We start from the raw sequence: 72,089 nt of genomic DNA on the forward strand, positions 1-72,089 counted from the left end.
AACGGTCACTCCTGCAAGTTTTCAGGAGGGGAAGTTTGCTCTTTTTTTTTCTTTAGGAAAACCATTTTTGGTGTTGTGGGGGGCTAGGGGTCTGTAGGGGCTGGGGCTCGCTCAAGCTTTAGGTGACCTATGCAGACCCAGGGTCACAGTTTTTTCACCCCTGTTCTATAGCCGTGGAGATTGCCACGAATCATCTGAATCCCCAGGTGTACCAGGCTTGGGGGGGGGAATGAACTATTCCCTACTTCTGTAGAAACAGGAGTTTATGAACAGAAGTGTGCCGTGAAGTAAGCTGAGATGAGACACAACTATTTCTTATTCTATTTTTCTTAGAGATTCTAAAGCCATTCATCCCAGGAACTTAAATTTGGGATAGTCTGTTTATTTTTCCATAATCTCAGTCTCTCACTTCAGTTACTCCCAGCATATTCTCAAGTATTAAGGTCTAGCCCGCACTCTCTTTGCATCATAGGTTTGGAAGTTTGAAAATAGCATAAAAATTAAGGCCCAGGAGCTCCGTGAGACAGTCGAAGACTTGGACCACATGAATGAGATGGAAGATTAACTGCAGCAGAATTTTACTTATTTATTTATTTATTTATTTATTTATTTATTTATTTATTTATTTATTTATTTATTTATTTATTTATTTATTGTCATTGTAAGTATATACACAGTACTGTATACCCATACAATGAAATTCACAGACATCCAGAGACCAGACACATGCACACACATAAAATTCCCCAAACACTCCCCACCCACTAAAAAAAATCCCCCAACACTCCCCACCCACTAAAAGTCCCCCCACTAAAAATACAAACATCTACACCGCAGGCCAAGTAACACAGTCCAGCTAACTATTCACTACTGGTGGTCTTTAAGCTCATTATTAAGTGCAATTATAGCTCTGGGATAAAAACTATTCAGAAAACGTGTGGTCCGAGTCTTAATTGTTCTATATCTTCTGCCAGACGGCAACAGTTCAGAATGCCAGGCAGACTAAACTGGAGCTGCAGGAGCAGCTGGATGTGGTCACAGCTTAAGTCTATGAGGATGGAAGTGGCCCAGGAGACAGTGGCCAACTGCCAGCAGACCACCAAGAAGTATCAAGACTGTCAATGTGCAGGATGATAGCCGGGAGATAATGAACCAACAGCAGGCCTCCGTGGAGAAGCAATAGCAGCCTCTCCCTGAAATGTTTGACTTCAAGATCAAAAATTTAATTGTCACTGTTCATCCATGTTTTGTTGGCAAGAATACAGAAAGCTGAAAAGGTATCACAAGGATGTGGTTTGATATGAAAAGGTTAAGTGTATCATAATGATTTGTTTTTAAAAAGAGTCTGTTATCTTGAGAATGAATAGCTTGCGTGAATATAAATATTAATTTTAGGATGGCCATCTGAACCTTTGTATGAAGATGCAAGAACAACAGAAACACAAAATTCAATTCAAAATCACATGAAGTATGATTCAGTAAGTCTAGTCTTACATACTTGGTTAAAGGAATGTTGAAATACATTCCCTATGGCCAATGTGAGTTTCCCATAAGAAGCTGAAAGCACTGGCATCAAATGTTGCTGTTATCCTGTTTCACCTATAGGAATTTGAGGAAAGGTGCATATATATATATTTTAATTTTCCCTCTCGAATTACCCAGCAGGCTAGAACACAGAAGTATCTTTTCCAATTACTCAGCAGCCAAGAACACTGAACGATCATGTTGAAATAAACACCAATGCACACAGTTGACAGCCTCAGGATAAGTTCATGACTGAAACAGCACAGAAGTATAATTATATCTTTGCTCTGCAGAGTGTGGTCCATCTGGGTCAGGGCTGAGGTCATTGGCAGCCGGGGAGAACGTATTCACACTTAAGCTAGTCAGCTTCTGCTAGCTGGAGGTCATCTGGAAGTTCAGCTTTTTAAACACCAGGAGCAAAAATAATTTCACCCAAAGAAATACATCTAGAGAGTGGAGGCGCATCAGGAAGCACCTGGGAAGTTGAAAAGACGACAGCTCATTTAGAAACTCACGACATGTCACAAAACCAAAACCAATTATAAAAGGGAAATTGTACAGGGAGGAAGAGGTATTCCAGAACTAAACGACTGAGGTTTATCCTGTAGGAGAATTCAACAAGAGGATTTTTCATGTATTTGTAGAGTATGTGACTTACTATCCTTTTTAGTTCCACGGTCTTATTGTGAGTGAAATGCCACTCCCACCCAACCTCCAACACCTCACAATTGCCTTGCTTGAGCTGGTTCACATGTCCATTTCCCTCACCTGGTGTAATACCAATAAATTACTTGCATGCGTGAATATATGAGTTATCATCATAATCCATGAGCCATTGGAGGTAGAATATGTTTCATCTTCACATAAGAGATAAACCAGTTTATATTTTCAGATTGACTCATCCAATGTTGTACCATCAGAAATTAAGACATGAAGCAGCCTGAATTTTTGCTTACAATTTTTTTCATGCTATCTTCTTGTTGACCACAAATCCAAAACTGAACCCACAGGTTTGTTCTACATTGTATAAAATGTATCTCGTCCCCTGTTCTCCTGAGGGAGATCTCAACACAGTCTCCTTCTCATCAAGACAGGCTGTTTTGGGCACATCTAGAGAGCCTGTTTAGGCACTCAGACACTAGCAAGACAAGCTTTTTTTTTGTTCACTTTCAGAATTTTTGCATTTTCTACACACCATCTCTGTGGAAAATGGGTGTCTTTTCCCTTTGCAAAGCAAAGAGTGTGCACGTGCACGCCCAACAAGCACAGAAGGGCTGGCTAATTGATGAGCAAGAGGCAAAAAAACACAAAACCCATCCAATGTTTCCACTGCTTAGAAAATGGTCTATGCAAAAAGGCAGCATACGTGATTTGTGTAATCATAATGATTAGTCCAAAAAATGACTTGGCAAAGGTTTGCATTTTGGTCGAGATTGATAAATAAATCTTGTAATTTCACTTTAAAAAGGAACAAAATAATAATAATAATAATAATAATAATAATAATAATAATAATAATAATAATAATAATAATAATAATAATAATAATAATAATAATAATAATAATAATAATAATAATAATAATAATAATACAGAGAGTGTTATTTCATGAGAACTAGAAAAACAAAGATTTACATCCCTATGAGTGAATGATGCACAAAGTGACCCAAACACAAAGTTTATCCCAAGTCTGGCATGGTCACAGAGAGGGAAAATTACCATTTGTTTGGTTTCCTGCACTCCCTTAGCTTTCCAGCTTTCAATTTCTTTCTCTTTGCAGCCAGTATTCATGCTATTTAGGGATGGAATTTTCTGAATTCTGGTACTCCTAGTTCCAGAAGTCACTTGGAATATCTTGGGTAGGCTTCTGAGACTCAGAGAAGAGAAAAAAGGCAAAAAAAGATATCTTTCTACCACCATTGACTCTAGAGAGAAGGGAATGCCCCCTCAATCCCACTGCATCTGGGGAATCATGGAGCGCACCATGGGAAGGGTACTCTCGCTACTCTTTAAACTCTATAGGTGACACCTTGTACTGAATGACCTTCCTTGTGGTACAATAAGGCAATTCCCAGCAAGCAGCAGACTGAGCGATCATTCTCTTACTTCCCCAGCCAGTGCATATGGAATGAAGGAGACAATGACAATATAAGTTCTTTCTCCCCTTACAGCTCTAGAAGTCTAGGTAAACTCCTAGAATTCAAAAATGTAATCCCTAATACTATGTAAGAATGGTGGGAATGTCCACATGTGGGAGCCACTAGGTTAGGAAAGACTGATCTCAATGATCAAAGGCAGTTCATATACTCCAATAAGAGATTGCTGCTAGACTCCAGAAGAGAAAGACAAGGAGAAGGCGCAGCATAGAATACACAATGAGGCATGGTTGAATCTGGTCAGTGGCTTCTTTAGTAATGGGAGATTGCTAAAACAGGAAGCCGACCAAGATTTGGGGGCTTTGCCAGTGTTTATATGAGAATTCTGTCAATTGTGACTAGTGTGCCCCAACAACCATTTAGTCACTGTAAGTTTGCTCTTGATAGAACACTGCTTTTTGGTGAACTTGTGTGCAGGATTCCCTCTGAGGCCCAACAATTTTACTGGTATTTACTTCACGAAGTCATCATTGTGGCAACATCTGGCCTCTTCATACCCCCACATACTGGCTTTACATCTCAGAGCATGTCTACATTTCTCAAAGAAACCCACAATTTATAGTGTTTTAATTTTAGCTGACTCAAGTCAATTGGTTTTTGAGTTGTTTCCTGCATTCTTACTGAGTAATTCAAATGCTCCCTTTTAAAACTGGCTGTAACATTCACAACGGCTTAAGCAAGCCAAGAAAACAGTGTGTAAATATAAACCACCCTCTGGTGGCCATTTATTGTAACTCATTTCCTAACAAAATAATACAGCTCAGAGGAAAATAAATGCGACTTTGGAATTCACTGTTTGAATGTGAAATTCAGCATGGTTTTAACACAGGTCAAATCCCAGGTTTTCTGACCCCCCCAGACATGTTGTAAGCTTGACATTCTTGTAAGTGGGTGCATGATGCGAGAATAACTGATCAGGTCAACAGAGATGGCCTTCAACCCTCCCATTACATAGCTTCTTTATCCCATCTTGGATCCTGTTTTCTTTATTGACTTTTTGCTCTTATGGTCAAACTTATTTTAATGCTGTTTTTATCTTTATATTCTGTAAGCCATCCAGAGTAGATCCTTGAATCTAGATGGGCGGGGTAAAAATGAAACAAAGAAATAAATATAACTTGGTATATTTGGTGGGACAATGATTACATTGCCATGGGTCACTTTAAACTATTTGCAGAATGCATTTTTTAATATCTATAAACTCAGTGGAAAGTTCTTTGGTATGCATTGCCATTGAAATGAATGGGAGTGGCACAAGGGTATTGTTGCTACCATTGATTTCAATGACAGCACGTGCAGGAAGACCTGTGTGTCATGACAAACAGTTCATGCAGCAGTCTTCGTTTGCAGCTTTTTATAAAAAATGACTCTGATATGATTTCCAGCCCTGTCAAATAAATAAATATACAAAGAGATTTATACTTGTGGGAGCAATGAGTTTCTGGATCTCCGATGCTTGTACAGAGGTATCATTCTTTCCCTGGGGGAAGAGAAAAAGCTATTGGAGCACACATAAAATTTAGGTGCTTGAAGATTTTCTCCAGGATTTCTGTTTAGATTTGCTATCAAAAGAAGCAATAAAACTGGGATTTATGTTGTGTCTTTAACAAATCCCGATCTGGTGCTTTTGGCACTCCAATTAGTGGAGTTTCTTAAAGCTAAAGCTGCACATGTTCAAAGGGTTGGGGCATATTCTTGCAACTGTATTTAAGTCAGGGTAAAAAGAAGACTGTACAAAAAAAAATTTAACACTCAGGATGAGATGCATAATATTCAGTGGTATAGTAAGGGCCAAACCATTGCTGTATCCACCAACTATGGAATATTGGGTATGCTGCAGTTATCCTATCATTCTCACAGAACATTCCATGTAAACGATGTCCTAAGTGTGTGCTTTCAGACGTGCTTTTGTTATGCATGTATGGCTGCGTCTCTGTAATGTGTTTCTCTCTTCCTCAAGTTTGTTGGGCTGTTTCAACAGGATTGATAATGTACCCAGGAGATCCCAATTCCTGCTAAACATATTGGTCACAATCCAACTCAGAGCTAATTAGTTCTGACAGAGAAAATCAGTTTATATGGTATGTTGAGCCTATCAAGTTCAAAACATGATGGAAATCATAGCACCGGTGGTACATGTTTCCCACAAGATCATGTTTGCAAGCTTCAGTGCTCTACCAAAAGAAAAAAGAAAAAGAAAAGTGTGTGTCGTTTTTTGGCTCAAAAGATGAGTTTCCAGACTGGGAAACTTCCAGGAGTGCCCGAGTGTCGATTTAAACAGGTTTCAGCCCTCACCACAACCATTCACATTTGAAACATTTTTAAAAGCCAAAGTAGAAGTGGGCTTCTGGTGACTTTCACTTTTGTTTTATTTTTCTTGGAGTCGGGGTGGGCTTTGGTTTGAAGGGATAGGGAATCGGCCCCTGAACCCCCAGTGTTTAGAAGAATTCACAAAATTTGAATGTGAGAAAAATCAATTGTCAACAACAACCAAATTTTGATGCTCTACTCTCTCTGTGTGTGCCTATCAGACTCTCCCCATGCTCTCTCTTTCTCTCTCTCTCTCACACACACACACATATATGAGGAACATGAGCCCCAGACTTGATTTCTGTTCTCTTATTTGCCCCCTGCCCACATACCACCTCCTTCCTTTGCCTTCCAGTCTCTTCTTCACCTTTGGCCTTGACCTATTCTTCACCATTTCTCCTGTTGTTGCCTTCTAAAATTGAGACCAAGATAGAAGATGGTAGAAGATGCCATTGTATCTTTGTATGGCACCAGCAGCAGGTGTCCTTCTATTGCAGTTAGAGCTTGATGACTTGATCCAGCAATTACACTAAAAGAAGTGTAGCTGTCGGAACTTGTCTGTGTGAGCATGTACACCCCATGCACAAAACAAATTTCTACATGTGTACACACGTGACAGAAAGATACTGTGCCTGAACTCAACTATCCTTGAAAGAGAGTGTTATGAATGTGTTTGCATGAAAGAGAGGGCATGAATATACATGTTTGTGTGCAGATGGCGCACTTATGCTAGTGTACATATGCTGGTGCCGTTCCAGTCTGCCCAGCCCTGAATATGACCTTTGGGAAAACAGTCCTTTTATTGAGTATATAATGAACTGGGTGCCTATAATTTGTAATGGGCATTGAACACTGAAAAAATTGCTGAATTAACACAAGAGGAGGGAGAATACACTAACCAACTTCCTCAGTCCCTGCTTCTGTAGCCCACATCACATAAAGGGAGATGCATCTAGAAGGGAGGAGCCTCCTGTATCTCTCTGATGCTCCCATATATATAAGAACTGGAACTAGAACTGAAAAAATCAGGATTGTAATTCACATAGAGGATCCCCAGAGGTAGCAGAGACACTGTTTCCCATCCATTGCCCTCTATATGCAAGTGTGCAATGAAAAAGCACAGGACTAGCATGATCCCCATGTCATCTCTTGATTCAATCGGAATATGGCTTAGATGTATAGGCAAACAGGGAAACAGAAAGATGTTAATAATTGTGTGAAGGACAGAGATTTTGTCATAGGGCAGATTGTCATGTAGGAAAGCGAAACAGCTAGTGTTTCCAGTACAGAAAAGTAATGTTCACATTCTTCTGTCTTCCCTGTCCTGAAGTTTAGATCATTGAAGTAAAATAATAATAATAATCAGAAATTCAGAATCCAGCAGAAGAAGGGGAATTTCTTTTGAATGGAAAGGCTTCCACTTCTATATTTAATATAGTTCTTCCTTCCCTGCTGTCTTGAAAAGATCCTAGAATTAGACTGCCTACAAGTTCAATAGGAGCATTTTATTTTCAAATAAATGTTATATGATCCCAACTTTGCATCTTTTCATTATTAATGGGATGATTGGAATTTTTTCAAATTATGTCATATTAAGTTTTTGAGGTATGCGCCAAGCCTTGGCACATGTTTCTTGATATTTTGACTGAGTGGGCTTTCAAGGGTGATTTGTCATTTTCCTAAATGAATCTGAAAATATTATGCAAATCAACAGTGAGGCAATTCCTTTGAACATTTTTGGCATGCCTGTGGATGACTTTCTGTTTTAAAAAAAATCTTTTATTCCAATCATCTACTGATCAAAGTGATCTTCTCTGCAAAGATCATTTTTATAAGGGAGATAAGCAAGTGTGCCACGTGACAAAGAGGAACCAGTTGAACGGTTGATATGTCGGCCTAGTTCTGCTGACTGAAGCCTGCAATAACTCCTCTAGCTTGAAAGCCCTGTGCCAGCAACATGAATATGATAATGAACAATAATGTTTGTCTCCTTTGTATCACATTTCATGGGTGCACTTGACTATTTACATAATTTGCAAATATTTAGTGGAAACGAAGGGAGCGATGTGAGACCTAACGTGTCAGGTCTTGGAACTGCAGCTTCCAAATGCAATCAAGGTGCTTTCAACACTGCCAGTGGTTTTATACGGACTGGATAAAAGGAATAAAAATAAAAAATAAACCATGCAGCTCTGTTAAATTTACATTTAAACCTCCCAAAGACTTCAGTGGGAGACTAAGGACTTCATTCATTCCTTCCAAACTTGCATCTGAATACTTGGCCTTTTGAAATTGTCACTGACATCTCTGTAAATGTAAAGAAACTAACAAAAATAGCTTTGTATTCGCGAAGGCTTTCACAGCCGGGATCTACAGTAATGGTTGTTGTGGGTTTTTCGGGCTCTTTGGCCATGTTCTGAAGGTTGTTCTTCCTAACGTTTCGCCAGTCTCTGTGGCTAGTATCTTCAGAGGACAGGAGTAGCACTCTGTCCTCTGGTGCCTAATGACCAGCTATTTTCAGTGGGATAATGAATTCTGTGAACAGACAGATGGAGTGGCCATGGGGAGCCCCCTCAGCCCGGTTATAGCAAACATGGAACATTTCGAAAAACAGGCCCTGGCTTCGGCACCCTTCGCACCCACAGTCTGGTTCCGATATGTGGATGACACCTTCGCAATTTGGAACCACGGTGAAGAAAAATTGGAAGAATTTCTAAACCATCTCAACAGCATCCACCCAAGTATACAATTCACCATGGAAAAAGAAAGAGGGCCAACTCCCTTTCTTAAATGTCATGGTTGTACGCAAAACTGACCTCCGACTGAGATACAAGGTCTACAGAAAACCCACCCACACAGACCGGTACCTATACAAAAAACTCCAACCACCACCCACACAAAAAAGAGGCATAATCAAAACACTGGTAGACCGTGCAAATTGGAACTGTGAAGCTCAATTTCTCAGCACCGAACTTAACCATATGAATTGGGCCCTACAGGCAAATGGCTACTCCAAAAATTAAATCACAAGAGCCATCAAACCATCAAACCAAGGTGAAGAAGAAAAACAGCCACCCACAAATAAAGTATTTCCACCATACATCAAAGGGGTCATGGACTGCATGGGGAAAACACACAGCCTACAAACAGTATTCAAGCCCACCACAAAAATGCAACAAATGTTATGGTCAGCAAAGGACAGAAGGGACCACCTCACCACTGCAGGAGTATACCGGATACCTTGCAGTTGTGGGCAGGTATATATTGGAACCACAAAACGCAGCATTCACACCAAAATCAAAGAACATGAGAGACACTGCAGACTAAAACAACCAGAATAATCGGCAGTAGCTGGACATGCCCTGAAACAAGTTGGACATGAAATCCTATTTCAGAACACAGAAGTTCTGGACAACACCAGCAATAATTATGCTAGACTGCACAGGGAAGTCATTGAAATCCACAAACACCAGCAGAGCTTCAACAAAAAAGAAGAAAGTTTAAAACTCAACAAACCTTGGCTCCCAGCACTGAAAAACACAGCCTGCAAAAGGTCAACAAACTCTACCCAGCCACAAGGACCAGTGATCACTACACACAAAAGATACCCACCAATACAAGGTCTATGAATATCTTCATCCCAGAGATTTCAGAGCTAAAATCTGTGATCAGACAAGCATTCCCTTGTGAGTCAATGAGGGGTGCCTTTGTGATATCTTACCATGCAAATTCTTTGGCAATGTTTATAAGATTGTGTCATTGTGTGACAAGCATCAGATAAACAATATGGAGACACAACAATACATTTAAAGACCAACACAACAGTATTCTCAGATGTGGAAAAGTTTTTCAGGCAGAAAGCTGCAATGCTGAGGGAGAACAAAGGAAAAGAAGCAATGTTTTCTAAACCAAGGTGTAACATTGCTGGATTCTTTCTCCTCATTGATTTTGACCATCTCATCATTATGAGATACCTCAAGAAAGAACTGTCAGTCATACGAGATTTTTCACTTCTAGAAAGTGTTCCTTTTTTTTTCCTTGCCAAGGTCTCTGAAACTTCCACAAACTGTCTGCACAAAGTATATGTACTTTTGTTCTGAGAAGTGAATCACACACAAACACACCAAGAGCAAGCAGAGCAACAATCACTGATATTTGAAAGAGACACAAGCACTCTCTGCAATGCTTTTAATCCTTACAAGACTATGAAACAAGATGACCAACAACTGACATTTCCCACAAGCTGCATTATTTACATAAAGAATTATTTGCAACCCTTTTGCTTCATTTGCACAAAACGTCTTTCTTGTTCTTTTTCTCTTCTGCCGTCAAGAGCACAGTCAAATGCTTCCTTCTCTTGTGGAACAAGAAGAATTTGGCAGTGTTTTGTCATCACCTGTGAGGTTTCTTCTCCTGTGAGGATAAGAATAAATGTGAAGTCATTGGTAGATCTCAGGACAATCTGCAATATGCCAGGCTGAATCCCCAAATTACTTCAGAGTTGCCAGTTCAGCATCATCCTGTTGCCTTTTTCAGTCCTATCATCAAAACTCCTTTCAGGAAGAGCTCAGCTTAAAAGTCAAACATTTCTCTGAATAGAAGGATTTGGTTTGTTAGGCAGGGACAGGTTTTCCAGCCATCTTGGCAGGGAATGACTAGCCTGGGAGAAGCCAGGAAGATAAGCCTCTCTCACTCACGCCCCATATTTCCCACTGAAGGCAGTAGGTCTAGGGAAAGGCCTCCTCTGAAGATCTTAAAACCTCATTGGTACACTTGGAGCAGCTCAGCCTCACGCACTTTCTTCAGTGACCGCTGTAAGCACCACAATTCCATCATTCTCCAAAATCTCTGCCATTTCCTGACAACCAGAGGAATTTTGTCTCGTTTAACTGCACCTTGGATGGGCAAAAGAGGCTCTTATGTAACATGGCTGAAGAAAGCCCTTTATAAGGGCCACAACCTAGAATGAGGCAAATAGACTTATCTTTTAAATAACAAATTGAAAGATGTTACAGTACTGCTATAGCAGTGTCTACTAGACCTTCCATCTTAAACTGGTGTAACAAATGCTTTGTTAAAATATGTTGTACCAGAGGAAAAACCAGCTGATAAAACTGACCCGCGCAAAGTCAAGGGGGGGGGGAATCATCTGGCACAACTGCTAGCTACAACTCCTCAGTTTAAACTCTTTTATTTATTATTATTATTATTATTATTATTATTATTATTATTATTATTATTATTATTATTATTATTATTATTATTATTATTATTGTTGTTGTTGTTGTTGTTGTTGTTGTTGTTGTTGTTGTTGTTGTTGTTGTTGTTGTTATTGTTATTGTTATTGTTATTGTTATTGTTATTGTTATTGTTATTGTTATTGTTATTGTTATTGTTATTGTTATTAAATAAGTTATTGTTTACCCTCTATACTATGAAGTCAGCCTAGATTATCCACAGAACTATTTTTTCCATACTTCATTATCCTGCCACTCCAGTAAGCTTGAACCACATGATTGGACAACTTACTCCATTCATTCCAAATCATAATGCAAGAGATCATGTGGGCTTTTTCCTTAACAAAAATTAAGTCTCGTATTAATATTTCGGTTATTGATACCCAACTAAAATGGGTGATGACCCAACTAAAACTGTTTTCTCTTTTTAAAGCCCAAGCCTATAACAAAAAGTCTTGGGGGGAAAATGATTCATAAGTTAACATATATACATACCTTCAATATCTACATTCTATTTTGTCCAAGTCTTTCCACAAGAATATTTGCAATTTGTCCCAAAGGTTGGTAGGTATTCATCATTTGTCATTTACACTTAAAGTTGGTCCTCAAATCCAAAGTAGTTTGTTTGCAGAACAATCAGCATAGATTTTTAAAATGGGTAGAAAAATTATTTGAGAGTTTTTAGCTTCTCGTTACAACTCTCACGGTGGCATTTGCTAAAATAAGATAAATTAAGAGTTCGTATGCATAAAATATTTGTATTTTAATGAGGCAATTTGTGTAGAATGGCTACTGAGGGTTAGCATTTATAAATATAATTTATTCAGTCATGTAAAGCAAATATTAGGTGGGAATATTTTAATGGCTTTAAACTTGTGTATAAATGCCAGCTGGACTTTCCAACCCTATTCGGTTAGGGCCATGCATTTATCTTGGTTAGTTCTCTTTATAATGTGCTAGGCAACATCTTCATACAGAATGGGAAATACATGCTTATCCTTGACCTCTGGCTTGTGCATTCCCCAAACACACCATGTTTAAAGTGTGATTGCATTAAGCTGCCTTAAGGTCATTTGTCTTTAAACTAGTTTGCCACCATGAAAATCCAGTTTGTTTTCTGCTGTTTTCCAACTTTATACCTTATTTCATAGCAAGATATGAGTTGTGCAACATATAAGCAATTAAAATACTGCCAAAAGAGACAATATCATTCCTTTTCCCCCCTATCCTCATTGGGGTTGTACATTAGGAATGACACTAAGCCTGAAAGAACTTTGAACAACATGTCCTCTAGTGTATACCTGTTCCAGATGGATTCTCATTTCATTGAACTTTCCAAGAAGTGCTCCTTCCTTCCTTCCTTCCTTCCTTCCTTCCTTCCTTCCTTCCTTCCTTCCTTCCTTCCTTCCTTCCTTCCTTCCTTCCTTCCTTCCTTCCTCCCTCTCCCTCTCCCTCTCTCTCTCTCTCTCTCTCTCTCTCTCTCTCTCTCTCTCTCTCTCTCTATCTATCTGTCTGTCTGTCTGTCTGTCTGTCTGTCTGTCTGTCTGTCTGTCTGTCTGTCTGTCTGTCTGTCTATCAAGTCTGCAGCTTCTCAGTAGCTGATTTTCCTGAAAATGTACGTAGGACCTGAGCTAATGGAGTCTAAAGACATTATGAAAATGGCAAGCACTTGTTATCTCAGACAACACTTTGCTTTGTGGGGTGCCCATGTGAAAAGGGAAGGAGGGCAAGATAGAGATCACCCAGCATGAGTTTCAGTGGCTTCAGTCATCAGTCCAGTCTGAATGCCACTTACTTAATGTCTGATGGAAGACCAGAACAAGTATTGATCATAGATGAAGTGATGCAATAGCAATAGTTCTCATCACATTGGTATATAATGCCATCCCCATCCAAACAAACGTCTACTCTTTAACTCATTGACTATTGTGCGAGCCTAGATGTTGGCTGCATCCACTGAGGTAGCTATGGTTGCATGAAGGAATCAACACAAATCTTGGCAGCAAATTCCTTCTTTTTAATGAGGTGCTGATTTCATTGCTCCCACAGCCTGGAAATAAAGAGGCGAGACACTTTATTAACTATTTAAACTAGTCCCCCAGCTACAAGGGGGGCTGACTGTAGTGCTTTTCAATCCAGAGTAGCCTATACGTCTGAACAATTCATAGAGCAGGGGAAACTCGTATTTCTGAATCATGCTGTCCATTGTACACCATGCATTTGGGTGTTCTGTGCTCCACCTTCTCAACCCACCAAGTCTCGTGACCCTAAGTGGGCTGCTGGCTGGGAGGTCCCGCTATGGAAATCCACCTCTCATCTGATGCACGACTGGACACACCTGACAGAGATGGCGTAATTCTCACACCACATGTTCACCGTGAACTCAACCCAACTCTTGTCTTCACACTACCTGCCATGGCCTGGGGCTATTTATATGCCCCAAGCCCACCAACCAAGATGAAAATTTCGGCTCAAAGGCTCCCTTGTAGATCCTTGAGAAAAAGGCCCATACCAAAGTCCAATAAGTGAAAACCATAACTTCTATACAGTTCTCGCCGGTGGCCTGTATGTCAGGATGCTGTATCACTGATCCAAGGCTAGTCCTCATATCTCGGCTAACATGTTCCCCTAAATGGTGCGGGGAGCCAAACCGTTCCGATGGAGATGAACTCTGTACTAGCCAATACTGGTCAACTGTAATAGGCCATGGTCTACCCATGCCTTCTGCACTGCAAAAAAGGAAAAATTCCTCACATGCAGCTGCGTAGCTGCACCTGGTACTGGAAGCAATTACTAAACTGATTGCCACTGTTGGCTTCACTCCTCCAGTGCTCCATATTTCTTGCAGCAATATGGACAAGCTTGAGCTTCCGGGGCCAACACCCTGAAACGGTCGGTCTGTTGACAGGACAGGGTGTCAGCTAGCTCATTCTTTACACCAGGCATGTGACAAGCTTGGAACACGATATTATACACCAAACAGTGCAGCATAAAGGCTCTCACCAGGCTCATGACTCTCTGTGATTTTGACATGAGGGTGTTCACTACATGGGCAACTGCCATATTGTCACACCAAAGGTGACTGCTGAATTGGCTCAAGATCACGGGCGACTTCGGTGTCACTCCATTCCAGTGGCCATGACCTGCACACAATCGGCCTCTAGCGTAAATGCCATATCCTGATGACCCAGTAGCAGCTGGGTGAACCTGAAACTCTGCCCAAGTGCAACTCATCTCCTGCCAAACAGCACAGTGTAATGCCTGCAATAGTCTCATAAACCTCTGCGATTTTGATGTGAGAGTATTCACCACATAGACTACTGCCAAATTGTCACACCAAAATGTGACTGCAGAATTAGTCCAGAAATCCACCCATAACCATAAGGCTCCAAGAATAGGAAAGAATTCCAATGTGAGATCCAGGGTGACTTCGGTGTCATTCCATTCCATTGGTCACAGGCCGGCACACCATTGGCCTCCCGGTGATACGTATCCTGATGATCAGAGAGAACTTGGGACTCAGCTCCCGAGAGCAACTCATCTCACCAGAATAAAATTACTGTCAAATCCATTAAGGATCTGCAAACAATTTTTTTATCTATGATGTGGCCTCGCTAAACCACTCATGGCCCCACAAAGCCATCTCCAAAAAAGCCCCACTAGGGGCTTCACAAATGAAGTTGAGGTGACTCACCACCTCCTGTAGCTCCCTTAGCATAACTTTAGTACAATGGTGCCTCGCTTAACGGTGATAATCCGTTCCAAGAAAATCACTCTTAAGCAAAAACATCGTAAAGCAAAAATAAAAACCCCATTGAAATGCACTGAAAACCTTTCAATGTGTTCCAATGGGCTTAAAACTCACCGTCCAGCGAAGATCCTTCACACAGCAACCATTTTCGCTGCCTGTATAGCGAGGAATCTATCCCTAAACACAGCGGGGAGCCATTTTAGTTACCTGGCGGCCATTTTGAAACTGCCCACCAGCTGTTTAAAAATCATTGTTTTGCCAAGAATTGGTTCCTGAAGCAGGGAACCGATCATCACAAAGCGAAATTCCCCCATTTGGACCATTGTTTTGCGATTGCAATTGCGATTGCAAAAAGATCGTTGTAAAGCGGATTCATCGTAATGTGGGGCAATCGTAAAGCGAGGCACCACTGTATGTTGTAAAAAGTTCAAAATTCGAATCCTAAGGTCCACCAATGTACTATCCAGCAGCCTGCTGGATTGCTGAGTAGTATCAAATTTGAACCCCAAAAGGTAATTGGGTAGATGGGCCCTACACTTGATGCACGTAACAGCTCACAGATTCTAAACACCCCACAAATTGCACAAAGTGTCACAGCTTTAAATAATTTGATTTCAGATTGCCCCGTGCAAATCTCCTCTCAAACCCGACCTACTTGAAACTGTTTGTTGTTTTGTTTTTGTTTGTTTGTTTTTGGTGACATGGGGTGGTGGTACAGGGCATGGTCTACCCGAGCCTATTCCACAGTAAAATGCAAAAGAATTCTTCACAAGCAGCTTCATAGCTGCGCCGCATACTAGGAGTGAGATGAGCTACTTGCACTGCTGGCTTCACTCCTCCAGTGCTTCATGCCTCTTATAGCAATATCTCTAGTTGAGCCAGAGCTTCTTGATCCAATGACCAGCTCACCATTTATGCCAAGTGTATGGCAAGCCACTCAAGGATATACTCAAACAATGTAACACAAAGCCTCAACAATCACATAACCCTCTGAGATTTTGTGAGGGTATTCTTGACAAGGACCACAGCTGTGTAGACACCCAAATCATAACAGCAGAATTGGCCGAATGTCTGTCCCAAGCCATAGGGCTCCCAATATTGGAACTATCTCTAAGAATGAAATATCACGGGGACTTCGGAGTCACTCAGCACCATGGCGGAGCACTCATTCCTTTGTGTGCACCAAATCATGTGGTAGGGTGAATGTCCAAGAATTCAGTTGGTACCTCATTAATGAGTGGCTGGCCATGTCTTAGACATAAGCAATTTCCCTTATGAAATCCTAAATCCCCAATAGGATTCTGGATATTCAGACCATTATCTTTATTTCAGTTAAAATGTATAAACTGTCCACAAAAAGAATTAAAAACAAAAAGGAATGGATATAAAAAGATATACATAATAGCCCCAATAAAATGTTAGTCTTGGTATTGAACTGGTCTTTAATGCTATTGCATGAAACAGCTGGCAAGATGACAACTAAGCCTGCTTAGTATGTAAGTCATCAGCATGGTTCAGATGTCCCTACTTTGGCTACCCTATTTCCCCAAAAATAAGACAGGGTCTTATATTAATTTTTGCTCCAAAAATACATTAGGGCTTATTTTCAGGGGATGCTGTTTTTAAAAAAAGATGTACAACAATGTACGTTTGTTCAAATACAGTCATGTCATCTTCTTCTGGTTGCTGCACAAGGTGGGAGGGTGGGGTTTCACTGAACTGGGGCTTATTTTGGAATGGGACTTATATTACGAGCATCCTGAAAAATCCTACTAGGGCTTATTTTCAGGTTAGGTCTTATTTTAAGGGAAACAGGGTATTTATTTACAATAACACCTTTTAAGGCATATTAAGAGTTAGATACATTTAAAAGATAGCCCATTGGTAGAATCGGACTGTAGTTGACAAATTCCCACCCAAAATGTGTATGTTGTTATGTGCTGCCAAGTGAACCTAAGATAGTTTTTAAGGTGAACCTAATATAGTTTTTAAGTGAACCTTATATAGTTTTTAAGGTATATGAGATATATAAGGAATTGATTTTACCCATGCTAGCCTCTGGTAAGTTTCCATGGCTGAGTTGGGATTTAAACCCAGAGCGCTTGAGTCCAAGTCTGTCATTTCTATCCACTATCATTCTATCCACTACACCACACTGACTATCAAAATAAGTATGACCGGACAAGATAAGGATGGAGTCTGCCTGGCCCTTCAGATGTTCTTGGACTACTACTTCTATTTTCTCACCCTTGGGTATCCTGCTGAGGGCTGAGGGGAGCTGAATCCTAACAACATCTGGAGGAACACACTCCCTTCACAATGTCTTTAGCCTATAGCTGGGTTGGTGCTAGCTCCAAGCCTTGCCTCCACATTTCCAGATGACTTTGGTCTACACTTCCTCCAACCTCATCTGCTGTCTCATATCATGTAATGGGAAAAATTACTTTTTAAGGTGACAGCTCTCACAATCCCACAGCTTGCATGCTCAATCCGGTCCTAAAAGCAGCTCTATCAAGTTTTGCCCCAACTCCCCACCACCACCACCACCTCTTGTGGTCTCCATTCTCTGTGTTAATGAAGCAGATCAGAAGGAGGAAATATACAGACAGGCCAGCTCACAGACATTTAGACCATTGTCACAGATTTATTTTCTATTCCCAACGTGCCTTTTATGTTCTAAGTACCTCAATCAATAAGCCCACTTTGTGATCCATGAAAACACCGGGTATATAGTAATAAATTAATTAGCTTGCAGTGCAATGCTTGACATAAATTCATGAGTAAATTAATAATTCTACTTTAGTAAAGGTATGTATAAAATAACAAAAGATTAAAGTGCACCTTATTAAACCATCTATTGCAAATAAGGCTTTGCAACTTTGAGTCGGGCTTTCTTATCATATCTCCGTTCACCTGTGAAACTTCTGAGTGCAGCAGCAATGAGCTAGACCACCCCACCACAGGTGAGAAATGAGAAATTTTAAGGGCTGTTGAACACTAAGTATTTTCACAGTAGGTCAAATTTATTCTACATAGGTGTCTCTGTGTTTGGAATAACCATTGCAAATTCACAGCACACTCTAACTTCCAAACACACTTCGGACTTACTTGCTACCGCGATCAAGGTTCAGAACACTGAACGGGATAGGTATGTGCAGACCTGCCTTGAAAATAGGAACTGCCATTATTGTTCTCCTACGAAATGCATCTCTGACACAGAGCTTGAAAATAATTTGTTACAAGTAATTAAGTTACCTGCAAATAATTACTTGGGCATTAATTAGAAGGGCAGCATTCTTTCCATAATATAATAATGATCATTCCTTCCCTGGATAGCTCTGGCCTTTCCTAGTGATCTCCCATCCAAAAACTTATCAGGCCCTAGCTTAGCTTTCAAAACCAAGCAAGATTGGGAAGTTAAGGGTAACATGATAGCATCTTCCAATGAATTCAAGCAAGGATGGTGTCAAGTAGCAGCAGAAGATGATCAAGACAATCAATTGTACTACCAAAAGGTTCTCAAAGGTGGGAGGAAAAACAGAAAAACAGAAAAACAGATTAATTTTCTTTTCTATCCATACCTAGGACTAAGAATAAGTCCAAATGAACTCAGTGAGACTTCTTTTTGAGTAGACATACGGAGATTTATACTGAGATTCGAGTCAAATTCTTATATTTTTTTCTCCTTCCTTGCTGTGCCATCAATTATGTGATAAACAACATTAAAGGATTAAACTTTCCCTGTGAAAAAAATTAAATGATGGAATTTCAAATGGCACTTAAAATCTTACCAACTTTGATTAATAATCTTAACGTGAACTAGATCTGGACCCAAAGTTTTGTCCTAATTTTGTGGTTCAGGCTGAGCAAGATTGTCAGTTCACTTTGCAAGAGCCAAAAACAAAAGGGAAAAAAAGGGGGGGGGAATGCGGGGAAGGCAATTTCCAAGAACAGTAGAAGGCAGGAAAGCAAGGCAAGTATGACTGTGATGTGTAAGATTTCTTCACCTAATGCAAGTATTTTGAAGACTAAAGCTCAAAAGAGGTGCTCGGCACGTAATGGAATGGAGCTTTGATAGTTAAATGTCCATTGTATTTCCTCTGACATTCTTTTTTCCTCCCTCTTTTTGCCATCATTTATACTTTGTCATCAGTAAAGGAAACAGAGACTGAAATAATCCGAATGCCTTTCATAGCAAAGAATTTGTGGACTTTGTTTCTATGGAGCTTTCAGCGAGACTCCTCGCTAAACGTTGAGTCCATTCTAAGTTTATAGGGGTTCAACCAGGCAGATTTTAATCGGTTGAACTATGCATTTAAAAAGCTAGTGGCCATGTCCACTTCTCGGAGACACTTGCCATAGGATTTATTATTCCAGTGGTACAATTGGAAAAAGGCTTACTTTTCAGCGGAATTTGTGCTGGGGTTCTGAGGAAATTAGGGCTCATTTAGGTTGATGCTTGCCCTGATGAACCTGAATACCATGAAACCTGTCATTTAAAAGAGAGAGAAAAGGTACCGAGTTTAAGAAAAAAGATGGGGTGAGACAAGGAGATGCAGATATTTTGTCTTGCTAGCCATAAACAAAACGAATCTATAGTGGTTTTCTTCACATTTAAAATGTGATGTTCAAACTGGTTGCTATGTTTTAGTGCAACACCATGGCTCATGTTTTCAACGATTGGCCTGATATGTAGGATCTCTATTTTGCATGCTCCCTCAATTATCCTTTCACTTTCATTTAAATTTGTGGTAGCCAAGTCCATAGTTCAACCACGTATGTCCTTTTGTCTAAATCTCCCGTCATTCAGTTTGAATGGATGGATCTGGGTTCCAGCAGGGCAGGGGGGAAAGCATTATTCACTTTCTCCACATCGTGCATGATTTTCTATATCTGGATAACATGCCCTCATACTTTCCTCATTTAATAGACAAAACAAAATGCAAATCAGGAATCCCTGTAGTAGCTTTATTAGCAATTCTATTTTCAATACATTTCCTAATGAACTACAACATAGAATTCATCATTTTCTCAGCTGCTGCACACTGGATCAAAATGTTCTTAGAGTTATCTACCAAGACTTCAAGATCTTTTCTTGGTCAGTAACTGTCAGCATGGTTGTTCATGGGGATAGGGTGCTTATGACTCCTAGAATCCTAGTTTAATTTTAATATATTATTGTAGTGATCCTTGTGATATGTGCACATTTTGTTAATATGTCACTATTTAGCTTTGTCCCCTGGCACTGTAAAAATTCCTGCTGATACTCTTGACTATCAGGCTCATACTCAATAGCTTCTTTCAGTTAGAGGTAAGGTTCTACCAAGTGCAGAAATTGTATTTTCATCCCTGGACAAGTGTCAAATCCAGCATTTTTATTCTGCTTCTAGGAACAGTTTCAAAAGCTGGTTCACTAGTTATAGTATAAATAATTACAGACTGGTTGAGCGACTGTTTTAGGTATCTGGTTGCCCATATTCCCCACTGAGCCTCCTTGACAGGGGCTGGACCTGATGATCCATAGGGCCCCTCCATCTCTGCCACTCTAAGGTTATTATTATTACAACTTATTATGACTCCATGATGCTGTGCGTTGTATGCATTAACGGGACCAGTGGAACTGTTCTGTGCCCAAACCACACCACCCCTTCTACTAACAGAAAGATGTATAGATTCATCAGACCCCCACCAGCAGACAAACCAAACATCAATTCCACTTCAGAACAAGCTCCAGTACAACAGATTTCCTGCCCACAAAGCACAGCTCAATTCTGTGAAATATATCTATGGATTAAATAGTTTTTAAAAGTGTCTCGTTAATGAAGAAGAAGAAAATGGTGAGTGGAGAGTGAACTCCTGGAGGCCTTCCATTTTGTTCTGCATTTTTTAAAATGGTCTGATCTGGCAACCAGGGTCTGTGTTTTTGAGGTTGTCCCCAACTTTTGGGGTAACTAGTAAACTGACATGCATCAATGCAAGAATGTGCCAAAAATGACTGACTGGCATATAGCAGTTGACAGGATGGTGAAATACATGGAGAGGAAAGGCCTGTCTATTTTTGTGGGCCTATTTTGAAAAGTTCAGTAAATGATGCATGGATTTTCACATAAAACTATTGTGATAGTATTTGCAAACTACAGGGACAGCCAACAATGACTTGGCTTAGAAGGAAGTTAAATGTATCATCCATAGTGAATTTGCCCATTTATTACCAAAAGAGTGAAGGGTAATTGTGCTAAGACCTCAAGCTATTCTTTGTATGTTGGGTATAATTCTTCTGACTCTGATTTCAAAATCCATGTGAGTGAAGCTGAGGGACAATCTTTGTTTTTAGCAAGATGTGCCCAAGGAAATACTCACCTGGCCTTAAGCAGACCACAACCTAGCTGCTACTGACCCACTCACTTGCCATCTGAGGAGGATAACACTATATTAAGGACCACAATGTTATAATGTAAGGAAATGTTATCAGACATCCCATCTTGGCCACAATCTGGAGAATGAGATCAGCATGCAGTGGATGTAGATAAAAACTGAACCTGGAAACAATCCTTCGGGGAGATTTAAGAGACATCTTAACTAAAGTGGGGTGTCCTCTGTTGTGAGCCTAAAGCAAAGTAAAATTCTTCTGAAAGATCACTTGTGGTTCTGAACTCCTGAGGCAGAGACAAAAGCTGTGGTCATGTGCACAAACCGATTTGCTGGGAGGCCATACATGTCAGTCTTGCTGCACCACCTCTGTGCTGCTTTTGTTGGAACACCAAGGCCTGAAAATGGAAGGTTGGAGGGAATGTTACTCTGTTTGTCTGAATGGACATGCAGCCATCCTTATGTTCAGGAGCCATAGACTTGTAGAGAATTTTTGCAAGCGGCAGAAAATGGAAGAAGCCATATATGTGTCATCTTGTGACTGGCACCTCTAGCTACTAACCAACACAAGTATTTGTGTATCTATCTCTAATCACAGCATTTTGGGTGATGGCTTTGGGGTAATATACCAAGGACACCTTCATCATCTAGTGCTCTTTATTTGCTCCAGTTCCAGGAGCAGATACATTAAAAATAGCTTTGGCAAGGATTATGTAACTTCTTTTTGGCCTTCACCTAGTTCTTGCGTGCCAACAGTTTCCTGTCCAGATCATATAATATTTACCCTAAGCTGACTGTTGTCCAGTCGTCATTGAAGTGTATGTAAGGACATGATGAGAGAAATGTGTTAGTGTGAAGATGTCTGAAAAAGGAGAACTATCTATGTAAGGTCTCCATATAAATGAGCACATCAAAATGCTGAGGTATTGGCACATATGGAGCACATTCATATATAGATGGAATAGATTTTCCCTCTTCAAAGAGTCAAATTCTCATGAGGAAAGCAAAGGCAGTAGGGTTGACATTGTCATGATCCCCTTATCTTCTCTAGTGCATAGCCACTTTAAATAATGACCACATAGTACTCAGTTATTTCTATAGCCCTTTCCTGTAATTCAGCACCCCTCTCAAAATGTATATTATTAAGGTTTTTATTTATTATTTCAAATTATCTTGGATGGGTGCCCTTTTTTTGCTTTTCTTTTTGCTATAAGTCACCTTGAGAAGATTTGTATCCAGAAAGCCAGCCAGAAAACATTTAAAATAAATGAAGTAAATAAGGGAGCAATTGTAGCTCAGTGGCAGAAGATATTCTCTGCCCACAGAATGTCCTAGATCAAAACTATGACAATGAAATGGGCTGACAGAAATATATACAACAGCTTCACTACTTATTAAAATCTCATGTGGGACAGAACTCTTGGCCATGTTAGCTGGGAGATCCTTGGGAAATCTAGAGAGAGAGAGAGAGAGAGAGAGAGAGAGAGAGAGACAGACAGAGATAAAAATGAAAATGAAAAATAATTTTTCCAACCCCATGGAACTTTTGACGCTTCTCAAATGCAACCTGTCCCATTTGAGATGGTTATCATAATATGTAAAGCCTTTGTCAATGCTGTTTTTTTTTTTTTAAAGGTATGTCTGGTGGGGATATGGGAGAAGGCTTTCTTTGTTGCTGCATTCAGACTGTGAAACTCCCTCCCATGGGAGGCCAGCCTGGCCCCATCTTTGCTGTCCTTCTGCAAAAGACTTTTCTCTTCAGACAGCCTTTCCCTTAGTGACTGTCTGTGACAGGTTTTTGAATGGAGTGCCATGCCTTATTGCTCTGAATCTGTGTTTGGTGTTGGATTCGTTTACCTCTATTAGTATGGCATATGACATTATTTTCAATATCTGTATACTTACTGTTTTTAGCATTCAAATCATGTATTTTAATGATGTAAGCCACCTTTGATCCTTTTTAAAGAGAAAAAGAGTGGAACTATTTTAAATGAATAAAAAATAAAAAGTTAGCAACTATAATATCAACAACAACAAAACATGCAAGACTATCTTTTATATTATATGTGATCGAATTTGAGAGCATCACCATTCTGCTGCACAAAAAGGACTATCACCATAGTTATGAAGCACAGCAAAAGTTATTCCAGGGTGCGATGTGGGGGGCATGTTAAAGTAAACAATATTCATAGAGGAAGCATAGCTTTGGCAATTCATGTTGCATACAAACATTTATTGGTATGAAACCTGCAACAGAAAGAAGAGGGGGGGGCTGTTAAATTTTAACAGTGTTTTCTCAAATCTTCAAAGCTTTCCTTGATGGCTTGCTGAAGTAATTGAATGACTCTCGAGTTGTTTTATAGAAGACATCTTATCTTTCTTTCATTACCCAGCCCATGGCTTCTTTTCTATTCCCATGAAATCCATGTACACACTTTAGAAGCCCTCCTGAACAAGCCTGCTTCTAACTCTCACACAGCTCTTAGCACAATTTGAATACGAAAGAGATACTGAATAAAAAGCTTTAATCTCTTGTAGGCTATTCTTCTTTCTGGGTCTTTTTTTTCCTTCCCTCTCTTCATCTCCCTTCTCTTCCAAGAGCTTTCTGCCATGTAAGGGAACACTTTCTGCTTAAAGAAAGTTAGTATAATGCTCCAGAAAGATGCACAGTATGAGGAAAATTGAAAGGATGCCATGTGAAGACTTTTTCATGCTATTTTGTTATATTTGTGTAACGTTTACCCATGCTCACACTTTTCTCCTCTTTTTTGGTGCAGGTAAAAGATTAGGGGGAAAAAGTGCTCTCTTTAACATAATCATTCAATCAACAAGCGAGTTAAAGTAGTATCAAATGTGTTCTCTACCTCAAATACTGTGGGCCTTTTTCTTGCGATACCTCTTCCCTCCGTTCACTGGAACAGCTTTGAAAGGCCTTTCTGTTCTCTAGTCTCTTGTCAGTTTGAATGCCAGGAAATGAGTCCCCTTTGTAAGATTAATTAATTGCAGGAGCTGATCGGCGGAGCCCGATCACCATGCAACAGAGCTGTAATTGCTACTTTGTGGAAAGGAAAGAAAAAGTTTGGGTTGCCGTTTAAGAAGAGGGTTTAAGGAAAGTTCTTTGAACTGGAGGTCTCAGTGCTCTGGATTAAGGCGAGAAGCAAGGAGGCCTTTGAAGTTTGTTAAGAGGTTTTGGAGGAGAAAAAAAAGTTGGGTGGCAAATGGGAGTTGGCAACATCAAAAGGACAGAGCAGCACCACTACTCACCTGCTTGCATTCAGAACAGGGACCACAGGCTGCATGGACCATTTCTTCCAGTGACCCCCTTTGTGGGAATGCTTTGGTGTTTATCAAATAACACTGGTGTGTCCCCTGTATGGTCCCATACATGCTCTCGTATATAAATGGATTGCATATACAAATGGTTATGAGATGAGGATACAGAGCTGAGACAGAAATATACTTGCCTCATTTTAGATGGAACACAGCAGAATCCAGCACTTGAAATTGAGCCAGTTTTCCTCCCAGAGGTTTTGCTTGATAAACTTGCAGAGATTAACGTGGCTACTCCTTCAAAAACTACAAAAGTAATTCTGTTACATTTGGATTCTTCCTTCTCCAGTGTGTAAGGGCCAAACCACAGAATGAAGACACAAAAACGGAATGGAATTTTCAACCAGGAAACTTATGGTTGCCAGAATACCTGATATAACAAACACAGAGTGCCAACTGTTCATTATCCACTAGATGAGCTCAGAGGATTTAAATCCACAAAACAAAGCAGTAAAAGATAAACAGAGAGGAGTATCCTATTACGTACCTATGCTCGCATAGCCGGAATGCCTTCACAGGCAGATTGCTGATGGTTAAAGAGCCCCTGCTTTCATTTTGGGTTGTGCACAACTCACATACAATGAGACAAAGTTGCATGCAACCCAAAATGAAAGCAGGGACTCTTTAATCAGCAGCAATCTGTTTTTGCCCATGATGTCATTTCTGCTGCACTCATCATTGCTTTGTTTTACAGAATCAGATTCACTTGACATCCACACCTCTCCAAACCCCCCACCCCCCACTCACCCATTGCTTCCCTGTTGCACTCATGTGAGAGAGTGCTTTGAAAAAAACAGAATAAATGACAAGGTTAGAGTCATATTTGGCCACTAGAGGAACCAAACAGCCCTGGAGTCACTGAAGATAAAAAGTGCTTTGGGGAGAGAGATTTAAAGTGGAAGTCTTCATAATGATGTTAAACATTTCTGAGCAAAAATGGAGGAGCAAGAATGTTTGACACTGAAACAAGATCTAGTAGGCAGATGTTGTTGAATACAAGTATAGTAAGCAGGCATGTCAAAAATGTTTTTGAATGTTGAAAATATGGTGGGATTTGTTTACCATTAGACATGCCAACTGAGTGGGATTTTTAACACAAACACACTTCTATTTCTATTTTACTGCCTTTCTGTACCAGTGAATTTAAGCTATGTGAGCTTGTCCACCTTTATGTGATATTTATGGACAAGTGGAAGACCAAGATTGCCACATGATTATTTTAACAGACTGATTTACATCCACACTTTAACTTTTCTGTGCTACATAGCCAGTATATATAAACATAAAGCATTTTCATATTCCAAAAGGCTGTAGCCTTTTATCTCTGCAGCATGGCCTAACAAACATCAACAAACCCAAGCAAGTAGACTGCCGTTGTATCCCCATGTAATATATGCAAGAATGAGGAATATGTAGCTGAATTTCACTTACAAAACATTATATGTATGAATTTCTGCAGAGACATCTCTACAGGAGCTTGGGCAGCATTGGCTCAAAGCATTTTGTTTCCGAAAAGAGTAGCCAACAGGTCCGGCTGCCCACCCTAATTCCCTACAACATAGTGTGTAGTACCCAAGACTGGTCAATATTTGGGGAGGGGGTACCTGGCTCAAGGGTCATAGTAACTAGACCAGCAACTGTCAGGCAACAAGTGTTCATGAGGCTCCGTGATTAAACTGCAATACTGCAGCCAAAACTCTGCTTGTGACCAAGGTTCAATCCCAGATGGCCAGCTCGAGGTTCATTTAACCTTCCATCCTTCTGAGGTTGATAAATTAAGTACCCAACTTGCTGTGGGAGGCAATTATAGCGTGCATAATGAAATTGTAAACCGCCCAGACATTGCTTTAAGTGCTATGGGAGGTATGTAAGCTGCATGGTTTTAAAGCCCGGACAAGGCTGAAACAAAAGAAGAATGCAGCCTTCCTTTAAACAAACAAAAGAAAAAAAATTAGAATTCACTGCTTTTATTTCCCACTTAAAACTTGGTGAGAATGGAAGTAGCCTAAACCTCCCTGGAGGAGAGCTCCAGCATCAAGGTTCTACTACAGAAGAAGCTCTGTCTTCTATACTCATATATAAAAAAGCCATTCCTCGTAGCTGGACAAACAGTTGAGTGAAACTAGAAGTTCAAGAGCAGGCTCCTATTTTTAGGACATCATAAAACCAGCACATTGAACTGGGCTCAGAAACAAATTAGAAGCCAGTGTGGCTAGTTCAGGACCCGTATTATATGACCTTCAAAGTAGACACAAATTCAACACTTTGACCATTAGATTTTGTGCTGGCTGTAGTTTCTGAGGCCATTTTTAAGTGTGGCCTCACATACAACATGTTCTAGCAGTTGAGATTCAACCATAAGACACACTTTTTTCCCACAAAACAGGGGGGTGGAAAGTCTGTGCGTCTTATGGAGCGAAGAAAACAGATTATATTTTCCTGTTTTCTTCTCCTAAAAAATTGGTGCGTCTTATGGAAAGGTGCGTCTTATGGAGGGAAAAATACTGTAAGTCATACTGTAAATCTCTGTAGCCAGATCTGCCTCCCTCATGAAGGGATGCATCTGATGCAGCAGTTGAAATTAGCAAATCACTCTGGGCCTCAAGCAACCTGGTTGTCCTGAAGCAGTGCTAGATATCATTTGTGGAAAGAATATTTTTTTTTTGACCTTTAAACATGGACTAAACCCTGGTCATCTTGGGAAATTGTTGTCTTCTGAGGCATTGCTGATAAAGCTCAGTTTCAGGTGCCAATCTTTAAACTTCTGCAGGGCCTTTTATGGGGTGACTCTGGCTCCAGATGAAAAATAAAAGAGAAACAAGATACTGACAATATATATAAAATGAAGCCTAACCTTGAAGTAAAGATAGTGGCCATTGCACTAAAAACCAAAAATGGATGCTGATGTTGATAAGGAGTTGTCAGTATATGTAGAAATTCAAGATGGGCAGTTATCGTAGTTAGGCAGTTCAGCACAGTTCAGCAGATCAAAACCACAGGTGTTATGCAGATGCCCCACATTCCACACCCTGCCTTCTCTTCTGAGTGAGCTCCATGGGGAGAGGGGGGGTGCAGAATTTGTTGCCCACACAACACCTGTGGGCCTGATTCACTGAATCGCTGAACTGTGGTAGGTGCCCATCTCAATTAGAAATAAAAAGCATTATTCATGATTTTATTTTATCATTAAATGCCCAGCTTCAGGTGGATGTAAAGACATTGAATGTTTCAGACCAACATCCACCAGTCTAGCAGACATGCTGGACTACAACTTCCATCAGCCCCAGAAAACAGCTTGCAGTTGTGACTTCTGGGAGTTGTAGTCCAGAACACCTGGAGAACCCTGGCTTGAGATAGGTTGTTTTAAGCAGACAAACTACATAGGGCTTCACATGTTTTAGACAAAGTAGCTCTCAATCAAAACCACCTGCAGTTCAGATTGTACCGTCTATTGAAACTTTGTTTGCTACCTGATTCTGCTGGATTTATAAACCAGCCCTCAGAGCATAAGGAAACAGAAGAGTTAATGGGCAAAGTTTCTGCTAAGTGACAAGGAAAAACACTTCCTTTCGTACACTGCCAGCTAAAGAAGGGCTACAATTCAACAAAACGCAGCCCTGGAAAAGCTATCTACAGCTGTCATGTAAATCACTGGCCCAAAGCCAATCCAAAGGTATAAACTGTTATATAAATTAGTCATCAAATGGATGTGTATGCATATGACAAACTGCTGTCATATTTCAAGGATTTTCTTTCTTTCAAAATGTGCCCTCGTACAAAGTGGCTGACATATCGAATTGACAGTGTTAGACTGCTGGGGGGTGAGGCAGAAGCGTCAACCTGAAATAAGGACAGATCAAATGTCATGCAACGTCACCTAGTCTCATCTGGCTTTCTCATGCCTTATAGGAGGTGCTGATTTCTAAGAAGTCAAAAGTCGATTCTACAGCTTTTGTCAAGTCTAATATTTAGGGAGGTCCTGCTTCAAAACAGTTGAAGAGCACAAGCATTCCTCTTTAAGAATTTTCTGATATTAAGTACATTTGGGAGATCGCTCCTCTAATCAACATGACATTTCCTACTGCAGCAGCTGGTAGACGTATTCCATATTATATTTACTAGGGATCATTTTACAACCAAAGTTTTGTTATTTTTACATATTTTGAATATGTAAAATTCAGCTCTCCTTTCCCCAGGCCCTAAGTGAAGTTTCTTCATCCCTTCAAACCCAGTTCAGCCAACATTTTGTGTCCCTCACAGCAGCTGTACTGTCAATAGTCTGACATTTCTCATTCTCCCGAGTTTCTGTGCAAAGTTCATCATGAGATCAGTGCCACTCAATCAATGACTGAACAAAATCTTGCACATCACCGAATTTTAGCCTTGTACAAGGATTTGTTTTCAGACAAATCTATCAGACAGACCCCCTGGTTCCAGTATTGTTCTTGGAGTGTCTTCTCATTGGGTGACACATTGGTATACTATCAGTTCTTCTTATCTCCGAGATCTTAACATAGCACACACTTTCATGTAGGGAAGGGTCCATACGTGCCTTACGGATATAATGTTCCTTCCGCTGGTTTAAGCCTCAGAATGATGGAAGACATTTTTATTTATTAATTTGTACTCTATGTGTTGATTTTCTTTTATTTATAATAATAATAATCTTAAAACTGCAGAGCTGGAAGGGACCCTATGGATCATCAAGCCCAGCCCTTGTCAAGGAGGCATCGTAAGGAATTCAACTCCCAACCTCTGGCTCTGCAGCCAGGTACATAAACCGCTGAGAATAATCAAATGTATTTTAACCTTAATTGCATTTTAATAATATATTGAATTTAATCCTATTTTAATGGTAGCTTGCAATACTATTGCATTTCATTTTTCTACAGTTTTTAAACTCCTTTGCAAGCTGTCTTGTGTTCCAATTCTGAGGAAAATGTTGCATATAAAAATAAAATAAAATAAAAATTTTAGTTTGCGATTGTGCATTATTAAAAGATTCTCCAATAAAGTGGACTTGACATTTTTAAAACATTGCATGCATATGTATCAGAACCCACAGTGCATGGCTGATAAGAATTTATGGAGACCACAATGGTCATAGGTCTGGTGTGATCGGGCCACATAACTGATGTCCTTTAGCTCATCATGACAAGGATATGATCTGAAACCATCTGTATGCAGTGTACAGCATCCCCACCCTAGATGGTTTCAACTCAGAATAACTTATGCACCTAACGTGCCACAGAGTAAGTTATGAGTTAGTTGTGCTACCCTATATGCTAGCAACAGAAGAGAAATGCCTTCCATCATATGCCAATATAGCTATTTTGACACAAATAACTTTCTGATTCATTTTGAGTGCACACTTCTGTGACAAGATGTCATAGATATGTGCAGTCCCATTAAGGTAATGGAAGGTGAATACAGGGAGATCAAGGGTTCAGATCCTTCTTCAGAGCAAGAACAACAATGTCATTTCCCTCAGTTTCAGGCTAAGTTGCAAAAGAGCACCCTGATCCATAGATGGCAACTGCTTTATTAGTGTAACACTTTTGAATTCTATGGGGCTATATATTTACTTAGATATCTATTGATGAACCTTGCAGACACAATTTCACAAACTAAGTCTCTTCTTATTCACAGTTATATAACAGACAACATGAGCATTTAAAACAATGACAAAATGCTCCAATTTATGCACCAAAATCCTCAGCAACAGCACTAATAGAGACACTGCTTGTAGACTTGAAAAGTTTAAGTGTCCTTTTGAATTCAGATTCAGGGAAAAATCCAAGATATCTTCCTCAACTGAGTTGGGTATTCATAACATAGAAGAATCAGTTCCACATGCACAAGCTTCAAAACCCTGAGAATAAATTAGCAATTCAGTTGCATTTGCATGAATTCACTATGTGGATTCACTCGTCCAACACAAACATATAGGAATTATTTGCTGGCAAGCAATCTAAGTGGCAATAGCAACTGCGGTCTCTTTTGCTCTCCCACTCTTTCTGATTCAAATCTCTTACTCACAGTCTAGTTCTTTCTTAGTTCCAACTCTTTGAGCTGAACAAATATTCCATAACACCAAATAAAATTCCATGAAAGTGTGCAAGCTTTCGTCTTTTCCAGAACTTTTCATTGGGCTAGACCAGGGAAGAGAAAAATGAGGCCCTCCAGATGTCACTAGACTGCAACTTCTGTCAGCCCATGACTACCAGATCCAATGAGTATGGAGATGCTCATTTTGCACACTTGTAGGTTAGATGGTATTTACAAATTTTAAAAAGGAGATGGAAACATAGGCATCTAAAACTCTGGTCAGCTATTTTTGTGACTTGGAAGGGATGTGCTTACCCTTCATAGCATGTTTTGGTGGTGTAAAAGGAGCTAATGCTGGACACAGGATGGTTCCACTCTCTATTTCATTGCCAAATGTCATTCCATCAGTAGAATTATCCCACTGAATCCTGGCCAGCAAGTTCAGTTTTGGAAAAATAAAATGAAATTGTCTCTGCATTTATCAGTCATCTTCATTATTCCATCCAGTTATCTCATTTTACGCGATATGTATTCTTTAAGTTTTACAGCCACACCGCTGTAATATATCTGGAGGGCTCGTAATTGGGTATGCACATCAATCATGGCTTGGATTCAGCATTTTCAGAGAACTCTTCCAAGTCAAAACCAGAGAGTGCTTTGGTCTCTTGGCAGTTTCCAGGCAGTTTGATTACAGGTGTAATATCCACGGCCTTGTTAGTTCTCTGAGATCAGGGAATCTGTCCCTTGCTGGCTTCCTCTAGCCGAGGCACTGACCAATGCTCTTCCCTAACAATTCCGGTCTCCTCCCAAGAGACGTTTTAATGAGGCCCTCCGACATGGCCAAAGGCAAGAAATGTTTGCTAGGCCACTGAGGTGAAGAGCCAAAAGCTTAACCTAGTAGGCAAGCTATAATTAATACGCCTCCCCCTCTCCAATTCATCTCAATTCATTAACAAGTTACTTTAAAAAAAAAAAAGAAGCCCACTAAACTACATGACGTTAGGTCTGTCACATTATATATAAGTAGTGAATGAAAAGCAGTGCCAAGGTGTGTGTTCTTGTAAAAAAAAATCTAATTTATAACAAAAAAATGAATGATTTTGGAATACTAATTGGGCAAAAGCAACTGGCATACAGTGAAAGATTGATTTTAGGAGAAATACAGAAATCTGTTTTCTGTTTACTTTAAGGACAGGAAATGAATACTGATTAGAAGTATACGGAGTTTGGCAGCATTTGGTTGTAGGGTTGCTGTTGTTTTTTTTAGGTTTTCGGCCAAGTTCTATTTGTCTCAGATGACACGCGCGTACAGAGTTTGAACCTGATACCAGGTCTGCAACACTATGATGGGAACGTGATCCAACTGCAGGGTGGGCTCCTTGAAATCACAGTACGGCAATGGGCAATGCTAGGACCGTTTTTAAATGGAAGAGAAGTCCATGGAAAATAGCTGTGTAGTGACTGAGACATTGTTCCCCAGATTCTAATAATCCTATTTCACTGTAGTAAGGTTGTTGATGGATCCTATATCTCCTTCCCCACACCCACCCCGGTTGCACTGTTCCCACTATAGGGGTTATTTTATTTTAATCTATGCAGACAAACAGGCAGACAGATACACACGCACAACATGTGGGATTAAAGAAATTGTCGGAAAGACAAGCACTAAAAAAGAAATAAACATATTTGGTTCAAAAGAGTGTCTCAAGCCAACTCCAAAGCTCTTTAGAGATGGGGAAAGGGCATCAATCACGTCTCTGGGCACATTAAGCTGTTACATATTATAGCCATCTCGTTTTAAGTGGTGTAAGGCTCATCTCATTTGCATATGTTGTGTTACAATCTTGCTTCAGGCATGTCTCCACAGTGAATAAGGTGGCGGTGCAAGGCAGCTTCTGGCTGGCATAAAGGGATGTGTCAGAAGCAAGCTGCTCTACTAATCAGCTTTGCTGGGTTAGATACATGATAGTATATATGTGAAGAAATTTAGATAACACTAATGCAGCATCCTCTGGAATGGTGTGTATGAGAGAGAGAGAGAGGGCGATTCTTTCTGTGTGTATGTGTGTGTGTAAAGGTTTTAAGTCTAACTTCTAATCCTTCATGGAAGATTTGTGAATACTGTAGTGATGTTCTACTGACCTCTAAAGGCAGCTGCTTTGAGCTGTGTGCACTTTTGTTAAATCTCAAGGCTTTGTGCCACACATGTCGTTAATGTCCTCACAGGCTCGTTAACAGGGATTTCTTGTTCCCTCCCACCCTTCAGCTAGTATAACCATTTTATATTCAACCTTTTGTTGAGAAATTACATTTGGTTATTTATTCTTATCTTCATTCTTATCATTATTTTTGTCACTATCCCATGTAAACATGCTCTCTTTCAGCCTCCACCTATCGCACCCACACAGTTCAGAAAATTGTCTGTGTTAGAGGCAGGGTCAGGATGCCTTCCCCAAACCAACAGCAACAACAATCTGCATCCCCAGAGACTGGACTGGCATTTGCTCCTTGTTCCTTGTTCCATAGTCTTTCTTTCTCCATTTCTCCTTCCAAAATACTTGGGGGTGTTACACTGACATTCCAGAAGCTCTGTTCACAGAAGAGGTAGAGGGAAGCAGCATCTCAGTCCAGACTAAGAAACATGCTGTTGAGCTGAAATAGATTGCCCAGGCCAGCTGGCTAAAGATGCTGGAAAGAAAGGAAGGAAGGAAGGAAGGAAGGAAGGAAGGAAGGAAGGAAGGAAGGAAGGAAAAGGGTTTCATTACCCCATTAGTCCTTCTAGTAACTATGTAACATCATGCTATTTATGAATGCCAGCAATACATTCAGTCTGGAATACCATTTTCCTCACTAATTAGATTATCACTCTAGAGATAAAACTGTAATACACCCATCTTCTCTGCCACTATCCTTAACGTTTTCAAGCCAGGAGGTGAACATGATAAAGCCTTTTCAGAACCCAACTGGTGGTAGCCATGATTGCAAGGAGGGAGGCTTTCACCATGTGCATGGACATCCGCTTGGGGTTGAAGAAGATAACAACAGGCACACCCAGATAGTTGCCAAATGAACTGGAGTCAGTTATGGTTGCAGATAATTCATATCATCTTCACTTAGAAGTCAAGAAGGCCTGGCTCTCTTAGGGAGAATGTCAGTATAAAGTGTCAATATTATCCTCCCCTTCCCACCTTCCTTTACACTTATTTATATTTATATTTATATTTATATTTATATAGTGTAAGAAATATACATATATATTTCTTACACAGCATACTGAAAATTGTAATGTTGAAACCTTGTGAGATAATAAGCAAATGGTAAAAGGGCTCTGCCTATGTCTACCACCCTGCCTCTGGCATTAATCCAGGCTTTGGGGCAATCTGAAATTTCCTAAAGATGTATTAGTGTCTTATACACATGTGCTCCTGTGCACTCATAATCCCTTTCACTAGCTTCTTAGCTGCATGCTTTGTATTTAAATTTCTTCCCTTCTGACCAAGTAAATCCCTTCGGATGAAGTGACAGCGGCTTTTCAGCACCCATTGCTGGGTGACAGCTGGTGTACAGGCTCTGAAAAGGCGGCAGAATGCCCCCTCCTTGCTTTCTTCAGGACCAACGTCAACCACCAGCTGAGCGATTTGTTAGACCCTCCTTTGGGCATCCGTCAGCTGAAGAGGCTCATATTATATACCGAAGTAATACAATAGCTATCAATATAAACAATATCTGTGCTCCCGGCTTTCAGCCGCGCTTTTAATTAGCTACTGAATTATGTGAACCTAGTACATTTTCATTAAAGACAGCGTAACCCTTTATTAACACTCTATGAAGGGCAGTCAGTTATATTCTGGATTCAGGCACACTCGGTTAAAAAAGGGGGGGGAAAGAGATGGGGGGAGGAAATGGCTTGAAAGGAGTAACCAGTGGGAGCTTTTGAAAGAGCAGAGCTGCAGTTAAAATAGTGCATTTACAAATCACCCTGGAAAGATTTATATCTCCCCAACCTCCACCCTCATCACCACATAAAGTTTTTCTCTTGCATATTCCACAACTGAAATATGCTGTTCTTTCCAACTAGTTTTTTTTCTTTCAGCTGTTTTTTTCTTGGGGATTATCGGCAAGTTTTGTTTATTTAGAAGAGTAATGGAATGGTGGACGCAGATCTTGCAATGTATAGCCATGTACCAATAGAAATTATTTCAGAGCCAGGCTATTAGTTAAGTAGAAGTTTCTGGTTTGTGTCGATGTTCCTGCATTTTGAACAGCATTTAACACACAGTTAAAGAGGGGTGTATTGGGGTGGGGGGACATATCTCTGTGCTTCCTGAATTGAGACAAGGTTTAAGCTAAAATCAATCCATTTTAAAACTGTAAGATTACACATTTCAAAGGCTTTCTTATTAATTATGTTTGTCCTTAGATTTATTGCATTGTGGGAATTGAGGCTCATAAGGTGGTCGTGCAAATACTTGCATAAATCAGATGTAAGACATATGAATATAGTTACATCAAAGAACAGGAATGCTTCTGAACTGATGTAAATCAAGCACACACATATTCACAAACACAAATGCCACATAAACCCATTTAACATAACATGTTTGGATTTACACGAATGATCCTTTGGAAATATAAAAGTTTCATAGCAAGATTTCCTTAATGAGAATTTGCCTCTGCCACATCCTTTGGGGGAGAAAAATGACTGACTGATGTGATGTTTGTGTGTTTGCAACAAAATCGTACACAGTTATTTTCTTTTGCCCTATCTGGCACACTTTCCCTTAAAATTGTTTCTTCTAATAATAATTTCAGAAGTCATTGAAATACTGTCAATCAAAGACAGAAAATTCAATTATTTTTCCTCTTGATCTTAAATAGATATCCAAAGATTAAGTCTCAGGGAAATTAATGCTACTTTGAAAATAAGATATTTAGTAAGAAAGTTTTCCAGAATGTGTGCTATTTAATGCATGTCCACTCCCTGGAACTGGACTTAACATGAAACCAAAAGCAACTATCCATTTATAAACCATATCCACCTTAAAGGTGTGTGTTTAAAAATGAGTCCATGAAAACACACACACACACACACACACACACACACACACACACACACACACACACACACACACACACACACACACACACACACACACACACACACACACACACACACACACACACACACACACACACACCATGCATCAACCTTTTCCCAATCCATTCCCTAATGGGAGGATAACAACAATAACATATTTTAAAGCTCTGTTAGAATCACTAGTGATTCAATGTAATGCGATCTCAACAGTTGAAATATGCTTTCAAAACACATTATTATCATTATTATTAATTTTTATCATCATCATTACTATCATTATCATCATACCACCAATAATGTAACTTTCTTACAAGCTACACTACTATCAAGTTTGAATTGTAACAGGAATTAACTCTAAGAGACTTTAATGCTTGGTGTAGCTTTAGCATCTTAGAAGATCAACACCCGGCAGCCCAGGGCTTTCAATAGTACTTAGTGTTTTATGGAATATTAGTACATAAATAAATATTCACAAATGCTTGTGTTGACTTTTTTATACTTGATGAGCCATCCCAGCCACGCTACATCGTGTTTTTTTTAAAAAAGAGTAAAGAATATAATCAAATGCAAGATACTGCCTGAGTGTATTGCCTTCAGCCCTCGTCTTATTAATTCATTTTCATCCCCGTGCTTTACAAAAAATTTCTGATCACATTCTCCCACCCACCTTCCTGAATTGACTCTGGAGAACAAACACTTGGCAAGACTTCTAATGTGACTTATCACGGGACATGGGGATCACTCCTATTTCTCCCACTGAATCCCAGACGAAATGCGGCTGTATGTTTTTGCAGAAACACAATGCAGAGTAACTTACAAGAACATTCTCTCTTTTTTCCCCCCGTACATCCTGCAAACAAGTATGGGAAAACATCAGCAGCAGGCAGAGCTACTCAGATTTGGAAGTGGGGGGCTCATTTCCATTTCACAGCATTTATCCTAGATTATAAACTCAGAGAATTTCTCCTGTATTTTCTACTCATACATGTTTGATGAAGGTCACGAACCATGCTTGCCATTGACTGTTGGATCCCAGGTACTACACACACAGCAATAATATCATCATAGCTGAGAATACAGAAATTATGTGAATATATATTGATGCAGTTCAAATGTGCTACAATCAAATAAATGAGAGTTTCATCACTGGCTTTAATAAGGTGATCATCCCTTGTGTAGCTCCACTGAGTATACGCATGAATGTTGCCTGGAGATCTATACACACACCACACACACACAGAGGGGGGGCTCTGCACCTATGAATTAAACATGTATGAATATTTGTAGTCAGTACCCCCACATTTGAATCTACCCGAGTTGGGGAATTTCATTTTTAATCCTTACAGTTTGGAACCGCACTCTTCTGACTTCATGCTAGTTAAAGTGGTGAAGAGTTCTGCATTTTTGTATGCATACACACTTGCTGGCACATGCACACATGTGCAGCTTGTACAGTATTTTTTCATGGAAATTTGAAAAAAATCAAAAGGGATTTTAAAAAAATAGGGCATATCTGTATGTTTGGTGTCTGTTTACATTTTCTGTAATGTAGTCATTAAGCATACAACGTAGACTTAAAGGATGTCAAAACTGACAACCACACTATGATTGATGATGCTGTGCTAGACTAATTCTTACCAGGTGTGGTGTGATGTGAATTCAAATGTAGCCCAGAGAGCTTATTTGTATTAGTAAAGTTATGCTTTGTCAAAGTTCTATGACTTCTTAACCTATCAAATCCATCTTTTAATCTAAAGGCTGCTTGCTCCCTTCCTCCAGCCTTCAGATCTATGAACAATGCCCTCCTCCCACACTTTCCAGCCTCAGTTCTTATGCCCTCTGTGTGGGGTGATTTGTTACATATCCATATGACCAAGCCTGTGAGCTAGAAAAGACTGAATTTGAACATCATATTGATGAGTCAGGACAGGTTTGGGCATTTGTTTCTCAGATCCACTTTGAGCACACTTGATGCAGACCCAGAAAAAGTGCCTGTATACTTTTCTGCCAGTATCACAGCAACACACACACAAACACACACACACACACACACACACACACACAGAGAGAGAGAGAGAGAGAGAGAGAGAGAGAGAGAGAGAGAGAGAGAGAGAGAGATTTATCAGTCCATCATTAAGTTATGGACACTTCCCTACTTTAGGACAATGGTGGACAATGTGTACCTGCAGAACTGTTTTCCTTCTTAAAGTAAGAATATTAATGATAGAGTGGGTATATAATTCATCAATTTTTCATCCAGAAACAGTAAGCAGGGTTTTTTCAGTTCTTTGTAAAAATACTACACAAGTATTTGATTAAAAATGCATATACATCAAAATGTGTACACACACATTTTAGGCCATGGGCGGAGGGGGAAATAGATGCACTGAGAACAGTGCATGAAAAAAAAAGCATATATTAGGAAACATGTATATCAAAAATAGGTATGCATTTTTATGTGACATGGGGAGGAGTCATGCCACTTGATATGGGCCTTGTGAGGGACAAGAATAATGGCAAGATTCAGAGAAATGCATTTGATATGCAACTGCCTTATTTTCACTTCCCTCCTCAAGACAATATCTCATTCAGGAAACAAGAAATAATGATTGTCCATCCATGTGACTAATGCAGGACAGGTAGTAACGAAAGGGTGATAAAAATGATGCCAAAGTAGCAGGTGCTCAAGGAAACAATGGTGCAAAACAATATTTCAGAAAAGATGAATGTGTGTTTCTTTTCCAAGGAAGTATTTGTGTCCCACAATAATAATAATTATATTGAACACTTGGTGTTGCTCAGGTGTCGGTACTCAGGAGAAGCCACTGCATGCAAGCTATGATCAAGCCAGAACTTCCATAGTGCTCTATTGGCCTAAACTTTAGGCATTTCTTTTAACTGAATTAAGAGCCATCGACATACCACCTCTTGCCATTTATAGTCTTCCCTCCATTTTTAAAAAAGAGAAACCTTTCTCGAATCAATCAGTATTTTAAAATCAGCTCCAGCAGTGCTTAAGGCAGGCTGTAACTTGTACTATGTGTTTATTTCAAATCCATGGCAACAGCAGTACTTAAATCATTCCTATATACTTATTAAAAGTGGCATATGTTTTCCCCATGCCAGGAAGAGAAGAGGAAGTAGAAGAGGAAAGCACAAGCATTCCTTTAAATAATATTTTAAAATAAAAGGGAGAGATCATAAGGCCAAAGGGGTCAGAAGTTGAAGTTAAAGCGGATAGCTTGCTTGCAGGAAGGGCGGGAATACAGAAAGTCACCAGGTCAAAGTTTCAAGAAAAAGGAACATTTCAAAATACTGTGTGCAAAATTAAAGTGCATCCCTTTTTGTTCAATGGAACTGTAATGTCCTGGAATTTTTTTTAAAGAAATCCTTTCAGGTTAGGAGCATCTGGCATGGCCAGAAATGGGATAAATATGGATTTGCATTTGCTCTTTACTTCAATATTGTGCAATTGAATATTTTTCTTTGGATCAGTGTGTTCCCATTATCCCTACTGACCAAGTTCTGCTTACAGTGGACAGTCTTGCTCTCTTGGTACCACCACCACCACCACAATTCCTGGCAAAGGTTGGAAAAGTAACTCCTTAGGATTCCCAGAATCCTTCAGCAGCCAGGATGGATAAGGGATTATGGGAGTTGTAGTCGAGAAAAGTATCATTTCGAAGCTCTGCTTGCTAGTATATCCAGCATCCCCATGTAGTACCTGTGTCAATGGCAGAGTTTACACTTTGCCCATAGAAGGTCTTGGATTCTGTCTCTGGGCATCTCCAGACGAGATGTGATGAGAAAGACCTCCTGCTGGAAAGGGAAAGGAAAGCCAAAGTTGCCGCCAGTTAGAGCAGACAATTCTAGACTGGAAGGAGAAAGCCTTATGGTGATACTGTAAGTGCAGTCTATAAGAAAACACTTTGCCTTTGAGACATCATTTTGTTCTGCCTTCTTACTCCCCGAACACTGACTGTCCCCTGGCTTCATGCTCCTTCCCTGAATCTGAAGAAAAGATGGCTACTACCTTACGTAAGTGAGGCACATGGAACTTGGTGGGATTTACATCTGAATAGACACCTCCTAGGGGACTGTACTAGACATCTCTGGAGGAGGTAAGGGGTGTAAGCCATCCCAACTGTAAAGCCAGGCAAGACAGTTTATCAGGGCACGATGAAGCAAACCATATCTGGAACCTAAAGCTTTGTCCTATCTCTACTCAGTTATGGATGGCCTCACCATGTAATCAGATTTATTCTTTTTAAGAATAACTTGCCAAGACATGCTACAGCTGCAGCACTCAGGCATGAATACAGATGCATCACCTCCAGTTTTGTCTGCTCCTCCAGATGAAGTTTCCTGGACAGTTGATAACATATGGCAAGACAGCATTATGTTCTCTCCCCCTACCCAATGTTTCTTTATACTCAGTTCACACTTTGTGCTCAATGTACGACAAGTAGTTGTCGCAAAGAAAATAAATAGATTAAGCCTACTGAACCACTAGGAATTTGAGGAGTTAATTTCTCTGTAAATTCTATTGATTCAAATGGACCTACTCTAACTATGAATGACTTTAAGCCATAGCAGATCCATTTGAATCAACAGAATTTATGGAGAAATTGACTCAGCAAATCCCCACTGATGTAATGGAGCTACTCTCGGGCGATTTACTACACTAAGCAACAGGATTTTGGCCAGTTTCTTAAAATTTACAACAGGTGCCCCAGTGAAGTTCCAGAAAAATATAGTATACTTTTTGCATTGTTTTCATTATAAGTAGAGGATTTATTCAGCTGATGTTGGTGTACCAGTAACTTTGGAAAAGTTTCAACGCCCATGCTGACAACTGATATTTCTGAGCCCATAAACACAAAACAAAAGGAGTGGGGTTTGAAATAAAAACAAGCCACTTAGCAATCTTGAGAAATGAGTGCTTCCCTTTCCTTTAAAGGGAAAGAAGGCCTGCCCAGGATAATTTGACCATTTAGTCACACCATCAGGCAACAAGGAATTAAATTAAGAAGCTCTGGTGGGTCTAAGTAAATAGACAGCTCATATCTAAAGTGTAGCCCTATTTGCAAGACCTTTGTAGGAATGACCCAGCAGTTCAGAATTAATAAAGTTATCTAAAGACACAAAGGAGCTTTAATTTTTTTTACTCCAAGTGATAGTGCAAGGGATACCCAGTGTGGTGTAGCAGATATAATAAGGGACTAGAGGTCAGAAGAAGACATGGGTTCAGATCCCTGCTTGGCTATAGAAACTCACAGGGTGTGTATGGCACTGGGAAAACTATGCCTTAAATATCTCACTTAATTTGAAATCTCTGTTAGAGTTGCTACAAGTCAGATGTGATTTCATGGCACATAACATACATTTAATATAACTGAACTGTTAATGTTACCTTTTTGTTATAGCTACTGTCCTCTACACAGGTTGTAATCCTGTTCCTTTACTACTTCAGGGAAAGCCTAACATACACTTTCCTCTGAGTAAACTTTTAAAGAATTGCAGTCAGTTTTGCAATTGGGTAATACACCTTAATTGATAATGATAACATTATTTAGGGTACCACACTGAGAACAGAACTGTATCATTAGAAGAGCAGTTTACAGATTTTGAAAGGGGGGAAAAATGAACATTTTAAAATTCATCCAGAATGACTGAAAACTTCCTCTGCATTATATCTGCCTATATGATTGCCAAGTGACAATCCTTTACCATACTTAGATTGTGTCACCTGGAAGTAGTGGATTTTTACTGTCCAATAGACCTTGTGCCTTTAAGTAAAGTAGACACAATATCCATTCTTGCGAAAGAGAGAACATGGAAGCTCTGATATGAAAGCCTTAATATTAGTAATTTTACTGATGGTGCTATCACCTTCGACACAGTAGACGAAATGAATAATATGGCTACCAAATAATAAATAGTATTATATCTTCAGTACAGAGGTGGAGAAAAAATTACCATTTGTCCTTCTGCTACTTTTTGACTGCTTTAAAAACTTTAATAAAAGCAACGGGGGGGGGGGGACACAATGTCCATTTAGTAGGAGACATGAAGATTTATGCTGTGTGAATTTATTTTGTCTAAATTGTTGGGCTGGCTGGATAGCTTTGTGAGTGAAATATATGGCAGCAGAACCAGAGATTCAGTGTTTGATTATCCTGTGTGGCTCTCAGGAGAATAGCCATTGCCCTCCCAAGCCCGGAATAAAGACACAAGACAGTGATATGAGTTAAATATGGGCCACACTTTATTGATATAAATCCAAATTTGAATTTGCCATTCCTGGGCAAAAGGGGGGGGGCTGCTGTAGTGCAGAAACAGGTAAATAGCAGGAGTATCCAAGTACCCCTTGATAAACAAATGGGGGAGTCCCCGGCCCCAGGTTCCAGCGGTCTAAAGACAGCAGGAACCCGGCCAGCCACTAATAAACACCTCCAGACCTGAAGCCATCTTTCGTTGATGACTGTTGGCCCAGAAGTGGCCCAGCGCATCTTTCCCGCACAGGCACTGTAATCGCACAATCCGCAGTGCCGGAAGGTCGGATGTGCTGTTGGCTTACCTGAAATTACATTGGGACATACCAAAAATACCTGCTATTTCCACACTACCCACCACAGCATAGGGACTAGTCACACTATGTCCCATGCCCACCACTGAGCCTTTTGAGCTCAACAAGCAGGCCCCCTTTGATGTCTTACAAAAAGACATCAAAACCTGCATCTGAGAGGTGGACACAGTCACTCCTAAAAAATTCAGGCTTCTGCTCTTGGATCCTGTGGTGACCTATCACCAATCCAAAGCCGCTGCAGATGCCTTTGTATGCCTCTCTGTCAATGCCCCGCCGGGCCTTATTAACATTGCCAGTCCTCTCTGAGCCTCACCAGGCTAACTGAGGAATAATTGTGGACCACATGATCCGCTTCACAGGATACTGGCATTCAACCACTTAAGGTCGCGCGTAATGTCCAGGATCAACGCCTTACCAGAAAGTCCAGGCAAGTCATTGCCTTCAAGATGAACTACCAGCACGTCTGGTGGGAATTGATCGAATGCTGTCATCCTGCACAGCTGGATCCACTGCATACCATTACAGGTAATGTGTACCTGGGCTCTGAGCCCCAGATCGCTCCCCCATGGGGATGTGGCAGCATAGCGCTCTGCCCAGTGGATATAACTATGGATGATGACCACTATTTGTTTTCATCTTCCAGACCCAAGGGGACCTGAAAAGACATAAACCAGGCCACTGCCTACACGTTAGATAAGGTCCTAATGTATCTTTTATAACTTGCAGATGACCACCGGCCTAATTATTTAATTTCCTCTGGGCTGTACCCAGGGCTGCAGCAGTGGATGCCACTCCAATCCTAAATTAATGGATGTCAGATTTTATGCCCATAACGCCTACCTTATTTAGGGCTAAGTCTGTCAACTTCCAGAACTGATATTTAGTCAAAGGTGACTTATCAGCATGTTGGGAAAAAATAATCCTGCTTCTTGTCCTCAGCCTTCTAAGTATGCCCTCATGACTCTGACTGGGCATATGCACTCTATGCTACACTGCCCCAGGACCAATTGCTTCCCCTTGCCTGTTTCATCAGCCTTGGATTTTCTAATTAAATCCATCCAGGACTTTAATGTCCTGCCACTCTAGAGCTAACACAGATTAGTCTGCCTTACCCCCAGCTACCAGTTCACTAATTCTAAGGGCACCAGAAAAGGTTATTTGGGAAGCTGCTTTGAATAAAGGTATTTCATACTCATCCCTGTAGAAGTAGCACCCATTGCTCACAAATGCGTTCTAACAGAGAGGGGGATATGGGTACTCTAGGGTTCCTCACTCTCCCTCTCTCTTTGGACCATCCCTCTAACATTTTTCTAATTCGATAATCCCCTGAAAAATCCCTGTAACCATTAATTTTGGAATGCCAGAGACAACAGCCTATCTTGAATAGTGCCTGGTGCTAACCCTTTCCTATTAAGATATACCATAAATTGTTGCAAGTTTTCAACTGGAGCTGGCCAAACCCCCTCCAGGTCAACCATTTTCCCAAATTCCTGAAACTCTATACTCATGGCAGAGTAACCCTTTCTTGTCCTGGGTGCCAGGGTGAAACCTATTGCTCTGGATGCGTCCTCACGCCAATCTGCCAGGCCTCCAGAGGAAGAACTTCTGGCAACTCCCTGGCTTCTGGTGTTAGCGCCCTGAACTGCTCAATCTCTTGGTGCGATAGAGCATCAGCTCTCCTATTGTCTACCTGGAACATGGTAGGCATGCACCAATATGTTAAACTGCAATGCCCGCAATGTAAAAGCCCTGACCAGTATCATGACCCATTCTGATTGTGACGTGAGGTTGTTTATGATACAAACGATCGCTTGGTTGTTGCACCAGAAACGGACCACTGAATTTGACCATTCCTCTGCCCAAAGCCAGAGTACACCCACAGTTGGAAAAAATTCCAAAAAGGTCAGGTCCCTTGTGATGCCATTCTGATGCCAAGAATCTGTCCATGCACCTGAGCACCACCTATCTTGGAAATAGATGCCAAATCCTAAAGATCCGTCTGCATCCGGTTCAACTGAAAATCTGCTTTCAGACCCATATCAGATCTCCAGGAGATCCCGTTAAATTTCTCAAAGAATTGACTCCAAACAAGGAGATCTTCTAAATCTCGTGTTACCCTAGTACTATGTACTGGTCATTTAAGACCCTTCATGGTTGTACATAGGCACCTGAGAAATGCTCATCTTGGATCCACTACTCTACAGGCAAAGTTTAAATGCCCCACTATTTCCTGCAGGTCCTTAAGTGAGGCTTTTCTCTTATGCAGTAGAGAATCTATCCTAGACCTAAGGTCAACCAATTTATTCTGGGGTAATCTTGAGGTTTGCTGTACCGTGTCCAGTTCTATACACAAAAAAGTTAAGGATGTGGCTGGCCCCTCCATTTTTTCTTTGGCTAAGGGCAGCTCCAGCTGTTTTGCTAGTGTTTGGAAGGTATTTAGTATGAACCTGCATTTACCTGAGTTCCTTTTCCCACAGAAAAGGAAATCATCAAGGTAATGAATGGTGGAGTTACAATACACCCTGCGCCTAATTTTCTATTCTATGAATGTCCTAATTTTATCAAAAGTGGCACACAACACTGAGCAGCCAATGGGTAAAGCCCGGTCTATATAAAATGAGCCTCTAAACTGGAAGCCAAATAAATTGAAGTCAAGGGGATGAACTGGCAAAATCCTAAACACTGATTTAATATCACATTTTGCCAGCTCAGGCCCCACCCCACATTTCCTAACCATGCTCACTGCCTCTTCGAATGAAGTGTATCTAACAGTGCACAATTCCCAGGGGATGGAGTCATTAACTGACATCCCATCCGGAAAGGACAAGTGATGGATTAATTGGAATTCACCCTGAGCCTCGGTTCTCTATGGGTGGTGTTCAGAAAAGTCTGAGGACCCGACCCTCCTTTCCCTCCTTATAAATCTTATTCTGCACAATGCCTTCAATGCCCAATACTGATCGAAGGTTTCATGCCATGAACGCAAAGCATTCACCTACTGCTGGGATTCTAAACCCATACTTAAAGTTATCCAATAAACACCTGGCATCTTCCTTACGAGGATAAGTCCTTAATCAATCCTCCAAAACCCAAACCTTAATTGGGCTGGATCCCTTTTCCAGGGTTACCCCCACCACTGTTTGGCTTTTTGTACCTTTATCCTGATGCTGTGCACCTGCTTTAAAGCAGGATAAATTTGAGTGTTGCCCCCCATAGGTAATGCACTTGTGCCTGAATCTACATGACCTCTTACTGCAAAATGCTCTAGAGTTGTACGGAAAGCAAGGCAAATGGGGTTCAACTACCTGCCCCACACCAGGGCAGGTAATTTGGGTAGCGGCCATCTTCCTATTTAGGTGACTGCTGTCAAACCTCTCACCTATATTTGGCCTAGCAGGGGTCATGTGCTGAAGCCACAGACCCGGCTGGGGCTCATCCCAACACGTTTGGCTGAATAGCACTCTGCATACGGAACACCTGGTCATACAACAGCCAAGCCCGGCCAGCAAAATCTGTGTAAACTCTATGTATGATGTCCAAGTACTGAAAGAGGGCTTGAGCCCTCCACGGCTGGGCCTTAACAATGACTCCTACATATATTAGGAACCCTGGAAGCCAGTTGGCCCAAGTCCTATATGGCTTTTTTCCTTCTCCACTTTTTTATCTTTTTCATCCTCTTTATCCAGATCTTTCTTTTCGATGTCTATATTGAGTAGTTTGAATACGTCGACATATTTTTCTTATCATATCTTTTCATTTGTAGTGGGGGGGTCAAATGATCCCCCAGGCGCATGGAGTAGTCTCCATATGGTAAAGCCCCAAATGGTACCATGATATATACCTATTAGGGATTGATGGATAAGGCCAAGACCCTATACTGTCTGCATTATCCACTTGAGCCTGTGGGGGAGGAGCGATGCAGGGCATGTTCCACCCACTAAAATGTGGGTTGGCTTAAGCCAGGCCATGTTGTTCAACCTTGTGCTTGCTGAATTGTATGGTGTGCTTGTAATGTAACAAAATGGAGTGCTGCCGGCCCAAGGCCATGTGGGAAGAGGTGTATGAATTCCCAGTGCAATAGCAGACTCACCCTGTGAAGTTGTAGTCCTGCATGGGTTCTCCAAAGGTTGTGGTGTGGTAAAGCTAACCTCCTCCACGACATCTTGTCCCTCTTGGTAGGTAGAAGACTATTATTTTTTTATTTTTTTATTTATTCGATTTTTACCCCGCCCCTCTAGACAACGTCTACTCAGGGCGGCTTACATCAGTTAAAACAAGTTAAAAAAACATATAAAATGCATTTATACTAAATTAGTACTAAACAAAAGGTTTCCAAGATGGTGGTGTACAAAAAAAAAAAGATAAAGAGAAAAGGAAAATGACTTAATTGACTGGGGGGTAGGCCTGTTTAAACAACCACATTTTTAATTGGCTTTTGAAAACCCCCAGCGAGGGTGCCAGCCAGATTTCATTGGGGAGTGTGTTCCACAGCCGAGGGGCAACCACCGAGAAGGCCCGGTTTCTTGTTTTCTCCTTCCAGGCCTCCCTCGGCGTCAGTCCCCTCAGCCGTCCCTGCTGGCTATGTCGAGTGACTCGGGTAGATCTGGGTGGGAGGAGGCGATCTGCCAAATATTGAGGTCCCAAACCGTTTAGGGCTTTATATGTGATCATTAATACTTTGAAGTCAATGCGGAAACGAATAGGTAACCAGTGCAGCGCAGCCAGAGTGGGGGAGATATGTTGGTGTTTTCTCACCCCACTAATAAGCCTGGCTGCTGCATTCTGGACCATCTGGAGTTTCCGCATGAGCCTCAAAGGCAGCCCCACGTAGAGTGCGTTACAATGGTCTAGTCTCGAGATTTCGAGCGCGTGGACTAGAGTAGTGAGGGCCCCCCGATCAAGATATGGCCGCAGCTGGGCAATCCGCCATAGATGAAAATAGGCAGAACGGACCATGGACGCCACCTGGGTTTCCATGGTTAGCGCCGGGTCCAGATGTATCCCCAAGCTGCGGACCTCACTCTTTGTGGCAAGGGTCGTCCCTCCAAAAGAAAGGGAGTCACCTATGCCACTGATGGGAGGGCCACCCACCCTCAAGACCTCCGTCTTGTCCGGGTTCAGCCTCAATCCATTTGACTGCATCCATTCCAGTACGGTGTCCAGGCAGCGCTGGAGGGACTGGACGGCATCCACTGAAGATGGAGTAAAAGAGATGTAGAGCTGTGTATCATCAGCGTACTGGTGACACGATGCCCCACACCCTCTGATGACCCCGCCCAGCGGCCTCATGAAGATGTTAAACAGCATTGGGGAGATGATCGACCCCTGTGGAACCCCACAATTGAGACTCCACGGGGCCGAGACATTCTCCCCAATCTGCACTCTCTGTGGGTGGTCCTCCAACTCGGAGAGCCTCCCCAGGAGGATACCGTGGTCGACGGTATCAAAGGCAGCTGAGATGTCGAGGAGGACCAACAAGGACACATTGCCCCCATCGGCCTCCCTCAACAGGTCATCCAGCAGTGCGACCAGTGCCGTCTCTGTACCATAGCGCGGCCTAAAGCCCGACTGAAATGGGTCTAGAGCATTGGTTTCGTCTAAGAGCGCCTGAAGCTGGTCTGCCACCACCCTCTCAACCACTTTGCTGAGGAAGGACACACTGGCGACGGGCCTATAATTGCCAATTTTGTCCACCGCCAGATTTGGTTTCTTCCTAATGGGCCTAATGAGTGTCTCCTTGAGGGCAAGGGGTACCTTGCCCTCCTGGAGAGACCCATGTTACATACAGCACTGATGTTACCTGTCTGTCATGGGTTTGGAGGGAAAGTTCCATCCTATGGGGAGTGGAAGGCGGGACATCAGGAGGAGGGGCTGTACTGTATATATATGTGATGCGTGTGTGGAGAAGTTGAGACGCTGGAAGGAGACAAAGCAGCAGCTGGGAAGAAGAAGCTGGTGTGGGAGTCTGTGTGTCAGACAGGGTACTACTGTGTGTCAGAGTACCAACCTGATAGGTTCAGGTGTCTGTTGGTTAGCCAGAACTGATAGGTTCAGGGTCTGTGCTTCAAGTTAAGGGTTCTGTGTGAACCCAACTGTATGCATGTATGAATGAGACTAAGCCACGTTACTATATCTTATTCACTTGTTCATTTTATTTTCCCTGTGTGTTGTATTTAAATAAACCTTATTCTTTTATTTGTTGAAAATCCATCCCTGGTCTGTGTGACTTCTTATAGGGAATGGTTGGTGGCAGCTTAGTTAACGTGTGGCAGATCCCAGTAGGTCTGGGTTTGTCACATTGATTGGTGTCCAGCGTGTGGGATACGACTGGTCCAGTTGTCCAGTGGTCCAGCAAAGCCTTGGCAAGTGTGCCCAGAGCAAGGGGGGTCTAGTCAGGGACAATCTGAGGCGCGTAGGTAATCTTCTAGGTGTACCTCACGGGGAGGTGCACTAGTAGAAGAACGTGCCAACTGGGGAGACTAGATTAGGGTGCTCTGAGGCAGCCTGTTTTTGGCGGGAAAAAAGCTGAGGCAAAACTCAGTAGTAGCAGTGATCTAGCCTGCCTGCTGAGAGGCCCAGCAGAGGGGGGTAGACTTTAACTCGCTACAGTTGCAAGTAGTGCTGAAGGACAGCAGCAATCTAGAGGGAAAGCTGGTTCTGAGGCAAAAGAAAGGAAAAAAAAAGTGGTCGTTTTATTTTGAGGCTTGACTTTTTAAAGCAGCCTGTTCTGAGGGGGGATTATGCCCTTGACTCGAAGCCAAGTGGCAGAAATGGGTGAAGTGAAAGACCCCCAGGTTGACCAAGGTTCTGAGGATGAATTTGGCTCAGTGCAAGGTGACAGCACAGGAGAGCAGAACCCAGAACTCAGGAAAATGCTCATAGCCCAACAGCATGAACTGAGGATGAGGCAATTTGAAATGGAGGAAAGGGAAAGAGAGGAAAGATTAGAGAGAGAAAGAAGGCAATTTGAATTGGAATTGCAGAGAGAGAAAATGGCGTTTGAATTAAAAAAAATTGGAACTGATGAACCAGAACAATAATAACAATAGGGATTCTGAGGGAGGCCAACTGTCTAAAGCTGACCTGAAGAAATTCCCTGTGTACCACAAGGGAGATTGTCCTGAGGTGTTCTTTTCCCTAGTGGAAAGAGCGTTTGTGGACTTCTCAGTGAGGGAAACTGTGAAGATGACCATCATGCGATCTTTAATCAGTGGTAGCCTGGCTGAGGTCTATGCCGAGATGCCTGAGGAACTGATGAAAGATTTTGCAGAGTTTAAAAAACTGGTGTTTGCAAGACATGGGATAAATGCGGAACAGCTGAGGCAAAGATTCAGGTCCCTCACAAAGAAACCAGAGCAGACTTTTACCCAAGTGGGGGCCCAATTGGTGAGGCTGCTTGAGAAATGGCTATCTCAGGAGGGGACAGAGACCTACCAGCAGCTTAAAGACTTGATAGCGCTGGAACAATTCTATTCAGTCCTGCATGGGGAACTGAAATTCCAGGTGAGGGAAAGGAAACCAAAATCTGTGGCAGAAGCCGCAGAGATCGCAGATTTTATTTCCCAAATAAGAAAGCCCTTGGGTGAGGGGAAATCTGTAGGTAAACCCAAAGAAACCTACAGCAAGTACTCTCAGGGACCAGGGAAAAGCCAGCAAGGGGGAGGGGCCCATGGTGAAGGGAAGCCCTCAGACATGAAACCAAGACCTCAGATTTTGGAGGGAAAACCAAAACAAGATGAGAGAGAATCAAAATACATCAGAAAATGTTATTTCTGTCAGGGAAAGGGCCATCTAATCTCAGAGTGTGAGAAATTAAAGCAGCTAAAAGGAATGGTGCCTCAGGATTCGAGTGGAACCAAGCCAAAAGCTGTGTTCTGTGTCCAGAAAGAGCAAGGCTCATTGTCACTGAGGGAGCCTGTTGCCATGGCTACTCAATCTGAAACAGCTACATCTGCTGATCAGGCTGAGGAAAATGGTCCTCTTGTAGAGGTCAGGCGCTGCCTGTTGGTGAGAACAGATTCCCAGTTGTTTGAGACAGCAGGGGTGGACGTAGGAATACTTGGCCATCAGTATCGGGGGCTGCGGGACACTTGTTCCCAGGTGACCCTGTGCCATCCAGATATTATTCCTAGGGAGTATGTAATCCCAAATGAGAGCATGAAGGTGGCAGGGATTGAGGGGCAGGTAATCTCTCTGCCAGTCGCGGAGGTACCTGTCAACTTTCAAGGCTGGAGGGGAGTTTGGCGGCTAGCGATTTCATCGACTCTGCCAGCAGCCGTGCTCGTGGGAAATGACCTGGCTGAACATGTGAAACGGGTGCTAGTGATTACACGCTCACAAGCCACCACGGGGACAGTTCAGGGGGGTAATGATGAGCCCGAGACGGAAGCAGAGGGGAGTTCAGAAGCTGTGGTGGAAACCTTAACCACAGACAGCAGATTTGGACAAGAGCAAAAGGCAGACGCCACTCTCCAAAAGTGTTTTGAACAGGTGACTGACGCCCAGCTAACACCTGAAACCCCAGTGAGATTTCTGGAGAAAAAGGGGATTTTATATAGAGAGACCCTGAGGAATATCTCAAAAGGGGGAGATGGGATCAGAAGTCAGCTGGTGGTACCTGAAAAGTATCGCCCCATGATCTTACAAAGGGGGCACTCTGACATGTTTGCTGCACACTTAGGGGTGAACAAAACACAGCAGAGAATCACACAGAATTTCTACTGGCCTGACATAGGGAAGCAGATCAGGGAGTTCTGTAAACAATGTGATGTGTGTCAAAGGCAGGGGAATAACCGCGACAGGACCAAAGCAAAGTTGTGCCCTTTGCCTGTGATTGACACTCTGTTCAAATGCATAGGGGTGGATATTGGGGGACCTTTGCCCAAGGCCACAAAGAGGGGGAACAGGTTCATTCTCACCATTGTGGACCATGCCACGAGGTACCCTGAAGCCATACCCTTGACTAACATTGAAACTAACACAGTGGCAGATGCCTTGGTGGGGTATATGTCCAGGATGGGATTTGCCTCCGAAATAATCACAGATTTGGGCGCATCGTTCACATCAAAGCTCATGAAACGCTTATGGCAAATCTGTGGAATTAAGCACAAGGAAACTACTGCCTATCATCCTGAAAGTAATGGGTTAACTGAGAAGTTCAATGGGACTCTAATGCGCATGATTAGGGCTTACTTGGCAGAGAATCCAAACAATTGGGACCAGAAGCTGCAATCCCTTTTGTTTGCTTATCGATCAGTGCCACAAGCCAGTACCGGGTTCAGTCCATTTGAACTTTTATTTGGGAGAAGGGTGAAAGGGCCCCTTGATTTGATCAAACAAAATTGGGAGCAGATCACCCAGGATGACCCACAAGACGTTGTGAAAGATAGAGACTCTTTGAGGAAGGACCTAAAGAGAAACCTAGAGCTAGCAGCAGAGACCCTGCAAGCTCAAAAGGTCAGAAAGAAAGCTTGGGATGACCAGAAAGCCAGGGAGAGGCACTTTGACCCAGGGGAGGGAGTGCTTTGGCCCAGGCCCTGCAAAGAGAACAAACTGCAGCTGGGTATCCCAGAAACAAAATATTTGGGTCACATGGTAGGGGGAGGAGTGATAAAACCCCTGGAGGCCAAAATAGAAGCTGTTCGTGATTGGCCCAGACCCAACACCAAGAAAAAAGTCAAATCATTTCTTGGGTTGGTGGGCTACTACAGAAAGTTCATCCCGAGGTTTAGCGAGATTGCGGCTCCGTTGACCGATCTGACGAGGAAGAAGGCTGATGACCGCATCCCATGGACCAGCGACTGTGAGGCGGCGTTCCAGAGGTTGAAGGAGGCGCTCGTCCAGTATCCAGTGCTGCGTGCTCCAGACTTCGACCGGGAGTTCATCGTCTACACCGATGCGTCTAACAGCGGGGTAGGAGCAGTTCTGTGCCAGGAGGATGAGAATGGTGACCAGCATCCAGTGTCCTACCTGAGTAGGAAACTCCAGAAAGGTGAGAGACATTTGGCAACCGTGGAGAAGGAGTGCCTGGCAATAGTCTACGCGATCCAGAAGGCCAAGCCTTACATCTGGGGAAGACATTTTGTTCTGTGCACTGACCATACACCACTGCAATGGTTAAAGACAATGAAAACCCACAATAGTAAACTTATGAGGTGGGCTTTAAACCTACAGGACTATGACTTTGAAGTGAAGGTGGTCAGAGGGTCAGTGAACTGTGTTGCTGACGCCTTGTCAAGAAGACCTGAAGAATGAAGACGGCGAAAGAAACATGGACTATGTATATATGTTGGTGACCAAAGGTTAAATGTACCTGGTTTTTTGAATTTGGTTTGTATGAATAAAGGTAAATTGATGTAATGTATATGGTAAATGTTTAAATGCCTAATTGCTATGGTTAACTTAGAATGTAAGTATAAGTAAGTATGATATGGTATGTATAACTGTTGTTGTGTGTTTTATCCAGGTTGTTTTTTGGTGAAAAGCACCTTAGCTTTCCCCCTACAAAACAACTTATAAAGAGGGGAGGTGTTACATACAGCACTGATGTTACCTGTCTGTCATGGGTTTGGAGGGAAAGTTCCATCCTATGGGGAGTGGAAGGCGGGACATCAGGAGGAGGGGCTGTACTGTATATATATGTGATGCGTGTGTGGAGAAGTTGAGACGCTGGAAGGAGACAAAGCAGCAGCTGGGAAGAAGAAGCTGGTGTGGGAGTCTGTGTGTCAGACAGGGTACTACTGTGTGTCAGAGTACCAACCTGATAGGTTCAGGTGTCTGTTGGTTAGCCAGAACTGATAGGTTCAGGGTCTGTGCTTCAAGTTAAGGGTTCTGTGTGAACCCAACTGTATGCATGTATGAATGAGACTAAGCCACGTTACTATATCTTATTCACTTGTTCATTTTATTTTCCCTGTGTGTTGTATTTAAATAAACCTTATTCTTTTATTTGTTGAAAATCCATCCCTGGTCTGTGTGACTTCTTATAGGGAATGGTTGGTGGCAGCTTAGTTAACGTGTGGCAGATCCCAGTAGGTCTGGGTTTGTCACAACCCATTAATTATTGCAGTGGCCCATTCAGTTGTTACCGGCCTGGCTGCTTTGATTAGCCAGGCCGGGCAAGGGTCGAGAGAAGAAGTGGTGGCCCGACAGCGATCAAGCGCCTTGTCTACCAGCTCTGATGTTACAGGCTGAAAAGAATTGAGAATTACCGGGCAGGACGGAGCGCTGGACATCTCTGCTCGATCCATTGTATTTAAAAAAGGCGAAAGGTCACGGCGGATGGCCTCCACTTTAGATTTAAAAAACACTGCAAATTGGTCAGGTGAGATGATAGAAGGAGGCCCTTCACCCTGGCCAATTCCGGATAGATCGCGAACTATACGGAAAAGTTCCGCCTGCCGGTTGGAAGCTTCGCTTATCCGGTCAGCGACGTAAGCTCTTCTAGCAGCCTTTACCTTGGCTAGGTAACGGTTAGTTGCGATCCTGACAGCGATCTTATTGTAAGCCGTCGGTTCCTTCCTCCAAATGCACTCTAGCCGTCTCCTTATTCGCTTCATGACACCCCAGGAGTCAAAGACCTTCACTTTTCTATGCTTCATGCCTAGGTGGGACTTCAGGGACCTGGGTGGACACAAGTGCAGTAAACCTGGCCATTAGGTCCTGAGCCATAGCTTTTAATTTGGTCTTACGATGGCTTTTTGTCTCCCTGGGTGATTTGCGTGGTAAAACCTTGCTCTGCTGGGGAGACTACCTTGCCATCCTTTGGGCCTCTAAGGCTGAAATTTTCTCTTGTAGCTCCTGCCACACTGGCCAGGACTCCTCGTCAGATTAGGATTGTGGGGGAGACACTTGAGGGGCTGGCCTCTTCTTGGCCAGTTGTTTCCCCTTTCTGGTGCCCAGCCCCTTTTCTTGACATAATTATTGCCCAGACTGGGTATTAATTAGGTGGTAAATTAATTTACCACCGTCACCAGATGGGAGCTTCAAATGGCTAAATATTAGCTAGCCTCTATTTATGGACGTGTGTTCTCAGAATTTGCTCAGGTACCTGAAATAACTATGATTATTCCAATATAATAATTTCCCTTCAAAACAATGAAGGAATGATCACACCCTTGAAAAGATACATACTGCTATTAGAACGTAAAGCCAATATCCCTTATTATCAATACTAATTAATTATTAATCATAATTTGATTACTTGTTCATAATGCAATAAATTATTAAATTAATAACCATTCACTAAATTAATTAAATCCCTTTATCTACTTCGATATAATTCCTAATAATTAATTTAAATTAATAATTGTAATTAACTTATTTAAATTATTCAGCTAACCAGTGCACCTTAGTGACTAAATATAGTAATTAGTTGAATAATAATTTAATTTTAACGTAATTTTAATTTAATTATTATTTTATTTATTTTTATTTTATTAAATGTTTTATTTTTTAAATTCCTATTATTTATTTATCATTATTTAATTAATTCCTAATCACTGTATTCTACTCCTTAATCAATCTCGCTTTGTATTATTTTGTTTTAGTCTATCTATCTATCTATCTATCTATCTATCTATCTATCTATCTATCTATCTATCTATCTATCTATCTATCTATCTAGATATCTATCTATCTATCTATCTATCTATCTATCTATCTATCTATCTATCTATCTATCTATCTATCTATCTATCTATCTATCTATCTATCTATCTATCTATCTATCTATCTATCATCTATTTAAATCTGTGCGAGCTTGCTAGCCAGCCACCTCTAGCCACAGTTCCCACCCGCCTGTTAAAATTCAAAAGGGAGAAAAGGCACGCAGTTGTCTGAAAAAAATCCATATCAGGTTCCTAGCACCTCAGAAAACAAGAACAAATGAGGAAATGAGGTAAATGCCCAACAAATTGAATGAAGAAAAATGAAGTGGCGCTTTAAACTAATTCAACCCTCTGGAAATTCAACACTTCCCTGTAACGCCACTCGAATGGGAATGCGCTTCTAAAATACTTTCCCTTTTCTTGTTTTCTTTCCTTTAAAACTTATTTTCTGTCAAATATTAAATACCCGCTCAACTATTGATTCACCTTTCCTTTTCTGCTATGTTATTTTTGTAATTATTAATGCTATTATTTGTATAAAGAATCCCAAGGGCCACAGCATGGTGGGTGCAAAACCGCGCTGCCGCTTTCCCCTTTTCTTGATCAGGACCAACTAAACAAAGTAAAATACAATAAACTTAAACAACTAATAATTAAATAAGTGATAAATCAAGTGAACCCTGGGAGGGAGCCGATGCTACCCTCCCATCCTGGATAAAGCTTGGATGCAAGGTGGTAAAGGTAAAGGTAAAGGTTCCCCTTGACAATTTTTGTCCAGTCGTGTTTGACTCTAGAGGGTGGTGCTCATCCCCATTTCCAAGCCATAGAGCCAGCGTTTTTGTCCGAAGACAATCTTCCGTGCTCACATGGGCAGTGCAACTTAGACACGGAACACCATTACCTTCCCACCAAGCTGGTACCTATTTATCTACTTGCATTTGCATGCTTTTGAACCGCTAGGTTGGCGGGAGTTGGGACAAGCGACGGGAGCTTACTCCATCGCGTGGATTCGATCTTATGACTGCTGGTCTTCTGACACTGCAGCACAGGCTTCTGCGGTTTAGCCCACAGCGCCACCACGTCCCTGTGCAAGGTGACACAGCTGTAATTAGATGTGCTACAGCAGCAGAGATCCTTCTTCTCTGATGCATAAAAAAAAGAAGAGGGTAGTGCAAGGGGGAGCCCCTTAACTACCCTGGCTTTCCCCCTTCCCACTTGCAAGTCTCGAGAGACTGAAACAGTCTCACACCATCCCAGTTGGAGGGCAAAGAGCTGGCCACCCCACCCAAAGTCCAGGGACTTGGCACTGGCCACAACAGCCTGTGTAATCTAGGGCAAGATACACAATCCCAGGGAGGCTCGAGAAGCAAGGATTGGTAAATCACTTCTGAGTACAAAAAGGGTTGCCATAAGTCAAAGTCAACTTGAGAGAGCATAATTATTGGACAACATAGAGCACTTGGCTATAGAAGGAAGGTTTGCAGTTCAATTCACCACTGTGCCTCAGAGAGAAAGAGACAACCAGTGTAGTCTCGGGCAAGCTACATCGTCCCCAGGAGTGGGGAATCCTGTATACCCAGAACATCCTAGAATCTGAATCCTGTATACCCAGAACATCCTAGAAAGAGTTGCCATAAATCAGAATCAACATGATGGCATGTGTTGTTGTTGTTAATCCTTAAGAATTAATTTAGTGAGAGAGCATTCATTTATTACTTGTAAATTATATATTTTTTTTCCTGGTAGTGATTTGGCAATGGGTTTGAAAGTAAGACACCAAAGGACATTGATAATAACAGCATATCAGCTGGTGGGGGGGAGGGTGGTGGAAATTAAATCAAAATATTTCAATATATGTTGTGAGTAAGTTTTGGGAGTTTCAAGTCAGGGAACCACATTACTATGTGTCTTTTTCTTAGTGATTTGCCATCCAGAATTTCTGCACATTTTATTTACTACAACTACAGTAAACATAATTTTGAGCCATCAAGTCAATTTTGAGTTATGGAGACTATTTTCAAGGTTTCCAAGCCAGAGAATACTCAGAATTAGTTTACCATTCTCTTCTTCTGGGCATGCCCTGGGACTGGACAGCTTGCCCAAGGACACATAGGCTGGCTCTGCTTCACAAGAAGCACATTGGGGAATCAAACTCCCAACCTCTGGCTCTGTAGCCAGATACCTCATTCACTGAGGTATCCAGGCAGCTATTATTTAATACAACTGGATTCCTGCAAAAAGTCTTTCTCTGGCATGTAGATTTATAGTAGGGCAGGAAAACTGGTAGCACTCAAGATGCTATTGGACTCTAATTTCCACCCTCCTCAACCAAGCTAGCCGATGATCGGGGAGGACAGGGCTTGAATCCCATGGAAAAACCCATGCCATCCGCCACAGTAGATGTCTGTTCATGAAAGAACAGAGGAAAGGAGAGAGTGAGAACGTGTTTTGGTTACGTTAAATTAGAGATGGGGATATTAGTATTCATATACAAATACCCCCGCACAGGTGAATATAATGAGGGTCCAGCCCTCTGGGTCCAGACTGTCCACTCACATTCCGCTGTTGCCGTGGGCTCTGCGTTTCCTTCTTATTGCTCTGGAGCTCGCGGTCTGCGAGCCAGTCAAGAAATTTCACACACTACTATAAGCAGTTGCAGATCTCAGAAATAACACCATCAGAGCAACAAAAATGTCAATATTGGGAACGGCATACATACCGTGCCAATATTTAACAGATACTTAGGTTTTTGGTTAAAACTTGTATCTGTTATATAATACCAGTCAGTGTTTTTTTATAATTTTGTCTATGCCTGGTGTTTTCCAATCATCATCATCATGATGTGCCATCAAGTTGATTTTGACTTATGGCAACCCTTTCCAGGGTTTTCTAGGTGGAAAATATGAAAAAGTGGTTCCCCATTCCATTCTCCTGAGAGAATCCTGGGACGGTGCAGCTTGCCAATTGCTAGAGAGACTGACTCTTCTTGCAGAAAGTAAAGTGGGTAATCGAATTCCCAAACTCTGACTCCACAGTCAGATACTTAAGCCATGGAGCTATCCAGCCACCCAGGTGACACTAACTGAGAGCGGCTCTCTAGAGTTTCCATGAGGGTTATTTGCCAGACTTGCCTGGAGATGTTTAGGATTTGAACTGGAGACTTCTGCACACATAGTCTGCATTATATCACTTAACTATAACCCCTCCCCAATACCGAGATACATGTTAGATATTTCCAAGTGCTCTATCATCCAAATGCTCACCAGGTCCCACCCTTTTCAGCTTCCCAATGAAGGCCAGACTGAGTGCATCCATGGTGAGATGCCTATATCTCACAAGCCTCCAATACTTCAAGCCTCTTTCTATTCTGGGCGCAGTTCAGATTTATTTTTCAGAGCTGAAAAATAAGCCATCCCCACTAAAGGCGTGCATAAATAAGCTCTAAATAAGTAAGTCAACAGTTCATTGTATCTTATTGAACAACAAACAAATATTAAAACAGAAATTTCATGTAATCCCATTTGAATAAATAAGTAGTGTTTTCCATTTTAACATAACGCCTATGATGATCTGATTGAAACATTTAACATTCCAGCTGGTTTTGAATATTGTCTGTGGCTTTTCTTGAAGCACTGTGTGCAGGTGGCGGTGCCACCCAGCTTGGCAGGATGTGTGCATGTGCCATTTTAGCCCTCAGTGGGGGGAATGTCACACACACAAAAGAGTGGCTTAGATGAGCTGCCCTTCAGCAGGAGGTTCCTTTGCTCCAAACTGCACATCGAGAGCAGCTCCATGGTTTTTTAGTTCCACAGCACTGGGACAGCTGATGATGGTAGCTCCTGTTTAATTATGAAGCAGTTACTGGGGGTCTGGAATCTGGAGCAAAGGTCACCAGCAGGCTGAGGGCCACTTCTTACCCGTGCTTAACCATTGCTGTTCCATCTATTGGGAAAGACGGATGGAATAGAAAGCAACCAGAGGAAGCATTGTGAAGGGGTACTTCAGAGCCATAACAAGGGCAAGTGCCAAGCACGCAGAGATGAAGATTTCAAGGGAAAAAATAGATAAAACTGTATGCCATAAAGGGCATGTTCATAACTCTTATTCAGTCATTGTTGAGCTGAATAAGTTCATTATGAATGATTAGTCCCTCCCTTTTCCATCAGCACTTTCTACACAGGGAAAACAGTAATTTCTACATAGGGGAGACCTTACTGTTTATGTAAAAGGAGTAAGACCTCTGAAGCCCCATTCAGGTGTCCTTCTTTTTTTGTGAAGAATGCTGTCCATTTTACTGTTCCTTGTGTTCTGTGGCCTTCTTTTCAGTGATGGGGCAGCAACACTTCTGGTTTGGTTTCAGGGGTCAGAGTTTGAGGTGGAGGCATCTTGGAAAACCCCTGCCCCCCCCCCGATCCGAGAGCATTTTTTTTTTTACTGTGGCCTTTTTGGCCAAAATAGTCTGGATGTGGGTGTTTCCTTGTAAAGCTCTAGTGAGCCCCTGCAGAGCACAGAAATGCCCTTGAGGGAGGGACTCTGCATGTATCCAAATCAGCGGCACTTTCTCCATTCCTGAGCTAGACTTTTTCAAGATGACTTCAGAATTCTGAAGAAACACTTGTAAGCACAGTCAAAAGAACATACAGACTTTCCATAGTACTGAACCTTAGTGAGGCAGGGATACCAATGACAGCAGTTATGTGACTGAGCTCAACAGAACACATTTGTGTGCTCTTCTCTGGACCTTTACACTCCGCCACATATAAAGTTCTCTACACACCTTAAGGCATAATGCCTGAATAGGGAGATGGAGGCCTGAGAAACAATGGGAGCCCATGTTATTTACCAAAAGGAGGAGAATCTCCAAAAGCTTCATCCTACAACTCCAACCAACCCCACATAGCAAGGTCCATAGAATAGGACTCTGCAAGCTATAGTTCGAAACATGTGGAAATAGAAAGGATCCTCACCTCACATTGACAGGTATCAACAACAAAAATGTAAATATGTGAGGACTCCATACTTTGATTTGTATTCCTGCATTGAGCAGGGGTTGGACTCGATGGCATTATAGGGCCATTCCAGCCCCATTATTTTACGATTCTCCACAATGTCTAGAAGTAATGACAGAGGATAATAGAAATATGGAGCAGTGTCTAAAGGGCATGTGTCAGTCAAGGTCAGAATAATTAATATGCACACCTGCCATGTTGACATGATTGGCTGTAAATGCAAATCAGCCTCCCAAAGGTAAGGAGCTTAAGCAAGAGAGAGAGGAGGAGGAGGAGGAGGAGGAGGAGGAGGAGGAGGAGGAGGAGGAGGAGAAGAAGAAGAAGAAGAAGAAGAAGAAGAAGAAGAAGAAGAAGAAGAAGAAGAAGAAGAAGAAGAAGAAGAAGAAGAAGAAGCTAAATGACATCAATTGATCCTCCAAGTTTTCAAAACAGTCAAGACTTTTTGCAGTCATTTTTTCAAAACAAGCAAGGGAAGTAGAAAGTGGGGGAAGTGGATGTTAGAATTTGTTTGTTTGTTTGTTTGTTTGTTTGTTTATACATACATACATACATACATACATGCATGCATGCATACATACATACATACATACATACATACATACATACATACATACATACATACATACATACATACATACATACATACATACATACATACATACATACATACATACATACATACCAGATGCAAAAGTATACCATTTGGGCACTGATTACCCACATAGCAGCCTGAAGAACAGGGATTTAATGCTTGACACCCCATCAAACATGGTGGTCACTGTCTGGCAATGGCAAAACTGGTTATGTGTCTGTAATCTTCTCAGTTGCTAAAAGGCCTGAGGAAACTAGCTGATGATGTTGTCAGGTTCTTGACAGAGGTCTGTACCTTTAGCTTAAAAGGCAAGGACAGATGAGAAAGTAGTTTAGTCCCCGTTTCAATGCAAGGATACCTGATTGCACCTTTCAAAGCTGACCATAGATACAAAATGCAAATTGTACTCAGAAATATGTACTTCTCTGAGTTTGTAATGCTATAAGGACAGAAGAAAAAAGGATACAGGAACAAATGCACATTTGGGAAAAAAATGTGTCCACAAAGGTGGATGTGCTTCAGAAGGACAGAATGAGCAATGTTAAAATGAGAACCTCAAGAAGATAAAAACATTACAGATTTTCTCATACTATCTATGAAGTTCGTTTGCAAATGCACAGAAACATAAGATAATAAGAAGCTGCCTTATACTGAATCAGCACATTGGTCTTTAGAGGTCTGTAGATTTGTGGTTTTGGACTACAACTCCCAGAATTCCTCAGACACTTGCGTTGCCTGTGGAATTCTGGGAGTTCCAATCCAGAAACAAAAATCTGCAGGTCTCTATTGGTCTATCTAGCCCAGTTCTGCCAACTCTGACTGACAATGAATCTTCAGGGTTTCAGTTGTTTTTCCTGCTCTAATTGGAGACATCATTATTACCTGGTTATCCACCATCCAAGGACTAATGAGGATCAGTCCTGCATAGCTTCCAAAATTAGACAAGATCAATGTGTTGAGGGTGGTATGGTATTAATGTCAAGTATTAAAGTGCTATCTAGGGCTTAATACATATACAAATATATTGAGTGATTGATTGATTGAGCAGCATTATTTACACGGTGCATTTTAGAATGCTTAGCTGGTCTCATTAAAGTAATTAAAGACACTTCTTGGTGACGGCCCCTCCCCCACGAGATTCCCTCCCAAACTAATATGGCTTGAAGAAAGCTAATGTTCTCTTTAACTTTTAATTGACAAGAATTTAAGGCATTTGATGACAAACATTTGAAATTGTATTTTATCTAGCTCTTTTTTCAAAATAAAAATAAAATGAAAGTAAGGTGATTGCCCACTTTTATACTGAAATTTACTGTTGCGGATTGTAACCTTCTTTGGGAAAACCATTGGCTTGCCCAAACAAATAAATAAATAAAGAATGGAAATTGTGTGAGGAGACAACAGGAAAAAAACTGGAAATGTAAGAGAGCAAAGGGGCAAGGCAAGTTTTCAAAGCAAAAGAAACACAAGCAGTTGGCAGAATCCTCTTACATGGTTAAGCGAGAAGGGAAATCATGCAGTGGCAAATTGACACTTATTAATGAGTCCCTGCTTGGACTCCTGGTTACATACCTCTGGGGCACAATAAAGAATCTTAGCTTTATTAGTTGGCGACAATTTGCCTCTTCACGTTATGCCAGTTCCTTTTTCCTGCCACAACCATGCAAGAAGATTTTAGGCAGAGAATTAAAACAACTTAAAAGCACAAAAAAAATTTAAAACATAAGAAGAGTTGTTGTTTAGTTCTTTAGTCATGTCAGACTCTTTGTGATCCCATGGACCAGAGCACACCAGGCCCTCCTGTCTTCCGCTGCCTCCCAGAATTAGGTCAAATTCATGTTAGTCGCTTCAGTGACACTGTCCAACCATCTCGTCCTCTGTCGTCCCCTTCTCCTCTTGCCTTCACACTTTCCCAACATCAGGGTCTTTTCCATGGAGTCTTCTCTCCTCATGAGATGGTCAAAGTATTGGAGCTTCAGCTTCAGGATCTATCCTTCAAAAGAAGAACTATTAGGGGTTTCTGTTGTTGCTGTGATTAGGTAATTATTTAAGAACTGTTGACAGAGAGTCTTAGGGGAGGGATTATGCCAATCACACCAGCTTCATTTTACTGAAGGTCTTCTAGGTGGTTAGTTATTTGCTAAGATTAGACATGAGGAAGAATATAAAAATGAATTGAGATATTCAACAAATATCCCTGATTTGTCAGACATTCTTGGGATCCAGAGACCCTGATGAATATGAAGTAACAAATATAACCCTTTTATATTCATCCCTTAGTCTATCCCTATCTGCTTAGGCCCCAGCGGATCAGCTGTTCCTCGCGGCATAAGCGGAGAGGAGTTTTCCCTTCAGGCAGCTTGCCAAAGCCTGCCCGAAGAAAATTGCATCCCACTGTTTAAAAAAACGGGGAGATAGCTTTGCTCAGGCTTCCCCTGTGCCCACTGAAGCATAGTAAGATGAGGGAAAGGGGACCCAAGGGATCCCCCACCCCCGATGTCTTTGCAAAGACAGCAGGGGTGGGAGATCACTAAGATAAGGCTTCGCTCCTCTTCCTATCCCTGCTGGGGCATAGAAAGAGGAGCAAAGAGTGGTCGCATAGACCAGATGGGTGGGATACAAATCAAATCAAATCAAATCAAATCAAATCAATCAATCAATCAATCAATCAATCAATCAATCAATGAATAAATAAATAAATAAATAAATAAATAAATAAATAAATAAATAAATAAATAAATAAATAAATAAATAAATAAATAAATAAATAAATAAATATAAATAAAGCCTGATAGAAGCAATCCCCCATCCCTGCTGTCTGTGCAAAGACAGCAGGGGAATGGCCTCAGTCAGGCTTGCCCAAAGGGAAGCCCTCCACACTCCTCCTTGCAAAAGCTAGGCTGCTGGAACTGAAACTGCGGTTCCAGCAGTCTAGCTTCTGTTTCTGTGGAAGCCACTGCAGAAGCTACCTCCAGACCAGGAGGAGGCAGCTGGAAAGGTAAGTGGGGGTGGGAGTAGGGTAGGGGCAGATTGCCGGCTGGGGCTTTTTTTAAAGAAGATCCAACAAACCGACAAATTGATTTGTGGTTCGTTGGGCCACTGGGGGGGCAATTCATGGGTTGTCAGATTGGATGACACAAAACAAGACGAAAGGCCATTTTGGCACTTCATCCCCATCTCTAGCCAGGATTCTGAATTCCCTTAAGGCTGCCCTTTGCAAAGGAATTTGGTGAGTCAGCTCTTCCATCCATTCTATTGATTCAATGGGCCTACTCTAGTCTTGACCTACTACTTGATCTCAGCCAGTGTACTGTATATGCATGTGTGCATGCAAATGGGCACATGAGCATGCACACATTGTGTGTTTTACATTTGTCTGAATATAATATGTATTGCTAGCTCTACTTGAAAATCCATGAAGTCTTACCTTTTCTATTTTGGAACATTAAGCTGGTGAATTATTTTTCCTTCCTTCAAGCCACTGTCAGAACTACATTCTCATTCCCCCACTTTTTCTGCTATTTGCCAGTTTGTAATTACAGTATGTAAATACACAGCAGAATGGGTCTTTGGTTAATCAAATTGATTTAATTGCTAAATCCCTACAGATGAATGTGAATGGAATCTTCTCCCTTTGCATTTTTTTTTTGTTGGCAAAACACAGCCATGTGCTTGACAAGAAAACTTTTTCCTGCATATAGTGGCAAGATTTTCATAAATCATAGATGAATAATGGTGAGATACTAACATGAATTCAGTGTAACATGAATTTACCAGTTACATTAGTTGCTTGTACATGGCAGAACTGAGGAGCTGTGCCTCAGAGAAATTAGTTGTATTGTTTATAAATAATCTGATCTTCTCTTTCTATGATTTCTTCATGTTTCTGAGCTCCTGCCTGCTGTATATTAGTTCTTCTGCCTCAACTTATTTCTCTTAAAAAATGTACTTCCAATCTTTTAATGTCTACATGCTTTCTTTCTAAACCAAATTGTAGTGATTCATGGGCAACATTCCACAATGAACCAAAAAGGTTTTTTTCTCTCAAGGTACATTCCTTCCAATAAAGCAAAACGAACTGTGCTGCTTATATACCACCCTTTAGTGCTTAAAGCACTCTGGGTTGTTAATAATTTAATTATGCAGGCTACACATTACCCTCCCTCAGTGAGCTATATACTCATTTTAGCAGCTTCAGAAGGATGGTAGGCTGTGTCAAGCTTGTGCTTGGCTACCTGGGCCCATCAGAATCTAATTCAGATCGTGACACAGTCTTCACTGCAGTATTGCAGTTTAACCACTGTGCCACAAGGCTCTTAAAGAAATGCTAGTTAACACTACCAAGTTTGCCTTTTCTTCACTTTTTTTGAACCTACTACACCGTCTGAAATTTTTCTTTAAGAAGGAGCAAAAAAAAAAAAAAAGGTGTCCATTCAGTGACTTCATGAGCATTTTCTGAGCCATGTTGTGAGAAAAAAAAACGTGGACCAGAAACCTTAACATACCGAATGAAAACCAAGCCAAACAAAAACAAAAACTGTTCACTGGAACATATTTTTGAACAGCTGAAAGAATTCCTTCACCTTCGGGACACTATGGAGGTGGTAGGGTTTCAGAAAACAGTAGTCTTCCACTTTTTCTCTTTTTTTGGTTATGGGAGGATTTCTCTTTTCATTACTTCAACACTTACTCCAGCTTACCAGTGTCATATTTTGACCACAAAATAGCACAGGATTTCTCTTTCCCCCTCCCTGCAAACAATATATTCTAGGTGGGTGTCTCTTGAGGAGCGATGTGGTAGATCTTGCGCTGGTCTCAGTGAAAATCTGAGGGGGGAAAAAACTCCATCTCTTTTCTCCTCACAGCAAGATTTTTTTTGGTGCCATCTCACAAGATTTCATGGATGTTCTGTGGTCATTTCGCCCCCCCCCCAAAGGATCACTGGTCTGAGGAGACCAGTGATCTCCTCAGAACTGCTACAATCCCTGAGCAAAACAGCTTCTTTACTGCACAAGATTCTCTGAAAAAGGCATTGACTTGTACAAAATGTGGCAGTTTTGTGCATGAAACAACAGGAAGAAAAATGAGGGGCAGGTGGGAAAATCAAGACTGGGGGGTTGTTTTTGTGGAAAGCAGAGAAATCTCCCTGATATGAGGAGAAGTCACATTGGGGACAAACGTGGACTATTGCGAACAAGGAGAAAAATTCTGAGGAGTCTTCCATACCTCTCCTTGAGTAGAAAGAGATCCATATAGAGAGATTCAAAAGAGGGTCTCCTCCAAGATGAATTCATTTCTCTCTCTTTCTCTCTCTGTTTCAGGAATGATGGAATGATTCCATCAGGTATGATGCAGTGATACAACAGAATGACTCACATTCAAGAGTGACTGGAAAAAGCACGATGAAGCATTTAGAACCATAGCGGCAAGATCTTTTGTTGTGGGTGGTTTGACTCACTGATGCTGTAATTATCTGATTAATGTCTTCTTATAGCATCTGAACACTTCTGTGACAGCATAGGAGTATGTCTTGGCATACCATTTATATGGGGTACAAAGAAGGGCGTTGTACCTACTCCAGCCTAGAACAGAAATATGGAAGTTTTGCCATTTCTTACCAGTGTTCTCAGTTGACCAACTCCCCCCCCCCCCACAGAAATGTGTGTATTTCCTCCTGGAATGCTTACATTTTTGTAGACACTTTCCTGATGTATACATACTTGTATGCACACTTGCACTTACTATGTGATTTATGTGAATTTTTTTGCACACTCACATTCTTTAGTGTTTCAATACTGAAGAGCCAATCATATTAATTTCTCCTTCATCCCTACTCTGGGAAGGGTAAAAGGAAGCCTGTCCATAGCCAATTGTACAGTGATGCACAAGACCACCAGTCTTCAAAGGCCTCAATGCTTCACCCTTGCCACTGCTCAGTTATGGACAATTTCAGCATGTTATTCATTCTTTAGAAAAGTAAAGTTACTGAGCTCTGGAAAATAGGGGCTGACCCTGCTGGGGAGAGCTAGAGTTGTGTGCATTTAGACTAACCAGAACTGCTGATCCTAATCATACAACCTAATCAATGAGTACTTGGCAGAGCTTCAGTGTAATAAATCATCTTAAACCAGGCAGCAGGATCACTTAGAAGAATTATAGGCTGCATGAATAACGTGCTGGTGACTTGATTTCCTAAGAAGTCTTCATAGGGCAGGAATAGGCTACATCCCCCCCCCCCAATAAATCATGTAGTCGTTTATCCAAATGTGAGTGTGTCTTCATGACCATAAAGATGGAGGGGGGAGGTTAAGAAAATTGGTCGGCCTCAGGGACACCACTGAAAATCAGTGATAAAGTATGCAGGAGACGATGTCTTACACCAACTTACTTAAGAATTGCCACACTGCTTTGAGAAAAGAGACTCAGAAGTCAAACCTTGCATATTTAATTCAGCAATGTTTAGCAAGTCTTTGCCTCTATTTGTCTGTCTGTCTCCCTCTTTCACTGCGTCTTTCCAAAGTCACTGCTCTGCATAATCATTTTTCTCTGCTGAGGGTGGTTCTAAAATTGCAACTTTTAATGTGGAACACCCAATACTACATTAGAATATATATTTGATACTTATTTGCCCTTGACGTTAAAATCTTTAAAAATAATTTATGAAGGCTTAAAACTGCATTAATACTTTGGACACCACATCCTTCACCCTGCAAACATCCCCTCCTTTCTGTATACATACAGATCTGCATGCAGTGCACTAAGCTGGACACAAGACTTTGGCTGGATTATCCTTTTTCCTTCGCTGGAGACAGCATAATATCTAGATTTGAAACAAGAAAAACAACTAGAGCTGACCACAAAGAGGCACAATGGTGGTTCATGATGGCTCATGGTTCATCCGTGTCTGTGAACCAATGATGAAAATGCTTGAAATTTCATTTTGCTTTGTGAAAGCATGGTTACCTGAACCATCCATGAAGCATACCATGAACCAGCTAAATCCATGTTTTTTGTTGTTGTTGTTGTTCATGGTTCATTTCATGCCCATCTCCATATCAAACCTATTAACAGAACGAAAGCTGACAATTTCATTTTCTAAGAAGAGTTTGGCCAAAGATATTTGGTTGCCTGAAGCAAAGCAGTAAATGGCATTCCCTTTCCTCTGCTGGAGGAAGACCTAGATCTAAATAGTAGTTCGGCACCTAAGGCAGAAAATCCTACAACTTTCTTTCCTTAGCAGGAAAAATGCAATCATCATTCAGATGAGGAAAAATTGGTTGCCCTGTTGGGACACCTCAAATCTGCTGCCGAAGGTGGCAGCCTCATTCTGCTTAACAGTGGTGTCAGCTGGTAATGGATGCCCATTGTGCAGCGCATGTTGGGCACGAACCTTTGTGGCCTTATTCATCCACCAGCACTAGAAGAATGCAGGGGTGATGGTGTTAAACTTGTATCTATTGAAAGAAAGAAGTACCATATTTTTCCATGTATAAGACACCCCAATGTATATGAGGACCCCCACTTTTCTAACCCAAAATTAAGAAATCTAAGTGGGGCTTAGCAAGTGGAGGGATCAAAGTCCTACAGGATCACTTTGAACCCTGCATTCCCCTCCACTTGTTTTCGTTCTCTCCTCAGCTTACTTCTGTGTATAAGATGACCCTCAATTTTTAGTCTAAAGATTTTAGACAAAAGCCTAGTCTTATACACAGAAAAATACGGTAGCTACTTTGGGAACTCGTAGACAGAAACCAAAGGCCACATTTTGGCAATCCATTGATCAATATGGATCGGGTAAGTACTCCTGGTTAGGAAATGGCTGCCAGGAAATGAGTTTTAACAGGGGACTTGTATTTTTCATTTAAAATATGCTTTTAAAATGTTTTTATTCAATTGTTTTAACATGCAAGGTGTTAATGGATTTTTTTAAAAAAATATGTTTTAACTGTTTAAACTTACATTTTAACTAATTGCAACTTACTACATTTTAACTGTTTTGGGCTTTAAAATATTCTGCAAACTGCCTTGGGTCCCTTTATGGAAGGAAGGGTTAGGTTGTAAGTCAAATAAATGAACAAAATGAACAATCGGAAGAAGGGAGAAAAAACTCGGTTTACAAAAACCCAAGTGGTGGGTTTCATGAGTGGAAATGTATTTGCAGCATTTATGGAAACATGTAGTTGCCTCTTTCAACGACAAGACAACAACCACCTTTTCAGAGAAGAAGCAGGAGGGAAATAACACCAAGGAATTGCATTCCACATGTCAACAAGTTGCTATTTAGGAAGACATCACAGGTAAACATAGTTTTTTGTTCCTGGCTGTATTTCTGTGACATCTCTTCCCACCAGTACAGGGTTTGTATTAAAGGCACCAGTGCTCAACCTCTAACACTAAAGAGGTTTAGCATGAAAGCTGCAAATTGGGTGCTTCAAAATGAAGTTTTCCGAATGAAATTGCCCTTCCTTACAGGTGTTTCAGACATAATTAGTCTTCCATTTGTAACACTTATGTGTTTTCCCACAACTTCTTCTGCCTTTTTTTCTCTGACTAGGGGGAGAAATCAACAGAATAGCTGTGTAGTCTTCTTTGATAGTGTTTCTCCACTGAGGATAACAACAACAACAACCACAACCACCACCACCACAACAACAATGGATAGACCAGGAATAACTTGTGGAAAAAGAACCAAGGATACTAGTCATTCTAGCATGCTTGAGAAAAGAGACATCAAAATATACTGGGCCACCATTTGAGTAATGGGTATACTCAACATATGTAATCAGGAATGTAGTGATTATAGATGGCTAGTGCCTTGGAGGTCCATGGTTGAGAAGGAAAAAGTGGTGCTTTGTTGGGTAGTTGTTAACAGTTGGCTGAAATCAGGCTGGCAAACGAGGACTGCTATTCAAAATTCAGCTGCTGGTAGGAAGGAGAGTTGGAAGGAGGAGCTCAGAAAATCAATGGTTGGTGCCAATGTTATCAACAAATCCTTTAGCCACTTTGGCAAGCCACTGTGTCTTTGAAAAAAGCATCCGTACGAGACCAGCCATACACAAAGATTCTTGAAATTAATCTTTCCTGATTTTAAATAGGAGATGGTTGGTATTTCTCTTTGTCTCTTTTTAATTATTATTAAATATCCTTCTCTCTCTCTCTCTCTCTCTGTCTCTTTTCTCTGCTCTCAAATTATAATTTGCTCCACTAGATTGCAGGTCACTTGGACCAATCTGGAGGACATTTTTCCCCTCACTCTCCCCTCCCCTTATTCCTTCTATCCAGACGGCAGTATTGATGAAGACCTCAGGAAAAAAAAATACCAGAGCCCAAGACACTTTGATGGCCTTTCCACTGTGTAATTATACTTACTCTTGATAACACTAAAGACATGCCTTATTGGTACTGGCAAGGCCTGCCTTCCTATTCAGTGTGAGATGGATTGTTTCTGCAGGCCGTGATGGCCTTGAAATTATCTGAGCACGGAAAAGAGAGCAGAGTGAATTTTATTTTAACTCATTTTATTTCTAAATTTATTTCCCCGTAGCTAGAAGGTGATGACTGCCCCAGCAGTCAAGTCAATTGTTATCTGTGGGACTTGATTATGTTTAGACCCAGTCTCTCATTTTGAGCAAGACACAGTTAATGAGGAGAGAAATGAAAAGTGCATTGAGTCACAGTGTGTTTGTGGTAATTTGTGACACGTTCGCTCCACTCAGTTCTTTGTTTATTCCTCTTCCTCCCTCACCCTCCCACCTGCCCCCCCCAATTCAGGTCCTATAGAAAAAGGGAAAAGATAAGTGAATTCAGTGGTTAGACAGTTAAGGATGTTGAATGTAATGAATCTATATCTCTCTATCTCTTTCTCCATTGTTGGCAGTAATTGGAGCAGTGTTCATCTATACAGTAAAATGCCAGCAAAGCCCGTTTTAACGAAACATCCTTTCCTCCCATTATTTTGCAACACATTTTTCATTGGCACAGTTAGGTTTTGGGGTTTGCTTGTGTGTTTGTTTGTTTTTTGGTTGCTGCTGCTCTTGAATTTTCACCAGCAGTTTGTGGATGTGCGTGTGTACATGCAAGCTCTTTCCTCACTTTTCTAAATAATAGTCCATTAAACAGTTCACAGTGTGTGTTCAGCAGAAATGTAAAAAAAAAAAAAAACCCACCAGTGATTGGATAATACTAATTAAGGAGAGATTTGGTTTCCACTTACTGCAGATCAATGGTGGGTTACATTTAAGCTAGTGTTTTGTGATGAGTTTGAACACTAACGAACAGCTGTGTTAAATACATATTTCAAGACACATAGGTAGGTCAGATGAATGTGTGTTTCCCCACCCCACCTCTTTCTTGGGTGGTACAGCTGAACAAAAGTCATCAGCTGTTTAAAGAAAAGAACTGTAATTTTTTTTAAATGAAAAGTTTGCCTTGTCAAATATTCTTTTACTATTGGCAGCAGAATGTTGAACCTGAAATACTAAGTAGCTGCAAAGAGTGCAAATCTCATTTCCATTTAACATATCTGATCTTGTGCTTCTTTCAGTATGATTAAGAGGTTTAGTCAAGGTCAGACCAAGACATTTTGCTGCCTGAGGTGAAGAATAGAACAGTTCCCTTTTCCATTCCACAAGAACAACAAGCCTTGTAGGTGAATCTTTCACTTTTAAAACTCCATTGATAATCTTTCACCTCACCTGGACACCTGATGGCATGTTAAGGGGCATGTTGTTGTTTAGTCGTTAAGTCATGTCCAGCTCTTCATGACCCCATGGACCAGAGCATGCCAGGCCCTCCTGTGTTCCATTGCCTCCCGGAGTTGGGTCAAATTGATGTTGGTAGCTTTGGTGACACCACTGTCCAACCATCTCGTCCTCTGTTGACGCCTTCTCCTCCTGCCTTCACACTTTCCCAGCATCAGGATCTTTTCCAGGGAGTCTTCTCTTCTCATGAGATGGCCAAAGTATTGGAGCTTCAGCTTCAGGATCTGTCCTTCCAGTGAGCACTCAGGGTTGATTTCCTTTAAAATGAAAATGTTTGATCTCCTTGCAGTCCAGGGGACTCTCAAGAATCTCCTCCAGCACCACAATTCAAAAGCATCAATGCTTCAGCGGCCATCCTTCTTTATGGTCCAGCTCTCACTTCCATACATCGCTACTGGAAAAAAAACTAGTTTGGCTATGTGGACCTTTGTTGTCAAGGTGATGTCTCTGCTTTTTAAGTTGCTGTCTAGGTTTGTCATCACTTTCCTCCCGGGGGCATAGCAAGCTGCTTAACCACAGCTCTCTGCTCCAGCATGTTGCGCCTGCCTCCCAGCACCCACACTCTGAGGTGACCATTCCTGTCTGTGAATTGGTGGGGCTTTTAAGTGAATCCACAACCCAGCTCTGGGGTTCCAGGGATACAGAGCAGCATCCTACCTCTGCTCTCTTACAAAGGGCTTCAGCATGTCTCTCTTTTGTCCTGGCTGA

At 41.4% G+C, this 72,089-nt stretch overlaps 1 long non-coding RNA gene across 2 annotated transcripts; it reads right to left on the reverse strand.

Moving 5' to 3' along the window:
* Positions 1-5,217: 5,217 nt before the first annotated feature.
* Positions 5,218-41,072, reverse strand: LOC140705438 (uncharacterized). 2 transcript variants are annotated; one of them, XR_013543457.1, is made up of 4 exons: positions 24,212-41,072; positions 23,253-23,303; positions 19,380-19,467; positions 5,218-10,403 (listed from the first exon to the last, which is right to left on the reverse strand). It is a non-coding gene; the product is annotated as an uncharacterized LOC140705438 (long non-coding RNA). The 2 variants fall into 2 exon arrangements; XR_012084821.2 differs by lacking the exon at positions 19,380-19,467.
* Positions 41,073-72,089: the final 31,017 nt, after the last annotated feature.

Source organism: Pogona vitticeps, chromosome 3, assembly GCF_051106095.1.
Source record: "Pogona vitticeps strain Pit_001003342236 chromosome 3, PviZW2.1, whole genome shotgun sequence".
Lineage (NCBI taxonomy): Eukaryota > Metazoa > Chordata > Lepidosauria > Squamata > Agamidae > Pogona > Pogona vitticeps.